General features: G+C 41.9%; 2 protein-coding genes across 5 annotated transcripts; both read right to left on the bottom strand.

Moving 5' to 3' along the window:
• Nucleotides 1-6586: 6586 nt before the first annotated feature.
• On the bottom strand, nt 6587-22318 carry wsb1 (WD repeat and SOCS box containing 1). The gene is made up of 9 exons (XM_078245840.1): nt 21912-22318; nt 19337-19505; nt 17360-17643; nt 16767-16898; nt 15134-15234; nt 11122-11294; nt 10028-10141; nt 8840-8947; nt 6587-6843 (listed from the first exon to the last, which is right to left on the bottom strand). The coding sequence occupies exons 1-9, from the start codon at nt 21949-21951 to the stop codon at nt 6681-6683; spliced, it is 1284 nt and encodes a 427-aa protein (XP_078101966.1). The 5' UTR covers nt 21952-22318; the 3' UTR covers nt 6587-6680.
• A 3553-nt stretch (nt 22319-25871) lies between these two features.
• On the bottom strand, nt 25872-56934 carry cuedc1b (CUE domain containing 1b). 4 transcript variants are annotated; one of them, XM_078245846.1, is made up of 11 exons: nt 56804-56934; nt 47692-48334; nt 46283-46410; nt 43670-43796; nt 38904-39165; nt 35543-35608; nt 35218-35298; nt 33713-33806; nt 33401-33459; nt 32372-32438; nt 25872-29185 (listed from the first exon to the last, which is right to left on the bottom strand). In XM_078245846.1, coding segments are annotated over exons 2-11 (1197 nt in total). In that variant the 5' UTR covers nt 48004-48334; nt 56804-56934; the 3' UTR covers nt 25872-29184. The 4 variants fall into 4 exon arrangements, with proteins under 4 accessions (XP_078101972.1, XP_078101969.1, XP_078101970.1 ...); XM_078245843.1 differs by having other exon boundaries at nt 38904-39168; XM_078245844.1 differs by lacking the exon at nt 56804-56934 and adding an exon at nt 54473-55070 and having other exon boundaries at nt 38904-39168.
• Nucleotides 56935-61821: the final 4887 nt, after the last annotated feature.

Below are 61821 nucleotides of genomic sequence, written 5' to 3' on the forward strand. Positions count from 1 at the left end.
ATCTAAACAGACCTTATAAACTAAATTTATCCCAACCCTCACTTCTATCAACTAAGTGACTAACTATCAGAGACGCCCTGGAAAGATGGAACAAGCTTCCAGTCTCCCTCAGTGGTTAAATATCAGCTGTAAAAATGAACATTCTCCCAAAGATCAACTGTTTCTTTTCCATGGCTCCAGTGCACCCACCCTTAGGCTAGCTCTCCTCTCTCAACTCAGAAGTCACCAGATTCTACGGGAGGGGCAAGAAATCAAGAATCAAGCGTATCACTCTGCAAAAACCCAAATCTCTTGGAAGATGCCCCACTTTCTTTCTTTTTTAAAGATAATTTTTTGGGGGCTTTTCCCTTTATTCAATAGTGACAGTGGATAGACAGGAAAGGGGGAAGAGAGAGATGGGACGACACGCAGCAAAGGGCCCCAGGTCAGATTCGAACCTGGGCCGCTGTAAAGGACTCAGCCTATATGGGGCACTCACTCTACTGGGTGAGCCAGAGGCTGCCCCGATGCCCCACTTTTTATGATCATTTCTTAGTCATACAGTACAGTACATCAGACAATGGTCAAAATGACGACAACTACAAATGGCAGGACATAGAACAATCAGTAACCCCAGATTTGGTTTGGTTCTATTTCTCTGATCAATCTCAATTTGTTAATGTTAATGATACATCCTCCAGGTACGCTAAAGTTAGCCATGGCGTTCCTCAAGGCTCGGTGCTTGGACCAATTCTATTCTCCTTATATATGCTTCCTCTAGGCAATATTATTAGGAAACAATTAACTTTCACTGCTATGCAGATGACACCCAATTATACTTGTCAATCAAGCCAGACGAAACCAGCCAGTTAGCTAAACTTCAAGTGTGCATTAACGATATAAAAACCCGGATGACCTACAATTTTCTGATGTTAAACTCAAACAAAACTGAAGTGATTGTATTGGGCTCCAAAAACCTCCGAACTTCATTATCTAAATATATAGCTACTCTGGATGGCAATGCCCGGGCCTCCAGCACTACTGTCAGAAATCTAGGAGTTATTTTTGATCAGGATTTATCCTTCAACGCCCACCTAAAACAAACCTCAAGAACAGCCTTTTTTCATCTTCGTAACATTGCCAAAATTAGGAACATCCTGTCGCAAAACGATGCTGAAAAACTAGTCCATGCATTTGTTACTTCCAGGCTGGACTATTTTAATTCCTTACTATGAGGATGCTCAAATAAGTCCCTTAAGACTCTCCAGCGGATCCAGAATGCTGCACCGCGTGTTCTGACAAGATCTAAGAAAAGAGATCATATTTCTCCTGTATTAGCTTCTCTGCATTGGCCTACTGTAAAATCCAGGATTGAATTTAAAATCCTTCTCCTGACCTACAAAGCTCTAAACAGTCAAGCACCATCATATCTTGAAGAGCTCTTAGTACCTTATTGTCCCACTAGAGCACTGCACTCTCAGAACTCAGAGCTACTTGTGGTTCCTAGAGTCTCTAAAAGTAGAATGGGAGCCAGAGCCTTCAGCTATCAGGCTCCTCTCCTGTGGAACCAGCTCCCAGTCTGGGTCCGGCAGACACCGTCACCATATTTAAGAATAAACTGAAAACACTCTTCTTTGATAAAGCTTATAGTTAGGGAGCGAGTAGAGTAAAGTAGAGGGAGGCAGGGCAGTACAGCCCGATCCGGTTGGGGAGAGTTCTTGCCCGACCAGGCTCCTCTCCTTAACCTGTCTCTCTTAGTTATGCTGTTATAGTTCTAGACTGCCGGGGAAGTTCCTTCCTTCCTGTGACACACTGAGCTGCTCTCTCCTCTCTCTTTCCATTTGTGTGCATCCTTGTCCCAGAAATGCTTGTTACTAACCTAGCTCTGGGGAGTTTACTCCCCGGAGTCCTTATGTTTCTTTCTCGCCCAGAATATTCCCTTGGATTAGGGTGGCACCAAGATCTTGGTTGGAGCTGTCACTGTGGCCCTACGCTCTGCGATGCCCTGCAGTGTCCGGCTGCATCCTGCTACGTCCACCCATGCTCTGCTGTGCCACGCTACATCCTGTAACGCCCTTCAGTGCCCTGCTATGACATGAACTACTACGACTACCATTTGTAGTCACTGTTACATTATCTTTGTGACTATTATTGCCACTGTTCATCACATCCCCAACCGGCACCGTCATACACCGCCTACCAAGAGCCTGGGTCTGTCCGAGGTTTTTCCTAAAAGGGAGTTTTTCCTCGCTACTGCTAATGCTTGCTCTTGGGGGAATTACTGGAATTGTTGGGGCATTGTAAATTATAGAGTGTGGTCTAGACCTACTCTATCTGTAAAGTGTCCTGAGATAACTCTTGTTATGATGTGATACTATAAATAAAATTGAATTGAAAATTTAATTGATTTGCACAATAAAGACTCTTCTCAACATCAACACAACCCTGTCAGCCTATAAACTCTAGGGAGCTTATTCCCCAGAGTCCTTATGTTTTCTCGCCCCGCAGTTTTCCTTGGATTAGAGTGGCACCTAAATCATGGTTGCAGCTGCCGCTGTTGTCCTGCTCGTCACCCTACTATGCCCTGCAACACCCTGCTACGCCCTGCAGTGCCCTGTATGCCCTGCCACTGTCGCACTAAATGCTTGCTCTTGGGGGAATTACTGGAATTGTTGGGTCTTTGTAAATTATAGTGTGGTGTAGACAGTGGCACAAAAAGTGGGTATGCGCTATATGCGGCGCATAGGGGCGCCGCACCATGGGGGCACCAAAGCGATGGTTAAAAAAAATTTTTTTTAGAGGACTAACAGGCTAGAGTAGGCGCCCTGTCTCATAAGATTCCATCATAGAATGTTGACAGAAGAGGGAGGGAGCGGGGAAGAGTGTAGGCGCTGTGTGAGCAGGTACGAGCGTACGAGTAGTGAGTTGTTGCGGACTAAAAATAGAAAAAGAAAGAGGGAAAAGGAGATGGCATGTCCCAGGATGCGACAGCAGTTAAATAAGTGGATGGTGAAAGGCAACAGGTAGGATTTAAGGTGTGAGGTCTGTGCTTGGAGGCTTGCGAATATTCATGTTAACAGACAGTTCTCACTGTTCTCAGACTAGTTAGTGTTTGCTAACACTAGCAGCTTAAGTGGGGTTTACGGCTAGCTTAATGCAAACCAATTTTGCTTATGGCTACATTTAGATTTTGGTTAAACCCTACGGTACCAATCCCATACATGACATATCTTAATTTTATTCATGTAAAATAACAACTGGTAAATATAAGGTGGCATGCACAATAACTGACAAGAAGCTGGAAAACATAACTTATGCAATAACTCTGGTTTACCATGGAATCATTAATAGATTTTGTTTTACCATTAGCTGTTCATGTTAGCTGTGCTGTCAGACATACAGACTATAGTTACATCTGTTGGCTGACATGGAAGCTGTAATTACAGGGTCACATCTCTCTCTTTAAAGGTCTATGCTAAGTGGCTCTCCGTATTTGTACTTTTTAGAATCCAAAATGTGAATGGAATTTCAACAGCAGCACAACCTTACTGCATCACATCACCAGGCTGATTTAAGAATTGAATTTAGGTTGCTATATTTAACAGTGAGTTCATTTCATTCAGGTGTGAGGATGGTGGATCAGGAAAAACGGGAAGGCAACAGGTAGGTCTAACATTAGGTGGAAGTGTAGGGGGAGCCACTTGATACCAACAGATTAATTTTTTTATATTATCAATATGGAAAAACTAATATAGAAAATATATTACATGTTTGTTTGACAATATGTCTTAGTGGAGAAGAACACAGGCAAGGAGTGAATGAGACAGACATGAAGTCGGCGATGACATCAGGTAGAGATGAGACCAGTGATGACATCAGGTAGAGATGAGACCAGTGAGGACATCAGGTAGAGATGAGCACCAAAATGGTTGCCGCATACCCCTCTGACACTTGGTAGTCGCGCCCCTGGGTGTAGACCTTTCTGTAAAGTGTCTTGAGATAATTCTGGTTATGATTTGATACTATAAATCAAATTGAACTGTTGGAATGCTAATAACATCCTCCACCACAGTCCCTCCCCTCAGCTACCCTGCATGACTGCATATTAAGCTGTGAGGCAGTCTGCAATGAGCCTTCATTTTTGGCAGGGGTTATGTTTTGTGTGTTTGATGAATTCCTGTTCCTCTTGCGTTCGTACGCGCATTAAAAACGCCCAAAGACAAAGCATCTGAAAACCTGGTTTCAAGTCTTCGGTGTTTCTCCATAACATGAAATAATTAATAACCCTCATTTTGTCACAAAAGCCTTTATTGAAACAAACACACAAACAAAAAAAATACAAGAAAAGGAACATCATACATTCTTATATACGTTTGATGTATTCAACCGCTTTAAACTGCATCTCACTGAGGCAGGACTGTGTTTTTCCAATCATAATGGTAACCGGTATACAAACATGTAATGCAAACCCATTAAGGTTCTGTATAGAGAACTAAGTACTGCAGCCCATTAATGAGAAACGCTCCATATCGCAGCAGAAAATTATAAATGATGTGAAAAGGAAAACCTTTGGCATTAGCACTGACTTTCAGACAACTTATTGCCAAGAATGATTGACAGCAGTTCTGCACCCATCTTCCTACAGATAGACAACACTAAAAGCTCACTTTCCCTTCTTTACATCTCATATATCACTGACTGACACACACACTCACACACACACAATGAAAATGATGTTCAAGGAACAGGAGATTCTAAGAATGTTAAAGGATCATTGTGGATCATCATGTGTATACATTTCTATCAAGAGGGAACGTGAGGGTTTTTAACGGCCCTCATGAGCTGGCCGAGGCTGGCAGCTGATTGGTCGGCAGCTTTTGATTACTTTCAGGGTTGCTGGAATCACTTACTGGCATTCCTACATGCTGTAAAAACTAGTGACAGGGAAGTAACACTTCCACAGTCTGAATCTGACCTGTAAAGAAATGTAACCTACCTTTTCTTTCAGGGCTTTAGCAGTAACACGTGTAGTTAGCCTATTTGCAGACATTTTCACATTTAGCAGAGATCAAAAAGACAAAAAAAACAAAAAAAAAACAAATGTTCAACAGAAGAAGTGGGTATAAATGACAAACAGGGAAAAAAAAAAAAAAAATAAAAAGTGTGAAACCATCAAACACTGGTCTCAAGGGTTTGTACTGGCAGGTATGACGCACGCACGCCATTTGTGACACCAGTTCGAGACATTTTTGGGTGGCCTGTGGGTGGGCTACACTGACATCACGTCAGGGTTGGACCAATTGCTGGTTTGCAATTTACCGAAACTGTGCGCTAGTGTAGCAGGCAGGTAGCACATATCAGTGTCTATTTTAGGAGGGGTTTAAATAGGTACCCTGTCGAGTTTACATTCAGTGTTTCTCACCACAACACACTGTGTGTATCCTTGTGGCCCGACGGATGTGTTGAACTCATTCCGTCCTCATAAATAAAAAGGCGATTTTAGACAATTTGGAGCCTGCATTGTTTACCTCCACTACCAATCTCATTTCCTGCCACAGGGTAGCTTTAAAAGAAAAAGGGTCTCTAAAAGGTCTAGTGTATAAACGGCAAAACCAACTACAACCTGTTTTGGTCGTTAGTCGAGTGTTCAGACGGGGTAGAGGTTTGAAAGCAGTCATACTGTAATCCAAATGAACAGAGATCATTTTAGTCAGTGTTCTGATTAGCAGTTCCCCCGACTGATACAGGATGTTTGAGGCCAATACCAATATTGATATTTGAGTTCAATCCAAATCCAATGATGATATACATCGGTTCACTCAATTTTGAACACAGTTTCCCAAAAAAAAAAAAAAATCATCTTTGCCATTTCTGTACTTAAATTTCTTGTTATTTACCAGCTGACCTATACAGCAATGCCAAATTATCTGCCTGAACCATTTCTCACTCGGCTCAGGACTGAAGAAGCTAGTAGCTAGAGCATTCTCACTGTGCCAGAGTCTGGTGTGTCCAAACAGCAGCAATTAAATTAAAACTAGCCAACATACTGTGTTGGATCACTGAATGGCAAATGTTGTCTCTGTATAGGAAATAAAAAATAAAAAAAACCTACTGCGAGTGTGCCATGGTGGTGTGAATACTGTTTCAGAGAAATGTTCAAACCTAAGAGAGAACGATAACGGCGTCATCTCGTTTTCCAACCACTTCCAAACAGAAACCCTGACATTAAGACCAAGCAACGCTGCCAAAGCTTCTCACATTAAGTGCAACAGCCATTTCAAGTCAAAAGAAAAGATGAAGGGTTTACTGAACCTGGTGGAGAACTGGAGCCAGCTGGAAAAGGCCTGAACACTTACAGGTTCCACACTGATGTGATGGAGGGGACGGGAGGCACCCGAAATAACCCGACCCTACAGGTGTACATCGCGCTCATTCACTAAAGTACTTACAAAAATAAATATTTACAAAAGCAACAGAATATCCTGCCGTGAGTGGAGGTGGTGGGGGTTTGAGCCCAGGTGGCTCTGTTTTTTGTTTTTTTTGGAAAACGTAACTCCGTTCCTCCTTTCCGGGTTGATTTTGTTTGTTCAACAAAGTTCTGTGTAAAACGGTTTTATTTTTCAGAAAATAATTCATTGTTTTTTTTTGTTTTGTTTTTTTCAGCCAGATGATGCTGCGACGGGAACAGTTGGTGCTGTGGGTTAGATGACTTTGTAGGTCAGGTAGTCGCGGAGCGGCGTGGGGATGGCCAGGGCCTCCACCTGCTGGGTGCTCATCACCCGGCGGAGGGACATCCTGCTCATGTGCTGCAGACTGCCAACGCTGCGAGGACACTCCCAGAAGCGCACAGCACCGTCACGATCCCTGCAACGGAAAGGAACAGAAGCGATAAATCAAACTGGGGGGGGAGGTGGAAGAACTTGGAATTAAATCACAGGACTGCACCGATGCAATAAAATGCGATTCCGGTGGAAATGTTCTAACCAAAACTAAAAACGGCTGAGAATGCATACAGTCGCAAGCTGAGAGAAGCATGGAGAACAGGGCCGTTCCATAGAGCAAGATTACAAAATAAGCCAGGCTTAACCCGGTTAGTCTGATTCATTTACAGTTAATTCACTTCAATAAAGCCAAGTCAACATAGGTCAAGCCCAGTTACTATGGTAACGTATGCTGGCAGGCGTAGACTGAGTTGTTGCTGAATCAGAGTTCCCCGGAACACTGACCTGATGGGAAAGCCACGATTTTAACACAAACATTTTAACGTGCTGCTATATTATTTGACTTTATTAACCACCATCAGTCAAGACATTTAGGGTTATAGAACATCTTATTAAAACAAATAAAGTGACTCAATTATACAATGATAAATGCTAACATATAGACCTACATTAGGGCTGCAGCTAACGATTATTTTCATTATGGATTATTTTCTGGATTGATGGATCGTTGATGGTCGTTTGAGCCACATTTTTCACCATTTTCTGACATTTTAGAGACCAAGAGGACGTCCTCAAATGTCCACAGCTCCACAAGATTCATTTTTGCAGTGCTGAAACGGGTTATGCTACATAAAATAAGTCAAATTATTCTACTTCGTGTAAGAATGCTCGATTCTGATTGGCTGGGAGGAGGGCATTAACAGGCAGGTTGCCTGCTGACTGAGCACAGCGTCATCAAATAGTAGATCAATACGCCGCTTGTATTTCTTTTTCCTATCACAGAAATTTCAAACATGAGGTCCATTGTAAAAATAAACCTCGTTTAAAAAAAGTTTCTAAAATGTGTCGGCATTCTATCGGAGGGTCAGTCGATACAGTTTCGCAAGCGAGATACAACGTAGCAACTAGGTTATTAAACTAACGTTAGCGATCAGATGCAGCCTTGTGTGGTTGCTATAGAAACTAATTAACGTTAGCTACAGTTGAGCGAATAAGAAAAAGCATCATTATTAAAGTATTTCAATTGTTTTATTATGTTGGCAAGCAAGAAGTAGAACAAACGGGATAATCACCTCAAGGCAGGGCAATAAACAGTTTGATATGCCCGGCTTGTGGAAGGTTAGCGCCCGAGACAAAGCCGCGGTAAGCCCTTCCATGACCCAAATAGAATAGCTGCATAATTAGATGTGTTGCAAAAAATGATATTTACCAGAAATGTAGTAGCTAAATCCATATTCCTCTGTCCTCTGTTTTTCCAACAGGAAACCACGTTTAAAATGTATTTGTTCGTTTACTGGTTAATAGCCTACATCACAACACTGTCCAGTGAGTGAACTCAGATGTGTTTAGTGGGTGTTCTTTTAATGAATTGTAGATCAACATTGATGAGTTTCAACCAGCTGTGCGGACTGCAGCGCAGACAATCCGCTACATGCAGCTGAACGGTTTAACGTAACCGTTTCTTCCAACGACAGCGCTCTCATTTCAGTTTAAAGCGTCAGACAGATTTACAAACCCACCGTAACTATCTTAAATAATTACATATATAGTTACAATAGTTACAATGTTGTTTTGTGAGGTTTGATTTCCTCATTACTATGTCAACCCGATGGAATGTTTCTCGAACGTCGTAGCTGTCCCTTCAACCATTGATTTGACCATCCATTTGATTTATGTTCAACCTCTCGGGCTGCTTAAGAACAAGAAGAACATGAGTCTGATTGCGTGAGCTTGAATTGACGTGTATTGAACCGCTTTAGACCTGACTGAAGTCAGGTGTTGGACTTTGATCGCCGCTTCTCTTCTCTTAGCTATATGTAACAGACCTCTGGTCAGAAGGCAGAAGTCAGTGAGGTGTGATTGAGGAAATATGACATGATCTGTGTGTGCGCGCGTCTGTACATGTGCAAAGGCCTTACCCAGCAGCAAGGACACTCCCTTCAGCGGAAAAGGCACAGCAGAGGCCATTGGACAGAGAGGCGATGGCCTGAGGAGCCCTTTCCTCGATGCTCCAGAAACGAACCAGCCTGAGCAGACAGAAAAACCACACAAGGACACTGCTGTCAGAATCCAAACTGCATGCAGGAAACCGGACTACTGTAAAACTGAAATACATAGCCTGAGTGTTTATTTGCTTCAATCACTGAACTCAACCGGCGTGGGAGAGGGGGCACATGGGACAGACCTGTTATGCCTTTCACCCAAAACTCTTGCTCAGCAAAGATGTGAAATACTATCACATTGTTTATTTAAACCAGTATGAACCCTAGAAAAATTAGGCTATCAAATGGATCTAGCTCTGAGGGAGGGAGGGAGGGAGGGGGAGAGAGAGAGAGAGAGAGAGAGAGAGAGAGAGAATGAATTATGACTGGCAGTGTTTTCCCTGAAATACATTGAGCCTTCAGTGGGAGGGCTCAATGAGTTTGATTTTTTGTCTCCACCCCCATTCTGTGGAGCTTCTTCCTGCCTCTCTTCATAACATATTTTCTGCCAACTATTCAGCCCTCCTCCAGCTAGCGGTCAGAGTGATTAATAGCTACCTTGTGACAGACCAGCATACAGTAGATCTGTGCTCATAAGTCCCACTAAGACTCATGACTCCCTGCAAGTCTTAAAAACAAACCGCAGCAAACAGTGACGCTTTTCTGCTGCGCTATGCTGTTGAAAAATCAGCCCACGTGTACAAATAAGCGTCGGAAAAGTACTTCAGTGTACCAAACTCCACTCAAGAGGCAGACAGCTAAACATGGGTTTGTCAAGGCTCGTACTGAAATATGTTTTGCAAACGGCGATCTTGTTAAACTACTGCTGAAATATTCATGCTGATACATCTAACCTCCTAGAATAGACACCCTGGGACACATAATATCCCAGAACAGGAAATATATACAGTATATATGTTGTTTATATCTTATTTCTTTATATAATGGTTTCTTAGGGTTTTTACTGTAGTTAACAATTTTCATTTTAAAAAGATCGCCCAACCCAGAGACCCAACACTAAACCAAGTAAAAACACAAATTGGACAATGGGATAGCTGTTTTATAAAAAGAGGCAATTTAAAAACAGACATATAACTTAAACTCCAATGTAATTCATTGACATACCTGTCATCAGTGATGCTGGCAATGTGGCGGCCGTCAGGGCAGAAGCTCACAGAGCGAACCCAGCGGTCATTTGCCCCTCCAGCAAAAATGGGTGATGGAGCAGGGAAGAGATGTCTGGAGAAAGTTCAAAGCAGGAGCTTAATAACAAGCATCAGCATCACAGCAACGTTTCCAGGTTAAAAATTAACGTTTCAAAATAGTGAGGCCCCTCTACCCTTTACAATTGTAAATGTATAACTTTTGACTGCGCGCACGCACCACTGTTAGATACAAGTTACATAGGCTCAGTTCAAAGAGCAAACTGGCCCAACATACTTATACAAATAAACAATACTCAAGCATGAAAGTAAACTCTTGTTTTTCCATGGTTTGTAACTGCATCTCAGGGTCTTCAATGGATGGAAAGATGGCATGACACACACACACACACACACACACACCCCCTGAGGTATGAACGCGCTAGAAAAAGATAGTAAGTGACCTTAAAGGTCCAATGTGTAGGAATTTCTCCCATCTAGCGTTGAGATCATATATCGCATTCAACTCTCTCGCGCCCACGCAGTTTCAAAGTACATATTACAGCTACGGTAGCCTTCACGCTTCAAAAAGCCGGTCTCTTGCTCTTTTCAATATCCTTCTTCTAGGCGAAGAAGAAGACTCCTATGTTTCCTTCTTCAAACTCGCCGGGGCCGGGAAGCTACGATACCTATTAGCAGCACCTGTGAGTTTAGCATGTGACAGCGAAAACGCAAAAGGCGGAGCAGTATGTCCTCTATGTCCCTTACCGGCTAACGTATTTCAAGATGGCGCATGAATATGGAGCGTCTGCCCCTGTTCATGCGAATGCAAACTTAAAATTTCAAGCCAAAAGGAATACTTGGAATTGATGGTGGCGGTAAATATTCATGAAGAAGGACGAGTTTGTGAACGGGCAACACAGATTTTGATAATGAACAACTAAACACGTTACACACTGGGCCTTTAAGTTCGGGTGTTTTTTTTCCTAAAATACGATACTCCACCATGGCCTGTGCGGTTAGGAATAAGACATTGCAGCAGCAAAACATCCTGCGTATTGGGTGTTATTTTCATACCCCAGCTCCAGCAGTATGGTGCCCTTTAGGTGGTCCCACACGATGACCCGGGTGTCGTAAGAGGCGGTGGCCAATAGCGCCCCATCCGGTGAAAAATCACAAGACACCACATCATTGTGGTGCCCCTCCAGCTTTCCCATCACGGTGTACTTATCCATGTTCCATAGGAACACCTGCAACGTGAAGGGAGGACTGTTATAGCCCCTGGAATTTCGTTGGGACGGAGTATAGATGTGCTATTTTACACTTCTTACTATATGCATGTAAAGATTTTTGAATTAAATTAAGAAACAGGAATTAAAACAGAATTAAAACAGAGTTACCCTGAAAGTATGCTCAGTGTCATTGTTATGCTTTGTAACCTTTAACCAGGCTGTACAGACAAAAGAGAACATGCTACACAAGCAGCAAGTCTATGTCAAAATGCAACACTAAAACTACATTGGCTATTATAATTAACATATTTATAACAGTATTAAACTACAAAATCATAATTTAAATGTATACATCTTTTAGTACATTATTAAATATATGAAGTTAAAACTTCTATTATTTTAACAAAGGAGGTCTATACAAAAAAGAGAAAATAAAAACAAGTAGTAACTTAAGGTAACATAAAGTTACTCCACTGGTTCCCCTGTCACAGTTTTAGTTCACTGTGTTTACAATAGGCTCCCACCTCCGGCAGAAGCCTATGAAGAGAGAGAGATACTGCAAGAGAAAAGAATATTTTATGGCCAAAGGGTTGATACCTCTGGCAAAATATATATACACACACACACACACACACACACACACGTAAATGTCTGTGGAGGCCTTCTGCTTTTAACAGTCAGCCATGGTCAGAATTTGTACTAATAATATCCAGTTTTGCTCCAGTTTTATAACTTCTGCACTTTGTCACTCTTTGATTGTTAAAAATCTTGCTTTTAAGTGCTGAAAACGCAAGTTAATGCAGTTAATGATCTACATTAAAATCACAACAGTCACATGCAGATTAATGGTTCAGGTTCTTGTTGGATTTCTTGATTTTTATATTTCAATTTTATTTATAGTGGCACATCAGAAGTTATCTCAGGACACACTATAGCAGGTCTAGACCACACTATAATTTATAGAGACCCAACAATTTCCAAGAAGTCACACCACATTTGTTTGCTGATGGAGAAATGTGGATGAAAAGCAGGATAATTTATTGCGGTTCCACTGTTGCTGCCAACAGCAGTAACACTCACTCACAAGACAGGAGAACTGCAGTTGAAAAAGTTGCCACATAACTGGCAAACTTATTTTGCTCAACAACGGGTTTGTTCTTTTGTAAGATTTAAGGCAACAGCTGATATTTGTAGGATATAAGTGCTCTGCAAAGGCACAAAAATATTTCCATTTAAAACCTAAACTAGTCTGAAACCTGCACAATAATTCCATTACAACGGGGGTTGGACAGTAAAGGGAGAGGGCAGGTTGTTTGTTTAACTGTTGTGGCTGGCTGAACTTTTTATATGTTCTGCCATTAGCAGCATTCCAATGCTACACTGTGTGCTACTACGGAAACATTTATACTGTCAGTGAGAGAAATCCTAGTAACAAAAGAAAAGCTAGCGTGTGCAGACAGTGGACAAAGCTATTCAAGGATGGGGAGTGGGGGTGGGGGGAGTGGGTTTGGGAGATAGGTGGGGGGTGAGGTGGGGATAGAGGGAGTATTTAATAACCACTTTGACAGTTTTAAACTGAAATTAAAATGAATAGAGGAACTGCAACAGCAGAGGTAGACAGACACGGAGCAGCACCTACGTACAGATCGGCGCCAGGCTGCCCCTGGCCAGGGCTTTGGGCATTGTGCAATGTGCGTCCCTGGTTTACACCGGCTGCTCAAAATGTCAGCGCGGCGCTCCCTTCAAAACCAATCACACACTGAGCTCTGCCACCACCTGTGACAGGGAGAGCAAGACACACACTGTAGGGACACACACACAGCCTAACAAAGACACCACCATGTTTACCATTAGAACCATGTTCAGATTGATCTAGAGCTGCAACATTGTAGATAAGGTGAACTAACGGTGGCCAGTTTATGGAATCAATATCCGGAAACATGTCCGTAGAAGCGTTGCAGAAATTTGGGACGTCAATTCAACATGACATAAAAGAAAGGAAATGAGTTTGTTTTTTTCTTTTTTTAATCTGACATTTGATAAATATACAAGATTTACATGAGGTCAGAATTGTTTCAGTGATTCAGTGTTTGAGTCACTTAAAAAAAATATTTTTAAGATTCCCCTGCTGTAATGATTAAAGGTACAATATGTAACATTTCTGCATTAAAATGTCTAAAAACAACTGTGTTATATATTTTGTTGAGTTGTGTACTACACTATCCTAAATGTTTCCAACAACGTTCAAACCCAGAGAAATCTGTTATTTTATTTTAATGACACGGGACGTTTCATTTAGTCGCCCATCAGTGGCGTCATATAACCTTTGACCCCTCTAGTTACTCTAACTTCCATCAAAACACGGGAACCCAGATGATACGTTCGAGAGGAATCGTAAATCATACATACGTCACAGAAAGAATAATACTCAGTAACCGTAATACAGCTTGCTTTCTGCCACACAGCATCATTTTGTCACTGATTACATGCCACTTACAACACAGCAATACAGCAGAGATCTTATTTATTGATAGATTTCAATATTGATTGATCCAGCTTAACGTTATATGCTACGTTGACACGTAACGTTAGCATTAGCTGATGCTAATGCTTGGTGGGGAACTTTAACGTTATAAGGTTACAACATTGTTCAACACGTTCATGAACTTATTATACAATTAAGTATAATTGTTTTGATCAAGGTAAGGTTAACGTTAAACAACACTGGGCTAACCTAGTTGGGATGAAAGTGGACAACAGCCCTGGGGACACGACATATCCACAATTAGCCAGCAGCCAGCCACTATTATTAACTTACAGCAAACAGAACCCAGCCAGCACAAACTCCAGCGCCGGGTGATAACGATGCTAACGGCAGAAAGTGTTATGTTCCGTCGGGGAAACGGACCATTTCGCCGCAGGCATCCGAGTCTGGCTGGCCGCGGCGTTGTGCTGAAATTCTGCCCCCTTTAGCGGTCTTCTGTACAGTTACGTTTGACCCACAAATGGTAGGCAGAGTCCGAAAGCAACACCCGGCAGCCATCCTATTGATGTAGGAAATCGGCTGGTATCTCCGGTGCGGCGATACTCGGTGGCCAGCCCCGAAGGTACCCGGCAGCCAGTCCCAGTTGCAGAAAACATCCAAAAAGTCACACTGACGTGAAATATATCTTGATAGTGTGGTTTTAGCTGCTGGCTAATGTTCGCTTGCTAACTGGTCAACTAACTAGCTAGCTAGCTATCACAAATCAAATCAAGAAAATGTAATTATGTGTGGGAAACTGCAGCTATATTTTATCAGAATGACAAGAATAAAACGTTACTAATCGTAACGTGGATAAAACTATAATGGATAAACCCATCCATGAACAGATATACTTTAATCGGCAATTGTGTTACACAATGAAAACTAAAACTCCCATAATGCCACTTCACGATGTCATCAAAAGTCCGTGTTTATATCCATTGTTTTGATTGCGAGACCCCTAGCAGCAGAAAATTACATATTGTACATTTAAAAAATTTAGTTTTAGTTTGAGGTATCTGAACTATATACTAAAACAAGATGACTTCAGCTATATAACAATAATAAAAACAGTTGTCTACTCTGCATGCACACTTCAGAACACCAAAAGCCTGTTCTTTTCCACTGCAAACAAAACCAAACCAAATCTAGAAGCAGGAGGCACAACTTATCAGGACACTGAGCACAGTTTGTTCTAAGATGGAACTGGGAGGGCAGGGCAGATTTCAGGTTTTCAATTTTAAGTTGATTGAGCATAACTGATCACAAGCAATTCAACAAAGTTTAGCTAGCAATCCCATGAAAATTAGTAAAAAGGAACTTGTGTACGTACTGCTTTGCCTGCGCCAACTGAGCACAGGATGGACGAGTCAGGGGAGAAGGCGCTGCAGTACACCCAGTTCTGATGCCCCCGCAGAACCTTCACCATGTTACCTACAAGGCACAAACATCATCGCATTATGGCATTTTTAGTACCTTTATTTGACGCCAGACAATATAGAGTAGAGGCAGACAAAAACACGTGGAGAGAGGGGTGTTAGCATAGCCAACAAAGTAGTCTATATCGACGACGTTCCACGTCCACGATTGTTCCGGTGCCGCCAGAAATTCCACCGGATGTCCGTCACTTTCCGCTTTCTTAGTGTTGGCGTTCTAAACTGCGGTGGATTTATGAGGACTATGGTTACCTGCTCCTCAGATCTCTGCAGGGTAAATCCAGACAGCTAGCTAGACTATCTGACCAACCTGAGTTTAAAGACTAAAACCACTTTTGAACGTCCACGGTCCACCAAAAGTAGTTCCTTCACGAGACCATTTGCAGAGGCACAGCCATTGTGTCTGGAGCTTGTGATAGGTTCAAAGAAATGCCAATAAAGCAGAGCACATTTCTCTCCCATCCAGGAATGCTGTGTGGACTTGCCAGACCCTCCTCCACAGCGCTGCGGAGGAAGGTCTGGCAACGCGAGACTACCAACAAAGTGACGCAGTGGCCATGTGGTATGTACTTAAATCGTTTAGCCATCAGGATGGTCTCATAGCACCTAGGTACATAGTACCTTATTTAGATTTATTACATTTCCCACCATACCATTCTTGGGGTCTGTACTACAAAGGATAAAGCTGGACAAATTCGGGTGTTTTTTTTATTTTATTCAAATTTTCTTTTTGCCAACAACTTCCATTAAAAGAATTGGATCTACTGCACAGCACTTACTTAAAAAGAAAATATGGCTTAAAGCTGGTTCTCCTGTTACTCCCTCTTTTTCCTTACAAACTATAGTTAGTAAAAGGCTGATTTTTTTTAACTTCCAGCAAACTTCACGGAGAACAAAACAGCATCATCCAACTGTTTTAATTGAATATTCTATGGTCCAGCTCAGCTAAAAACATGTTAGCGTGTCGTTCACTACCGAGCCCGTTTGTAGCCGCTACCGACACCGTTATATTCGCTTCACCTGGTCAACTGACTAGAAGTTAAGATAACACACTCGACTGTCCTGCTGTTACAGATGTGAACTAACACAGACAGTTGCCTCGTTCATGGACTCACAGGAGTGCGTCGCTGAATGAATATAGAGGAAAAATGTTCTGGCTGGGGACCCGCCAGACCGGTAGAATTACAGGAGAAACTCTACATGTGTGTGAACTTTTTGTCATAATTAGCGTTGCGGTATGGCCAAAAATGTGTTATGTGAGGTCAGAGTTGATCATTGGACGTTGAAGAAATATCACATTGACGAGATTGGGACAGACGGGCGGACGACCTGGAAAAATAATGCCGCCGGCCACAGCTATTGCTGGTGCCGAGTCATGAGGAAATAAAGACTGCCAATACACCAGGCTTTAACTCGCCTACTTTTCTAAACTAGTCTTACAATTCAGAGGGCTGGTATTTCCCCTGTTCTTTGAGCTGAAGAAACAGAAGGTCACAATTATTAAAGAAAGAAAAGAACAGCTCTACATACCATCATCTTTAAGGTCCCACACACGGAGGGTCTTATCTCTGGATGCAGAGACTAGCACAAGACTGCCATCAGGAGCAAAGGTCAAGTCTCGCACTACATCAGTATGGTCCATCAAATTCAGCAACAGTTTTCCTGCAGCAAGACATGGTAAGATTGAGTCGGTTTACTTAAAATACCTACCGATAGGGGTATGACGAGACGTGACACTATTTTAAAGAAAACTTCAATTAAGAAATATGACTGGAGAAATAGTCTTTACTCACCAAGGTTACAACATAACCAAGCGTTTCATTGCAGCAGTAAACAAGAACGTAGGCTGCTCTTGTATTGATTTCAAAATGGAAAATGCACTGGACCACATGCAGCGTATGTAGATATATGACTGCCACGAAGGCAATAACTATATTTGCTAGTTGCATCTCCAGCTGTAAACATACAGCGTGTTTGGGCTGCTGGTGTCTGGTGATTGGTTGACAGTGAAAATGAGCTATCATAAACTCTGTTCTCTTTCCTAATCTAATTACCTATTTAGATGACCAACTAATGAAGCTGAAGTAGAAAACCACTTTTAATTAACAGAAATGTGTCCTCACCAGTGTAAACATCCCAGATCTTGATGCGACCATTGTTGAGGCCTGTTGCCAGAAGCAGCTGGTCCTGACCGAACCTGAAGCGGTGCCACTCGATGTTAACACAGCGGCTCTGCTTCTCCGGCACCGAGGAGCCAAAGGCCAGGCCCCAGACGGTGTCACCGCAGTCGATGGTGTGTTCGCGGGGCTCGTCGGCAGCTGGGACTACCTGGCCTCCGCTGCTGTTCTGACGAGACAAACAACCCGGGCTCGAGGCATTGGTGGACTCTCCAGCTTTGCCCACAGAACTACAGCAACAGAGAAAGATACAAGAGATTAACGAGAGACAAAAGTACTGAGCGCTAACCACAGCGCTTTCTATCTAGTCTCCAGCACAGACGCACGTCAAAACTGTTAGCAGGCAGGACCCCGCAGCATAGCTCAGTGTGGCTATCCCCTGGTGTGAGGGTGTAGTGGAAACTAATGTAATCACAGTTTGCTTGCAATGACGTGGCTCAGGTGGACCGACCCAGGCTCCTGGAAAATGTATTTTAACAGAGGTACTAGTCAGCTCTGAAGTTTAGTGTTTTTTTGCCACTGCAGGAAAAAAACATGGCAACAGCCTGCCGTTCTGGAACAACAAGCACTTGGTTTACAGTAATTTTTAAAGTGTGGCAGGCTCTGAGAGTCACAAGGCCCTATTGAGTGGAAAAAGAGCCTGTTATGCAGAAAGGGAGCTGATAATACAAGCCACATGTCCTTGGCACTGAGGAGCACCTCTTTATGTCCGTTCTGCTTTCTGTGTTAGGCGCTGAGGGAAACTGAGGGCCAGTAAACTGCTAGATTGTTCCATTAACACATCGATTTGCATCAACATATCATGACGTGATTTCATGCATTGTAACTACAGATTTGACTGTATTAACAAGAGGAACAAGAAGAACAACCAAGTTCAGTTTCCTTTTAATCCAAAAAGCAACATATTTTTGTGTTAAGTCTTTTTAATATATATTCCATTGGTGTTTTATTTATTTTTTTACTTGCTCATTTTACTGTTTGGGTCTTATTTTACTAATTGTATCATGTGAAGCACTTTGTGACTCTGTCTGTGAATGGCACTATACCAAATAAATGTATTATTATTATTTTTAACCAGGCAATGCACAGGGTCTATTCCGCAATGTGTTCCAGGCAAACCAAATCGCCCAAGAGGTTTGATGCGGGGAGATTATATATATATATATATATATATATATATATATATATATATATATATATATATATATATATATATATATATGCTTTACAAAGTGTCGTGGACAAAGCAAGCTTACGTAATTTGAGAATATTATGCTTACACCCGTGGTTCCCAAATTTTTTCTGTAGGGCCCCCCTTTTGTAGATAAACATTTTCAAATATTACATGGACGACACATAAAATAAGTAGTTCTGTCAAACGATTAAAATATTTAAATCGCGATCAATCGCATTAATGTCACAGTTAACTCGCAATTAATCACACATTTTTATCTATTCTAAAGGGTCCCTAGATTTCTTTTTGTCCCATTATTTTTTCTCATTTTAATGCTCGTATCAACATGGAAAAGTGGATCGGCTTGCTTTGTGCCTTTGTCGCCTGGCTTTGACGAGGGGACGGAGAATTGGCATCAGCTGTGTGCTTGGGCATCAAGTGGTATTTCAGACTGGACGTGCTGCGATGATAGCTCAGATCCGGTGTGGTGTTGTAGTTTGGGGGAAAAAAAACTACAAAGTTTTCTATGCCAAAAAGAACGTTAATCTCACGATAAAAAAATTACGCCGTTAAAATGGGTTTGTGTTAACGCCGTTAATAACACGTTTAACTGACAGCACTAAAAATAAGTAGTCTCAACTAAAATACAACAGTCAGAGCCTCGAGAGGATTCCCACACGCGGATTCTGTTTTACAATTGAAGGGTTTCAAGTTTCAAGGGTTGAGTGAAAGTTTCAAATGATACTTACAAGCTCTTCAGACATTTTGTCAAGGGAATGAGCCTGACAATGCGATGCCCCTGAGACCAAGCAAAGTAGGAACCATTGGGTGCAAAAGCTACTGTCCAAGCCTCGCGCCCACACTTCTGGTCGAAGGGAGCAACAGGCACCAGGAGTTCACCAATGAACTTTGCCTTACCTGGAAAAACAAACAGATAACACTGTTACTTCAGCTACCCGCATGGATAGGATCACTTTAGACATTACAGGTTCTCTGCTTACTCAGGCCAACCCACAGACATTCCAATCATCCCAAAGTCACCTCTTCACTCACAGGCCTGAGTGGGTTTGTCACTGACGCAGGTATCTGATTGGGTAACTGTGCTAACCAAACCATTGGTACAAAAACAGCAGGTGGGAAACTTTGCAAGATAAATAAGTGAAATGCTCTGTAATAAAACGAATTGAAGTTGTCTGAAGTACTCAAATGCATGTGGGTTTTTAATGGAGAAACAGTCTGCGAATTAAACCAATAGGGAAATACTCGTATCCACATTTTGATCCATACCTTGCCTAGTCAATTTGTATAGAATGTTCATTTTAGCTGCCCCAGTTTGTAGATGCTAGTTAGATGGCACCAAAATTTGGCCTAATCATAACTGGCCTGACGACCCAAAGGCCAAGGTTTTGTTTCCAGATTTGTGTGGCGACTTATGATGGGGGGGTCTGGGGGCCCATCCCCAGAAAATCTTGATCATTAAACACTTCATTTCCTGCATTAATGGCGAATTTTTAGGCACCTATATCTACCTTTTTTTCGCATCAATTTATGATGAATTTATTCACCTCAATGATACATCAATTCATTTTAATGAATTAATAAAGCCGTGGACTGTAATATTTCACGTGTTTGAGCAACATTTCTGCTCATGTTCAAAACTTTGTGCACATTCAAAATATATCCCATCTGTGTTCTGAGATTTGGAGGAGTCGTGATATCTGGTGAAGAATAACGTTTAGACGCAGATCTGTTTTGCTGTTACCCACCGAATAATGACATAGGTACATTACATAGCAGTAATTTCTTATTTAGCGCAAGGCATCACATTTTCACGGCATGATCCCTGAAGTCAGTTCTAGATCAGAGCCTGAAGTAGCCTACAAGAACCTGCTAAAGAGAGACTTCTGTAATGTCAATACAATAAAAATGGACCTACATAACGGAGTTCGTTCACTGCTGGCCACAAGTTAGCAATCAAACACAACAAAGGCTTGAATGGCGTTTTGAGCTAACGTTAGCAATCAAACAATCATAGATAGCTAAAACGTTTTTGAAATGATTCCCATCTTCTGTTATTGTTTGCAATGAGAAAAGTTTATTATTATATGGATTTCACATTGCAGCCGGATCCGGATCCCTTGGCGTTATGCCGTAAACCGTTTAAATCTGAGCATGCGCAACTCACATCTGCACTCGACTCACATCGGGTAGTGACCGTCCTCTTCATACATCCATGGTAGTGACAGAGAGAGTGGACACTAAGCGACGCTTAGTGTCTTCAGAGCTCCGTGTGTTTGAATCTGAACCATAAACTGGAAGCGTCACGTCAAAGGAACTTCAAACTAAAATCATTATTGCGCTCCTAAATTTTGTATTGATGGCATCAATGTATTAGACTGATTTGGCTACGATTCCTCCGAAAATTACACCTTTCACAGCTTTCCTCAGACGGTTGCTACGTGATAGCAACAAATACGGCATGATGGTCGGACCCCGCACGTAGCTGCCCGTTCTATTCGCCTCGGAAAAATAAACTGGACAAAGTAGTTCTACAAAAAAAAAACAGAAAAAGTAAGAACTGCGAGTGCCTTGGAAAATACTTGTTTTCTTAATTTGCATGTGCCATTCTGGTTTTTTATTTTATTATTATATTATACTTGTTTTTGTAAACAAATAAAATAAAAATAAGAGAGAGAGAAAGAAAGCGAGAGATCCGGGGCTAACGCCCAGGCCTAACGACGCCTCTGGTTATATACAGTAACGTTATAGACATGCAAAGCGTTGCGTGTGGGCACGCACGCACGCACCGTCTCGGTGGGGTGTGTGTGTGTGTGTGTGTGTGTGAGTGCATGGGGGAGGGACGGGTCTGAGATGAGGTTTCAAACAGCGATAAGCGAGAAGAGTGAAAACATAACAAACTGTAGTAACGTTATTGTAGTAAACCAAGCAATGCACTCTCGGTTAAATTAGACATAACGTTAGTTGTGCATAACGTTAACGTTACAGACAAGAAGTGAGCTAGCTGTAATGTTTACGTTAGCTAAAACGCAGAGCACAAGACAACACACAACATGCACTGATTTAATAGCATCTTAGCTCCTGTGCTGTAAGAATAGGTAAACAATGCTCACTACAGCCCACAACGGTGTAACGTTATTGTACTGGAAGACTATTTAACTAAGCTTACGTTAGCTGGTATAACGTTACGTACAACGCTACTAGCGTTAACCCTTTTAGTTTTATGTGACTAACATTATGTATAATTTGTCAGGCTACAACTGACCGTTGAGAAATTATAAATGTAAAGTTAGCATTTGTACTTACCTATATCATTTTGGTTTATAGAGTCTGGGAAGCTTGCCATCTAAATAAGGGCACAGACCTAAGAGAAAAGCCAAGCACGGACTGTAAAACAAAGATATCTGAAGGAAATATGGAAGTGGGTCGGAATTCGGCGGCGGCTTTTCCTCTTCCGCTGTCTACCAACGTCCGTTGAATTCCTCCGTCAAGCGTAACGTTAACGTCCCTGGTAAAAATTAAAGTCGTCGTTCGGCCTGTGCAAAGGTCTTGTTTTCCTTCCTCGACAACACGCTTTATTTTCACTGTTCAAATCTATAATGCTCGGGTGTTAACACTCAGATTTTAAAAAAAAAAACAGTTTAACACGTAATTAGAGCTTCCGCTTCTGTTGATGTCAGTACGATCCCCGTCAGTACAATGGCTTCTACTGGTGGGATGGTAAGCTATTTTCATCGAAAGGAGGAGTGACCATAAACAGTGGGAGGGTTACGTTGTACGTCAGCACAGTTGCCATGGTAATACTATTAACGCCTCCCACAGTACTGCTGTCCGTTTCTTTCTCCTTCTTCCTTTGAGTCAAATGTTAAATATTTGAAAAGCAAAACGGCTTTAAACTTCTTTCATTTTGGGCATGGCTTATCAGAGGCAACAGAGTCCAAGAAGTTTGACTTTATAAAAAAACATCACTAATAACTTGTTACACAACTGCGGGGAGAAACAACCACGTCTCATCTTCATCTTCTTCAGAACCAAAGTTGTTGAGCCAGAAGTGGAGTTCACTGAAAAGAATTTCAAATCCAACCCTTGCAAAATGTTTTCTTCCCATTTGGCATTTCAATGATGATGGGTGTCAAACTCAAACTCAAACTTCACTACGGGCCACAATGGAAATGAGAATCACATCAAGGGCCAGACGTGTAGAGTTTATTCACATGCTTTTATTTAACCGAAAAAGTCTAATATCTTTGACTGTATTACTGCTTGTCTCATATAGTCTTCTCACTTACAGTTTGGTCGACATAAAGTCCTAAAAAAAAAAAAAAAAAATCCAACAAAGACGTTTCTTAAGCCATCATAGAATTTAGAAAATCAAGCAAAACAATGATTTCATTTTTAATAGCAGGCTACCACACAGACGACTCCCAGCAACCTGTGTCACAGCCTGAATATGAAAACTCTGCTTCTGGGGGAATTGCTGCGTCTCAAAGTCATCAAATCGGCCTAAATCTGCTTTGAGTGTGGCGTAATTAAAGTGTGAAAAACACGTTCCTGTCTTTTTGGTTTGGCGCACTACTAGGGGGGAGTTTGACACGTGACTTACAGCAACACATGGAGATGATCGCCATACAACGTGGGCTGGCCAGTGTCTGGCCCAGGATGTGGTTTCTGCTCTGTGGATATGACATACATTCTTACCAGATCATATACACCGGAAAGTTCCTGTGCATTGGTGACCTTATGTTGATGACTCAGCTGCTCAGCACTCAGTAGAAATTCAGTCATGTTTGCTGAGCGGCTTAAATGATTCACTTGAGCAAATCAGAATGTGTGTATGCATACCGTAAAGAGACATCTCCCCCCCCACCCCACATCATCTTACACTATTCAAACAGTCCAGCACTTCCCTGAGGAGAAGACATCAACATGTTTGCTAAAAAGAAGAATCAAACATCAATCCACTTACACATCACAGCAAAAAGCAGACAACAAACATTGTCCAAAACAATCTGGAAGCCAGCTCATTAAGAGACATTTCAATACAACAATTGGAGTACCAAAGAGCCTGACATCAGTGGGATTCTGATACGTTTTTTTCTACTTTTTCGACAATTTTTCCTATGTTTTTGTTACTTTTTTCCAATACAAGCAGAATAAAGTAACACCCTTGCATGGACTAAAAACAAAAGCCAGCCATCCGTTCTGCTTCCTGGGACTCATGTTGACTGGCTCCTGTCTGAGTAGGAGATTCTCTTTCTTTCGAACAAATTACTTTTGTCTTCCATTTAAACTAATCAATTTAAAATGGCTGCCCTCACTAGTGCAGTCTGATGTCTTCGACGTCTATCTTTTAACCCTTGTGTTGTCTGTCCGTCAACCCACGCAGTTTGTTGTCCTCCCAGGTTAACCCCTTTTTGTAGACACTTTACTTCATGGTTTCTGTCAGGTGGTTTTCTGCGCTTGTTTTCACCACTACAACTTATTACCACTAGTTTTACACTTTTTAAATTCATGGCCAATAAACCTAATGTATAGGAAATTTTACCTCATTTTGAGTAAAAAAAAAAGAAGCTGAAATTATGAATTATTACGACAAATAGTTATGGTTGAGTGGATAATTACAGACCGTCCAAGTTTAGTCAGACACTGTTTAGAAACCATTTCAATGTCTTTTCAAATGCTACAAAAGTCAATAAAACACCCAAAATTCTATAAAAAGTAGAGATCTGATCCTTGATTTTCTTTGTGAACAGCGTTGTATAGAACCATCCGTGTTTTTTTTTTTTTTTTAGGTAATTTGCTTTAAAGAAACCCAAATTTCTGATGTAGAAACTTTGAAAACGGGTCAAATTAAGATCCGTCATGCAAATCCAATCCCCCAAAAAAGCCACTAAAGTTAAATCAGTTTAAAATGAATTCATTTCACTTTTGACATGAGGGTCAACTGGCAGAGTTGTCCTTTGAAATGTAACGTTCAGATAGGCTGGTGTAATGAGAAATGAGACAAAGCACACAGTCAAGTCCTTTTGATTGGATCATTTCAGGGATTGGTCACTTAAGGAAACACTGCTCCTCCCTACACATATAACACCTGACCCTGATGACCTTTCAGCCCAGCTACATAACTACTACTACTAATCAGTGGGTTTGCATGTTTCAGCCCATTTATTAAAGCTGCATTCATTTCTTGACCACAAAAGTGACATATAATCTCATAGTTATGAGAAACATGTAAGCAAACAACTGACACATCCAGCAGTCGTGTTTGGGTCTACCTGAACTCCAATATTCTCCCTTTCAGCTGTGTTGGTCTCCAACTCCTAAGAAACATACTCTGTCTGTTTATGTGCTAAAGGCTCCACTACGTTCCCCAGCTAGTCTCTAACTGTGTCGGTGTGGTTTGGTGCTGGGCGGAAGTCAACAGTGGCTTTATCAGAGCTTTTTACTGAAAACAGCTGCTCAACAATGTGCACAATGAGCTAAAAAAAAAAAAAAGACTAAAAAAGGTCAATGAGCGGAGGTGCCCTGCAGAGTTGGTGATAAGCAGCGGTGGAAGAAGTATTCAGATCCTTTAGTTAAGTAAAAGTACTTATACCACACTGTAAAAATACTCCGTTACAAGTAAAAGTCCTGTATTGATAAGTGTTACTAAAGTAAGTACCATTAGGAAAATGTACTTCAAATATTAAAAGTCAAAGTACTTGATGCAGAGAAATCCTCCCATTTTAGAAAGTGTAAATGATCCAAACAGTTGTGTTTAATGGTCTAATCATCTCAGCTGGACTTGTAGGCGGTTATATTGTTGGCTAGTTTAATTTATAATAAAACAGATTTGATAAACTACATGTGTTTTCTGTACAAAAATCATAATGTGCAAATGTGTAAAGCTGTCAGATGAATGTAATGGAGTAGAAAGTTCAATATCTCTCTCTGAAATGTAGCGGAGAAGTAGAAAGTGGCATGAAAAGAAAAGACTCAAGTACCTCAACATTTGGACTGAAGTACAGTACTGAAGTAAATGTACTTAGTACTTAGCTAGCAAGTGTCATTTGAACATTGTTTATATAAAAATATTGATAGAGCTTTAAAAGTATCATCATGAATACATGACTTATAGTAAATGGTCTAAAACATGCATCAACACTGCAATGGCCCTTATTTAAAATCATGTCAGACATCCAAACCTTGCTCATCACTAAATAAGCAAAGAGCACATTTAAGTAGTTTAATCAAAAGGGGATAGATAACACAAAATTGAGGAAAAATCCAGAAAGGTTCATTTGTGGAGATTTTCTGAAGTCCTAAAACATTATGCACAAAGGGAGAAAAAGTTGATTTCACTGCTCTAATCTGTCCTCTCCTAACACCTTCTGTTCACACAGGTTACATCAGACGTTTACTACTTCTTTAATCCATGCTTCAAACCTACACATACACATGGAAAGAGCAGTAAAAAGGGGTCATCTCCGTTTCCATTTTGTCAGACTTCAGTCTTTACTTTCATCTGCATCCTATCAGTCTCTACAGGAGACTACAGGAGACTATCCACCATTTAGTGGAAATCACAATGGATTATCTCATGTCCCACCATGATGCCATTACAGTAATAACATTGAGTTTAGAAATACGTTCCCCTTCTCTCAAGAAGTGGATCAACAAAATACAGGATTCACTTAAAGACCACAAGACAATCTCAGACATGGCAAAGGATTCTGGGTGATATTTCTTATTTCCAGAACATCTTGCAAACATCTCTTTAGGTTTAATGCAAGAGTTCCAGAAACCTGGCAGAATATTAGCAAAGTTTGAGTGAAGCAGTGAATGGAGCATGTCTAGAGCACTGGAGTCAGCCTAGTTTGGTTCAACAGGCAAGATGAGAACAATGCCATTTATTTTATTTTTTTTATTTTTTTTACAGTGGTGCCCCAAAAATGCAGTTCTGAGACATCTCTGGGTGTGGCAGGACTGAAAAAAATAATCCTAATCAACAGGACATGACCATAAAAAATGCAGGGGTTTATGGGGATGAGGAGGTAGATGTTGACATCTTGGATTGGAGTGCCCAATTCCCTTTGAACCTCGCCATTATCTGGAATGTTGTCCGGAGGATGGTTGCAGACAAACATGTGCTACCTCTGGGACACATGGTGTCTCCACCTGTTTCTTTAACCTGCCAGCAATAGGCTTCACCATGGGGGTGTAACACGCGTGTGGGGTCAGGCTGTTCTCATGAACCACTCTTACATGTAGCTAGTAAAAGCACTGTAATTCCCAATGGATTCCACGTATTTATTGCTGCTGTCTAAGAACACTGTGGAGCGCGTAGGGAGGAGGTCGGGTGGATGGGTCATAACACGCAGCTCTTTCAAGCCAGGGAGCGGAGTTCACTTCCCGTGGAAAACACAAGACCTTCACCCAGGTAACGTGCGTTCATTCCCTGGGAGTCTTTTAAAGCTATAGTGCGTAGTTTCTGTCTCCCCCATGAGGAATTCTAAGTAATGACAACAACAATGCCCAAGATGAATTTCTCCTATAGGAGACAATAAAAGGTTTATCTCAACAATGTCAGCGCTTCCCCGTGATCATGCACCACCGCTGCCCCCCACACACATTTACTTGTAATCAAGGAGGAGACAGAGGATTAAAAAAACCATGACTCTTCAGAAGAGGTAATTATCTTCACTCAATTTTCTGCGCGCGAAAGTCACCGGACGACACCGTTCTCTGAACATAGTCATACTGAGAAATACAGAGAGAGTGGTGTGCAGCTGATTTAATTTGCTTTGTAGCAACACATTTGGCAATGGCTTGAATGTAATGGACGTTCATTAATATCAAAAAGTTACGCACTATTGTTAAGCACAAGCTTTAATCCAAACCACGATCTTCTTCCTAAATTTAAATGAGTCGTCGCCGCATGACGTTCACTTTTTGTCGGCAAAACTCATATAGCACCGGCCGCTGATAGGACCGACTGCTTACTGTAGCTCCGTAGCCAGCGTCACGTGCCGGCGTTCGCCTAATTTCAAAAGATACCATGGTGTGGATAAGTTTTGGTACGATATATTATGAACCCGTTCAAGAGAACGTGTTGAGGTTCAAGCTTCCCCGCGTTTCACTCCCCATGGTGCGACTACCCTAACCAACCAGCAGGAGTCACTGGTGCAGCCACAGAGCCGAGACCCCTTCACTGGCTTCCCACCCTGAGAACACGGAAAAAAATTGTGTTTGTTCGAGTACGCAACCAAAGGCATTGCTTTTTAAAAAAGAGATTTAAATGCATTTTCCTACCTTACAGGCCACCACTGGTTTGCTGGCGTTACAAAGTGTAACCTTGATATTAAAATTGGAGGAAGGTAATCAAACACATTCGGCAACGTGCTCGGTTTCATTTTCATCAAAGCTTTGGTATTGCTGTGTAGGAAAGCAATTGAAGAAATGGATTGATTTGCGATCATAGGTTATGTAGCATAGAAAACTGACTTTCCTACTCTAAAGGCCTCAGTAGGCTTCAGACCAAGTGTTCTTAGTGAACAGTCAACCAGTGTCTGACATCGCCTCCAAACACACCTTTCCTATGACGGCACTGGGTGGGCTACATCTGACAAATTCTCTCCAAAACTGAATCCCACTGTCAGCCTTACAGTTTTAACTTCTCCCTCTTTTCATTTTTCACACAACTACTTCGGTCACTTTTCATGCGAACTTTTGCCTTTAGACCTCGACCGGACTTGAGTTATTTATTACCAGTCTGTTGAAACTCTGTAAGCAAGTTCACATAATCATTTACTTTGTCATCGCGGTTTAATGTCTCGGCCGAAGTGCCGTTAGTACTGCTACAACTGATTGAATGACCGCGTTTTCACCTTGCCAAACAAAGCAAACTAGTACGCTGCTCCAAACGCTGCAGCCTTTCAAGCGAACTGCTCCAAACATGCTTTCTAAAAACACTCTTTCAAATGTGATCAATCAGTTACAGTGGCCAAGTGTTGAAGTTTGGGCAGCAACAGCTTTGATGGCCACAATATTCTGGCACATAAGAACTTTACATAACCCCTGATGTTCAAAAACAGCTGAATATTACAATTGGATTAAGAAAACATGGTAAAAAAGCTCTTCATGGTTTAGTGTATATAAAGGAGCATGTGCACACTTTGGATCCGAAATGCCAAGCCTGAGGTACACCAATCAGAAACATACAGTCTGGAGAAGTAATAAAAAGGTTCATATGGCAAGATCATCACTACGCTAGTGTTCCTCTCAGGGGATTACAGGAAGCAGTTAACAAATACTGGGAAGGACTAATGCATTTCCTTTACATTTAAAATGATATATTAAAGTGTTATAATACAGAGATAATGCTTCTATAGACAGTCGGGCCAGTGTTGCGAACAGTCCGGTTCGTCTCCCTGGGAAGGAGGGGGAAACAACTCACTGCTGAGCCTTTACATCGGCTGGTTTGGATTAGGGTGGGCGGGGGGGGTTTGAGCAGGTGGAGACAGGAAGAGCTGCAAGGCCGCCACCCATAGGTCATGCTGCCGTCGCCACGGTAACCCTGATATGGTGCAGCGTAGGGCGATCTGAAACCCAGAAGAGAGTCTGAATGATTAGGGTCTGTGCCTCATTTAAAAGTGAGGTAGGCCATATTTATTTCAAGCTTTGTTGAGAGGAAGAAAGCAGAGGGGTAGAAAGAGATACTTCTCAAATTAATCTTCAGGTTCCAGCTTTCAGATGACGTATATCCCTGCTATGTGACCTGCTACCCCCCCCCCCACCGACGGACGGCATGACTGTGCTTATTTAGGGTCATGTGTCTTAAAATAGTAACACTAAAGGATAACGTTACAGACATTTGGTGTTTTTCTCGTGCTACTTGAGGATAGGGGATAAGAAGTGAATTATAACTTCACAGTTTCTTTATTTCCACTTCACAGAGATTATGTTTATTACCTTTTTGTTGTTCTCACATTATCTGATGACACAACCAAGACTCGTTCTTCCTCCACGACAATCACACACAGTGCTAGCGGGCTTAAAACGCAAAAACAGGTGGTCTGTTTAGCCTTTTCGCACAGACATCACTTGTGGATGTCGGATTTATCCAAGAATCGCATTGGAAATGTAATGCGTCACGTTGCTCTAATAGGACTCTTTATGTTGCAGCCTCATTTCACCCAAATACTAGAGGATCTTTGGTAGTATTGAAAGGCTCTCTGTCTTTAACCAGCTTAGAAAGTTTTTGAAGCATTTCCATGATAAAGACAATTATTGCTGGAAGGAAGGTTGCATTCATCTCAGTCTCTGACCCCCAAAACTATTTAATTCCATTTTTTTCTCTAAAAAGAGATACATCACTATATCTTCTTCTTAAACCAAGACCAAACTCAACAATGTTCATACTTGTAGAGGGTTGATTTTCTGGTTTCACCAGTTCAGTCCGGTATACGAGGCTAAACCGGTTTGATTTCATGCTAACCGGTTGAACCGGCATTTGTCACTAGGGCTGCAGCTATTGATCATTTTAGTAATCAAGTATTCTACCAATTATTCCATCGATTAATCAGATAAGAAATACTTTTGTTTAATTGAAGAGCAATAATATACAATAGTTTGGTTTATCATCTCTCAAAAAACTAAACATTAAGTGCATTTAAGTGGCATATTACATTGTTTTTAACGAAAACATTTTCTGAAATGCAATGACAACCTCAAACTAAGGCATACATTAAAAACATACATAAACATGACCTTAAGTTGTGCAACTTAACTTCTCAAGTTTCAACCTGAAACTGATCTGTGTACAGGCCTATATCGTAAATATTATACTCAACCTATTTTCATTTATATATTTGATTACAATGCTATACAGCTCTGTTACACTTATGCTAGTAGATCATTGATCAGCCGTTTCTCCGTGAAGAGAGAGAGTGAGAGAAAATGGTGCGCAACAATCAGCTGTTTTTCTGAAGGGATAGTCAACAAGTCGGCTCTTTAGATCAAATTGTGGTCACCGCTACGTATTTTCTTGTCTTTGATTTTGGAAGTTGTCGTGTTTGGTGTAGTTTCATCGTCCATACGACTCTGATTTACTTTTGTCGGGTCCGCTTCGTGGAATGGATGATTAAGTTAGACTCAACGTTTTCTGTTGAGATGCTGAACCGCTGACGTTGTGCCATTATCGTGGTAAGATAGTTCGAGTTTGCAGTAGACACACTGTACAGAGTTTTCGTTTTAACTACGTTTGAACCGATTCCAAACTTTGGACACTTTCTGTCGTTTTCTCCAGCCTGTCTCTTCTCTTAGCCCCTTAACGCTCTCTCTTCATTTTGTAATCAGTCTTCATGGCATGTGTCGCCAGCAACGTCAGCCCGGTGTGCGACAGTAATAATCCTCCGTGTGGAAACACCGTGAGCGATACACCGTTGGTAACATTTATTAAAACGAAGTTTTGAGGCAAATCATTTTGCATCGAGGATTTTTAGTAAATCTAATTACTCGAGGAATCGTTTCAGCCTTATTTGTCAATTTGACACCTTCTGGCATATTCAAAAGTAGCTGACATCAGCACTATGGATGGACTATGATAATCCCTGCCCCAATAATCCATTCTGGGCTTTTTCCGAAGTTTTTGGTGTGCTTTTTTTTAGATTTATGGCGCTTTTTTTCATGTTTTTGTCACCTTTGAGTTTTTATTTTTTTTTATTTCAATGTTTTTGGTGCTTTTTCCAAAGTTTTTTGCGCCTTTTGATGTTGAGCTTTTTTGTCCATAACTTTTTGAGGTTTTTGTTTCTTTTTAAGAGTTTTTTTTTTTTTAACAATGTTTTTGTGCCGGGATCTCCCTAGATAGTTGGAAATTTCAACCCCTGCAATGTTGAACCTGAAGTTACACCCTTGATTACAGCCACCTTGGGGTCTGGAGTCGCTCCAATCTCTCATCAGTCTCACTCAGGGGTGGCTGAGACAAGTGCGACACCTAGTGGTAAAATTCAGTATACCGGTCCAGTGTTTGGCTTGATATCAAACCGGTTTGAACACTTTCACACCGGCGCAAGTCTTCATACTTGAGAAGCACAACTAGAAGCGCTGGAGCATCAACAATGTTTTTCAGATAGTAGGACATCAATCATCGAAAAAAAACGCATATTGAACTAGAACTGAATTAGGAGAAACTACTTATCTTAATGGCAGCAAACAGAGTAGCTTTGAAGCTTAGACAAAATGAGAAAGTTGTATTATTACAACTATTCAACCAGATTGTTGCTTCCTGACAGATCCCAGGGAAATCTTTTTTTTCCTGATCCAGTTCGATGTAACAAACACCTCTCTTCCCTCTTTGATTTAGCCTTCCACTCTAACCCAAAAGATGAGACCGCAACCTCTTGTAGATCATGTATTGCTTACATATGTTTGAGGATAGTTGGATGCAGTTTACAATATTTGTTAACGGCAAAATGTGTGTCAAACCATTCTGAATGAAGCATTGTGGTGCTGCAGAGATGTCCCGGCCTACACATCCCATCCTACAGACTAAAGAAAACATCTTTGTTTGGGACAGATCCTCTCATAAATCACACTATAAATAATCAATGAAAATTTTCAATGAAAATTAGAATGATTATTCCCTCCAGTATCATGACTCATATCGCATAACCGCAATATCAGTCAGAATAATCGCAATTGCAGAGATATACAGCCCTAGTTACAACATAGTCTTTACAACAGGACTCACTTATAGCCCACCCTGGAAGGACTGCGGAGTACCTTACCATATTATTGGCTCATTGCGTTGTTCTTTCTCTTCCTGAGTTTTTGCTCTTCTGGGCTGACCATCCTCTGGACACACACACACAAAAACATATGAACACAGTTATATGTGGCTCTCCAACAACGACGCCATGTTTATTTAAATTTGTTGAAGATATTCAAAGCGCAAAAGGACGTGGAAAGAACTTTAGACCATAAAGTTGGATTTTATTATTTGAATTTCTTTTTTTTCCCCCGGTACCAGATCAAATCTCAAAAAAGATGCACATTACTTCAGCCTAACTTCGATTCCCCACTGGGCGCGTCTGTGCTGCGTTCCGGTTTTTGTTCCCTCCGCCACGCGCCATACCACGCCGGGAGCGTCTCAGAAGCGGAGCGTCTTGCTGCCTGACTCGCAGATTTTATCGTCTCTACGAGAACTTTACAGAACAATCACACGTGTTTATTAAGCTAGTATCTACCTAGCACTGCAAGCACTACTTCAGTTAAACTCCATGTCTTCTCCTTTCTGGCGTTGTCTTGATGGAAAAGATCTGTGATGTCCATTATGTTTTTCCAAGATGAATCTCTCGTTGTCCGTGGCGTTTTAGACAAGACATACTGTATGTGATATTGGGGGGGGGGGGGGTTTGATAAATTAACTGGATAGTCTCGCCGTTTCTCTTCCTGCCCGGCTGTCTGAACGCACTCACGTGAAAATATCTTTACCGGAGCGGAGAGCCGCTTCATGCACGCTTCTGGGACGGCCGTGGCGCTGCTGGTGGAATATCAAACATTGACTTGTACGGCTGTGATTGCTCGCCTCCAGAACGCAGCGCAGACGCGCCCGGTGGAAAATAGAGGTAAGACAGAAAACAGGACACCACACCTGCCCACAGCCAGTAGTAAAAATTAGTAACACTATGGGGCAGTGTTTTTATGTATGGGCCCGTGACGGGATGTTTGAGGGAATATTTGGACCCACTGCATTGTAACATGGGGACAAAGCAAGCTAAAGGTTTTACATTGTGTGGGTGAAATGCACTTCTTACCACAGGGGTTTCCCTCTACATCGTCGAGGAGATTAGCTGTAGAGTTGGCGGTGCCCAATCTGTGAGGAGCTTAGTTAAGAACACCAAAACCCTGGCCTCTGCAAGCCCGATCACTCTCACAATGTATGGACTCACAGAAATCAGCAGCCAAACAAAAGGACACGGACGCGTCGGGCTTCGCGGTTATAGTACCCCTAAAGAGTCCGGCAGTTCTAGTGTAAAATGGTAAATAAATAAGATCTGGCTACTTTACTCTCTTACAAATGATAATTGCTAAGCCAGATAATGTGACCAAGGTTAAGCAAAGGATACGAATGGTGCTTCAGGAGCATCCTCCTTTTTGACTTTCTCCGCTTCGTCTTTTCTGAGAACGTTCTGGCAATTTCAAACAGCTTCTTTCTTGTTGCTGGAGGAGAGAAAACATCCTAGGTCATTAACTACAAACAGACAAAGACCTTAAACAGGGTACCCCCAGGATTCTTCAAGTTCAATTTAAGACATTTTTAAAAGACCTTTTTAATACCACCTAGGATTAAATGTAATGCCAACTTCATGGCCATTAAATGGAAAAATCTGTGTGGATTTTAGGCTTGAGAATAGAATGATTTACTAAGTATTGTCACCTGTATTTAATAAAACATGGTAATACTCAATCATATTTAGTTCACAATAGCTTTGTAAGGCGTGTTTGTACTCTATTCACAAAGTATTTGTTGCATGAAGAGCTCTTATGCTATGAAACTTGAAAACAATATAAATAAGATGATAAAAAATAAAACGTGTGCATTATGAGGTGTCACAATTAGTTCCACCTTGGCAAGATATGATAATATATAATATACCAATGTAAATGCCAATTGCTTCAAGGATTGTTTCATCCTGTTCTGCTTTTGCGTCTGAAGGCAGCTGGGGATAAAGAATTTGGCTCCGGTCTGTTTTTGTTCGCATCCCGGTGATCAGCACATCTTGATGATCGGCACATCTTGGTGATGCCGTCAAATGTGCGTTAGCATGTTGGCTGCATTTCAAACATACCCTACAAAAGGTGGAGCACCGCCGACACCGTCATCGTCTTATACACAAGCCTCTCGCCGTTGCTAGCCCGATCAGGAACTTGCAGGCGGTCTTCCAGCTCCGCCGTTTCATTAGCGCTAGACTGACTCGCACGCCGTTCGGCTTGTTGTGCTAACCTCAGCCCCATTGCTCTCGGCCTCGTCCGCCAACTGGCCCGCATCTCTGGCCAGACCTTCAGACACTTGCCCATTCTAACCGATGAGCAAACGTTAGCTTGTTAGTAGCACGGTGCGAGACGTTTCGTTTTCTTTCCTGACAACTGATAGATTTTCGCCCGAGCTTAGATGTTTAGGGCCAGAGCTTGCTCACCATGGATGGATTTATGATAAAACGCCATGTTACGCTGTTGTTATTGTTATACATCCATGTGTTGCGCACCCCGCGTCTGTGCACACTCCACGGTCAAGAGCGTAAAGAAAAACACTGACGTAAACAGTACCTGTACTGTTCAATTACTGTACATCCAAGTCACAAACGGAGTATATTGTAAAGTCACACACAAAGCATTTATTTATGACGTTACGGTATTTATTTCATCCTACAAAAGGACAAGAGATGATTTAAGACCTTTGTAAGCGAAATGTAATACTTTGTGAAATATAAGACTTTTAAGGCCTTATTTTTAGAATATTGAATTTAAGACTTTTTTTTTTTTTTAAGACCCCGCAGGAACCCTGAGAAAAAAAGGATAATGCAATCATTTGTGAAATATCAGTCGGATTGTAAAATCGGGGGAGACTTACATTTGCCCATGTGTTTGAGTTTGTCTCTGAACAGGGCGTCATCTGACACTGCCTCCATTGAAGCTGCAGAGTACGGTTCTCCTGCACACAGACACAGCAACACTACCCCACTGTACACTCAAGTGCTGGCACACAAAACACAACTGTAGAAGCATTTATAGTATGATGTTGGGAGAACAAATCCTTGACACAATCAACAAATATCACAGTGAATGCATAGACACAAACACACACACAAACACACACAGACATTCAGTAGAATTCAGTGTGCAAAAGACACAGTTGCAAATAGCTTGGCAGAGGAAGCTTGATGAGTGATATCTACCTGTGGAATTCTCCATGCTAGATGAATGATTGGACTTTGATTTCTTTGATTCATACTTCAAGCGATCTAAAAACAGAGAGCAGATGTTATGACCACTGATGTGAGGAATCAGGATGTGATGAGCTCTGGTATAAATGGTACAATTCCTCCATGTCCAGTGTCTAAATGACAGGGGAACATACTTTTAAGCTTTGCAGTGTTGCACCATAGCAGCCAAGGCAAGACTTGTGCTTATCACCAATCCCGTCTAATCTATCTTGCCTGAATATCAGAAGCGATAGAAAGGTAGAATTTCCACAGCTGACACAAACATTTCACTGTAGTGGAAAATAAAACCAGCTCCTAAAATATTTTGTTGAATGTTTGGAGTTACATTTGGTTTAACATTTTTTATTCCTCTTTTCATTATTATATTTACGTTTTTTTTTTCATAAGATAAAATGCTGGGATAATGTTACATATCACAGATTGTTTCCAGAAATGTCCTATTTTCAGTGGAGTTTTCATTTATTTTGCATTACTTTATTAAACATTATGGTAGAAGGTGTAATATGTAGATGCTGCTGCTGAACTGAGGATGATCGGACATTTCGGTTTACGGAAAAGTAGTGGTTAAAATGCTGACAGCTTACGTTAAGCAGTGAAAAGTGTGACTGTATTTCCCTGTAGAGGATTCCAACACCGGGATGTAACAGTTTGCAAGAAGCTGCCGTTGTCGGAAAATCAACACAGACGGTGCGTTTACTTGAAACTCGCCAGCCTTGTGGTGCAGTCAAAGTTTGTAAAATACCCTTTTCCCATCTGGTGCTTGTTTCTGTTGTTTACCAGCAATTTACTGGTGAAATAAAGACATTGTAAGTTATTGTTATTACATTATTAATCAATAGTTTAATTTTAAACATATGGCCTTAGCAATAAACAAGCCGTTCTTAAATGTCACCAACTGTCGTTTTGTGCTCCTTTTTTATATTTTATACATTATAAATATTTATATTTAGGACTGGTATCGGAAAAAACCCAAACAATACCTAAACCTAATTATAACTTAAGCTTTTGTGATGTGTTTGACTGTTCAATCTTCCATGCTTATTAAAAGAAAAACACTTATTGCTGCAATTCTTATCCATGTTCTCATCCCTGCATAAGAATATAGAGCCGTTTTGATAGTGTATCATGTTATAATGCTCCATGACATGTTTTATCTGTTACACAGTGAATATTAGCTAAAAAAAAAATACAAAAACAAATAAAATCGCAAATCACAATATCTGGCAGAAAAATTGCTATAAGATTTATTCCTCAAATCGTTCAGCCCTACTTAGATGAATGTTGAAGTGTGCATTTTAGTCATATACATCCTATTAAATTCAGAACGGGACTATAATGAAAGATTTTAAAAATAACTAGGCTAAATTATGTTTTTAGAGCAGCAACAGTAACTTTACAACAGCAAATTATAAAATAAAAATATCTCACTGGAAACAATCCAAAATGTCAATAAAATAACATTCCTGACATCTAAATACTGAGTGGAGTTTAGAAAGAATGCAGATTCCAGAGATGTATCTGTCACAGACATCAGTCAGTATCAGTCCTTCCTCCTGTCTCTGCTGAGGGCCGATGACATCACGTTATTGACGCGTATAATAATTAGCCATGAGAATTTACCGCTGGAAGTGGTGTGCTCTAAAACCCGGGTAAAACCCTGCTCTAAATATACCTACTAAAACAATGGAAGCAAGGGCCTTGGTCATATGCTGAAGGATGTAAGAGTATGAAAAATGGAGACATGGAATTCATTTTGTCCAAGTAAAGAAAAGCAAAGAAATAAACAAAATAAACATCAGCAATCCAAAACTATTAACGCAACTTAACACAGCCACTGGGACACTTCAATATATAAAAAGACTAACAGAATGACAATGTATAATTTTTATTTAAATTGAAAACTAGTTTTTTTTGTTGTTAACACTCAAATAATCATCTTTTAGGTGATTAAACGTTCACAGAGAGCATAACTATGTACCAGCCAGTGTGTGAAAGATTGAGTGATGAGCGAGCCAGAGGAGCTTGCGGCACTCAAAACACACAAGCATTAGTTGGTTTTAGGGAGGTAAAAAGGGTTATATTTGATCAAGAACTGTGTTTTCAAACTCAAAATTGAGTGAACGAGAGACGGTAAACAAAAGGCGGGGGAGGAGAGCATTTTCCTCGCCAATGTACAGTCTCTGGGAAACGAAATGGATTGGCTGCGGATCACCGTTCATAAACGAGTATGGACTGCAACATCATGAATTTCAGGGAAAGATGTAACCGTGGCGTTCCTGATAGCGCCATTGAGCTAAAAGGAACGCTACATTCTCCGGTCTCATTCTCCTGACCTGATCACACCTACAGGGGATATTTGGGGACCGCGCAGTAACCATTTGTGGCCACGCTTAATGTCGAACCCTGGGTGTGGTTTGTAGTCACATTTAAGTTTCATTACTTAGACAAAAAAAGTTATTCCAAAGAGACAAGCATAGGACTCGAGCATCAAGGCAAATCATGGCAATAAAAGCACATAAAAAAAACAAAGGCTTTTAAAAAGGTGCCCTGTGGAGTTTTCTTGTAAACAAAAGTTATGTTTACATTCAGTGTTACTCACTAAAACCCATTATGTGCAGCTTGAGATTTAAAGCTTTGGTGCGTAATTGACCGTGCACGATCACAGAAGGCTTGTATCATGGGGACATGCCGACAGTGTTGTTGTTGTTACTTAGAATTCCTCATTGGGACAGAAACTACGCACTATAGCTTTAACAATGTGCTGAATGCATTTCCTTCCTCACAAAACATACAGGAGAAATACAGTTAGTTTGTCATTTTTTTGCTAGGAATGTGTATAGGGTCAAGTGCCAACAACTAAAATAAATAAAAAAATAATTTTTTATATCTATCTCAAATAATCACTTTTATAAATTACAATTTGGCATATCTAAACAAAAACAATTGCCAGTCATACCCCTTAGGACCTTAGCTAATGTTAGCAATTAATTGTGGTTAAACAAAAAACAGCAATTATGTAAAAAAAAAAAAAAAAAAGTACAATTAGACAATTATGTAATAATTGTTACAGGCCTAGTAGGAGCGTGTAGTGTGCAGGTCAAATACTCCACAGGGAACCTTTCACGACAGCAACCTTATAAAAGAACTTGTCAGGATCTCAATAATATCTGTTAAATATCTCACAACCAAGTGTTTCCAATCTAGGCATTATTTCCAGTGACTATTATCCTGTGTATAACACTGCCACCACCTTTATGCTGACATTATGGGCAGAATTTCTCTGTGTGAAATAAACAACTGTCCACAGTCCTACCTCTCTCCAAGGCGATGAGGAACTCGCGGTTGCGCTGCAGCTCTCTCATAAACTCCTCGTTCTGCAGGAACAGGGCGATGCGCTCGTCCTCCAGATACTGCTTCAGCTTCTTGTCTTGCTCGGTAGCTCCGCTTGTCAAACCGGGACCTCCGGTGGTCCCCGCGGCTCCAGACAGAGAACCAGACGGTGCGGTCCACTGGCTTATTGAAGAAACGGAGGAAGACGATGAGGATGAAGGCTGGGAAAGACTGCTCTGGGAGCTCTGCTGAGGCAAAGATAGGAGAGGGGATTGGTTAGCATCAGGACGACATTTGTCACTTTTGTAAGGGTTAGGGTTACGGTTACAACCCAATAATCCGTTCTGGGCTTTTCCTGAAGTTTGTTGCTTTTTGGACGTTTTTGTCGCATTTTCAATGTTTTTGTCGTTTGTTTTTTTGGGACAATTTTTTCTGAGTTTGTGTTGCCTTTGTGGGTTTTTTTCCGAAGTTGTTGGCGCTTTTGTCGCAAGTCAGCCAACATGGTTGTGTTGGTCACTTGGCACGAACAGCACGCCCAAGCTGATCCCACAAGTGTTCAATGGGGTTGAGGTCAGGACTGCTGGTTGAAAAATGGGATGCCATCCCACAGCAGTGTGTGATCAGGCTGGTGACCAGCATGAGGAGGTGGTGCCAGGCTGTTGTGGCTGTGTATGGTTCTTTCACACGCAACTAAGGCTCCCGTTTGAAGAAACAAGACATATTGGCAATTGAACAATTTATTCATTTCACAAACGTCAATCATCCAATCCACCAAACGAGTCAATGGCAAATTAAGCTGTTTGGCATTGGCAGAAGATTTGGCAAATTTTTCATGGGCGCAACCCACATACTCAGCGCTGCTGCTCATCCCACAAATGCAGGTTCCTTACAATGGGGCACCATTTGAAAGGGAACTAAACAGGCTTTCCAACAGTATAAGTTTATTGCCAAAAAGCATTGTTACCACAGAGAAATAATCTACCAAACACAAATTTCCTTACTTTTTATGCCAAGTTTAGTTTATTTACATAAAAAAATAGAACAACATAATGTAACATTTAACTGTGCAAATATGGCTTGGTTTACTATTGACGAGATAAATGCTGGAACATTTTTTTGGTGGTTGGCAAACAACTTTTGGTGAGCATTACCGCAACCTTATGAAATGGAGTTTATTTCTGCTGTGTGATAGGCTGTTAGATCTATCCATATCGAGTAAAATACGTCCAAAGTTAATCATTGTCATCGACCTGAATGTTATCGCGATCCCATATCGAGATCGTTATCGCCCAGCCTTTACTTCTGTGACAAACGTGCGTCACGATGTAACACACATTATAATGCTCGCCTAGCTGCTAGTGTGGCATGCCCGCACACTCTACTTCTGACTGGGTAGTAGTCCTTACCTAGCTACTGCGCATGTGCGACTCCCAACAAAGATTGAATAGTGAGATGCCTCACTCGTAGCTAAAACAGAGAGCTCAACACACAGGGTGAAAAGAGGAGCTGCAGCAATGTGTAGTACACCAAAAATGTGGTGTTTTTTGAAAATTAAACCATGTAAACCTATTTTGATATAACCTCTAAATACAATTATGAACCTGAAAATGAGCATAATATATGAGCACTTTAATGCAGTGCAGGTAATGCACTCCAGATCTCTCAAATCAATCTGCACTCTTAAACACTCAAACCACATTACCATAATATAACACTGATAAATATTAATTTAGACTTGAGGTTCACTGTAATGGACTACACAACTCAAGCATGGTTCTAACTGATTTCTGTAATGGATGGAAATTAATGGAAACTGGAATGCCTGGAGTCCAAAGTCTTATAAAGTCAAACTTACAGAAGACAATTGACGGTCATTAGCTTTATTTTGTGTAAACAGAAACAGTTCTCAAACCTTCCACAGCAAAACAGAGCTCTTAGTTTAATTTTTACAAGACCCCGCTGCAGGATCCAGCCCAGGTGGTAGACTCTAGCCAGATAAATGACCTCTTGGCAATAAATGAGCTGGCTTTCCCCCAGGGATTTGCAAACCTGGCAGCCCACCGGGCCTAAGTTGCCCCCACCATGCCTCAGCCACTGGGAATTATTGTTTAATGTATTTTAAGATTTTTTTTCTAAACTACAGTTTTTTTTTATGGCTTGGTTGGAAACTTGGACGTAGTCACCTTCAAATCTCCAGTTAGTGTTTAGCACTGACTTAATGTAGGGCCATATGAAATCTGTCTTATAGAGTTTAGATTCTCTGCCCGAGCCGATATTTTCCGCCGCTATCCTCGGGCCAGACCCTTGATCAAGCATTTTTTTTTTTTTAAATCATTACTTTATTAGCCATATTTGGTAGGGAGAAGGCTATGTCTCTCCAGCTTCTCCCGTAGCTCTGGGTGTATGTCCTGCACTTGAGTGCGAGGTAAACTGTGCTACATCGTGTCTCCCCCATCTGCAGCACTGTTGTCGGCCAGTGCGTCAGCATGCAGACCGCGCCGAAGGACAGACAGTATTAATTAGGTGATCGAGACAAGAAAGTCTCCTATATGGTTCCAGGGCTTCGATTATGTTGCTGCCTTGATCGGTTACCCACCGGGGTAACAGATCCGGGCTCGGACGCAATGTGCACGGGCTCGTGTAGGGTCGGGCTTGATTTTTTGGGCCCAATCTAAGCTCTACTGTCTTATAGCCTTTTTAAAGCTACATTGTGTAAGAATTTATCCCATCTAGCGGTGAAATTGTATATGACAACCAACTGAATACTACTTTCTAGTCCCTCCCATTCCAAGCGCATTTTAACTCCTACTCCCTTCCAAGAAGTACAACTTCGTCCATGTGTGTTCCTTCCAGTGTAATAATAGTTTTACATTATTTTGGTACCATTTCATTGCTATCATCAGCATCAGGTATCAGGTTCCCAAACATATGCAAGCTAATGTTAGTAAAGTATCAGTGCTATCGTTATTCTGTATATTGTATGAGATTAATAGTGGTACACCCTTATGTGATAACACAATAACCAGCGCAGCATTTAGTAGAATTTCAACTTTTATTGTGTAAGACAATATTAACGTAGGGGGGGGGAAGCAAAGAAAGTGGAACCAAAGTGCGGGTATCGTTACACCACGGTGCCCAGGTGACGGACACCTTCCTCGTCTCTCAGACAGAGATTTGGAGACGAAGATGGCGGTTCGCTCTTACACTCACTGACTTCGTGATTCTGTTTTCCAGGTTGGTACTCGAACACGAAACCGTTTCCTCCTCAAGTGTACGTGGTGTATTGAAGCTGTGATGAGTTGGTTATGGAGTTTTTGATGTGTGAAGCCAAGTTAAAGAGCCGCGTTTATAACCGCGGGAAACTGGTTTTGTAAATAATGGCGCTAGCGGCTAGTTAACAGTTGTGCCTGTATGTGTGATACTGGGTGCTGGTGTCGTCACTCCCTGGTAATGCTGTATTTCGGGTTTTTAAGGTATCCTGACAGGCTATAAATGATTGTTAGTGTTAAGAGAAGAGGGGTATGTTTAAAACTTCAAGGGGAGCAGTTAGGTATCTGGTCTGTGTTTAAAAGTTGAACAGTTATGTGTATGATGATTCATGTTTAGACTTTAAAGCCATTTAAATATTCATTTACAGCCAACGAGGGTTTATGATTCACATTATTAATTAGTATGATGGTGGATTTCTGGAGTTAAAAAGAAAACAAATATATCTATATACATTCAAACATGATTTATCCTTTTGATATTATTGCACTTTAAAGAAAGAGTGATATTTATTTTTGAAAGACATGATTATTTCTGTGAGGTGTTGCCCACCGATATGTGGAGAGTAGAGAAAACTGTATTAAAAGTGTTTAAATTGAAATTAACAAATGGACACTGAAACATGTTTACACTAGGGGAATGTTCTATACCATGATTTGGGAAATTTGTAATAAAGAGAGATTTGGAGACGAAGATGGCGGTTCGCTCTTACACTCACTGACTTCGTGATTCTGTTTTCCAGGATTTCATCTAGGAGAGTTGAGAGTAGTGAACCTCAAGTCAAAAGTCATTTCTTACTCCAGTTACACAATTTGAAACACGTAACATTTACAGCGTAGGAGAGAAGCAACGGAGGTTTGTGTTTTTAATATATTTCTCTGAGCAGTATGAACAATGTCAATAAAACAGCTGTTCTACAACTACACATGACGTGAGTTGTCTGCCAGGGAAATCACGACACATATGATTAAGTTTGTTACAAGGTAGACAATCCTTTTTCATCATTGATGCGAGGAAAAGTATCCTAGTCGTCTTTCTAGCGTTATGCACAACCATGCTAGAGTTAACCAAGCAACTATAAAACTTTGAAGTTACACAAACAGGCAGAATTACCTTTTGAGAAGAAAGCAGGCAACTTTGGCTTCCCTTTTAAAATCCTTGCTCCTTATGAGCCCTTTCCATCTTGGAAAAGCCACTCCAATATTAACTTTGGTCTTGTTGCTGTCGCCTGTCGTGTTGTCGTTTTAATTCTCTTTTTACCGTTATCTTCTCCCCATCCCTGGCATTCGTCAAGGTGTCACTGAGTGTAAAAGCGCGAAAGGCGGAGGCATGTCCCTCTTTGGCTAATGCATTTTAAAAGATGGAGGCGCTACAGCTGCCGCCATTCGAGTGACTCGATTAAATTAAGATTTAAGTATATTTTGACGAAGAACTAAGAAACCAAATGCACACATTATAACATCTGTATGCCGACATGTTTACCTTAATACTGTCCGACTGCTGTGGCAGGATCCGCAGAAAATCGTCTGGGAGATTTCCGAGCAAAGGAGGGTTCCAGTTCCGGTAGCTTTTGACCTGCTGGTGACCTGGAGGTGGCTGGGCTTCAAATCTATGAGAGGAACAGGACACATTAGTAACTCTACCAACTGCATTAGGTACATTATCAACTTACCTCTATCTATCTCAAACTTCTTTTAATTATTTACATCCTTTAAATTGCCCACTCACAAAAATCACATAGGATGGCCAGAGAAAGGGAACTTCTATTCCCATATTTCAATAACAGAAAAAAAGAATGTATGATGAGTACAAAGCATGCCTGCGCCCAACCCAGAATGCATCTGTGTATTGCGCACCCCTCCCCCCACACACACACACACACACACAGCTGTTGGGGCAAGCTCGACAATAGAGTTCACAAATACCTTGAAGAGCAGGCTGTTGTGTGGGTGTGGTGAGTCATTATTGACCCTCAGGGACTTTCTAGAGGCACTGCTGGATGTATCGCTCCTGCAGGCTGGGCAGATCACAGCCAGATAGTGTGCCGAGTAGACACACACTGCAGGAGTCAAACACACACACTGCGGGAGGTAGTCAGAAATCCAGCGGCAGTCCCACGCTGGGCTCTGGGTGAATCCATATCGCAAAACTACTTGAAGAATTGGTGAGGGGAATTGTTCCCCTCACTTTTCATCTAGCATCCCCATCAGCTCAAAAGGTCACTATGTCCAAAAGAGCAGAACTCCAAGACCATCGGCCAATCTAGGAGCATTGAGGGGAAGATTATCTTCTCAGTCATAGTGAGAAGGATGACCACCTACTTGATGAAGAATGCCTACATCGATACTAGCTGCCAGAAGGCGGGGGTCCCAGGTTTCCCAGGCTGCGTGGAACAGGCCACCATGATTTGGGAACAGATCCAGACCGCTAAGTGGGAGAAGAAAGATCTGCACGCCATCCCCCGCATTGTGGACCAACCCATCCAAAGTCTAGGAAGCCAGTATACATCCAGCCTCTCAGACAAGGAGATGGGGAAGACCATCCTTCAGCAGCTGTCAGCAGGCCTTTCCAAGATCCACTCATGCCAGCTACCTGGAAAGTACAAGGTGTGGTGTTATCACTTCACCGTGTACCTGTGGGAAGTGTGGCCTATCAAGCTGTATAAAGCCACCTCATCAGCCATGAGTGGGACGGATGCCAAAGCGTGATCTGCAAATTACTAGGGCTCCCACGGTGCTTCTCAACAACACGCCTGTATGGGTGGAACGCACACCCTTAAAATCCATTACTCTCATATACAGGCAAGAGATGGCAAGGTGATGATGCTGAGGGACAGCGCGCATGAGACGTGAAGGATGCCTGGTAGTGACAGGAAGAAAATGGAGCAGACTGCAGCACCAGAGGCAAGCCACAAGAGTCCAACGGGGAGCCAACAGATGGTCATGGTAATGGTAAATGGACTCCATTTATATAGCGTTTTTCTAGTCTTAGTGACCACTCAAATCACAACTCATCCATTCATACACTGGTGGCCATTATACAAGGTGCCACTTGCTCATCAGATAAACAGTGGAGGTACACTAGGACACTTCGACAGGATTCACCTCCTCAGGAAAGAGGAATCTGCAGATACCGTCAGCAGGACACCAGCAGCACCTGTCACCATGGGTGGGCTGGAGAATCGAGGTGTAGCTAGGCAGGCAGCTCCATTTTCCAGGAGAAATCTGTAGCACCACACTGCGGCCGAACATGGTGCTGTGGGCTGCGTCCACAATATCAGTGCTGCTGGTCGAGTTTACAGTGCAATGGGAGAGGGGTTAGAGGCAGCCCATTAAAGGAAGAAGGCGAAGATATTTTTTCTGCATTTCTGCTTAATTGGATAGCGATAGCTTTGAGAGACAGGAAAGGCAGCAAAGGGCCCAAGCTGAAATCGAACCTGTGGCAGCGATAGATGGAGTGATGTTTCCCGTTTCCTGTACGGGACTCTGAAACCGCCTCAAAATGGACCGACAGGTCTGATCACCGGTTACATGATTGGCCACAGCAGCGTGACGTCAGGTTGCGTTTCCCCAAAAGTTGAATCCGTCTAAACTTTTCGCGTGGGCCACTGCGTTTTTATTCCGCTCCTCCCTGTGGAACCAGGGCCTCAGCCTCAACACACTACCCCTGTTCAAAATGAATGGAAAGACCTGCATCGTCCCCGGACACTGTAAGTGCAGTGAGTGTTACACCTTAAGGCACTGGCCAGATTACCCTTTACCACCTACAAACCCTCCATCCATTTGACAAAATCAGAGGTACACTAATTTGGTAAATAAAAACCCAAAGAGAACAAAAAGCCTTTAAAGTGGCTCTTAAAGGAGGGGGGGTCCTGACTGTGTGTCAATCACTGCTCATGCACACGCATTCATTCTCCCTTGTGGGGGGGGGGAGGGGCTTAGGAGACCATTTGGGTTTTAGCAGGGGGGGGGGGACTGAGAAGTTGTCGATGTTCAAATCCTTTGGCTAAGTTCTGGATCTTCACAATCTTACCTACAGCACCTTTAAGGCCTCAGCTCCATCTGTGCAAGAGTCCACGCCCTCCCTCCCTCTTACCTTGGCGGGGGTGTTGGTGGGGCTTCTGGGTATTTCCTGTCATAAATGTGCATATCATATGTTGGCGGAGAGTAGACTGGAGGCGGTTCCTCGTCTGAACTGTCAGGTTCCAGTGTTCTCTCCAGAATCTAGAAAGAAACAGACAGCCCAACACAAGCCTTGTTTCATGCACTTGAATTTAGCAAGAATTCCACTTTGATTCCATTTAGAGTCAATTATTTGTTTTATTTTGAATTTAGATGTTTGGACATTTGATGCACATGAGGTTAACATGTCTGACTACAACGACACAGAGCAGCATCTAAATATCCAAATAAGTGAGTTTCCAATGCTGAACATTTGACTATTTGTTAAATGAAGACATCCATGCTGAAAAGACAAACTGTGCTTTTCCTACTGAGCCTGTCCTTGTAGTGCAGTCAGCAATCAGCCCTACGACACACACAAACACAAAAAGCAGGAAGCATTTTCATGCCTGAGTGTTTTGATCGTTTGTTATGGGGGATACAGAAGGGCCATTAGGAAATACATTATAGTTTAATGTTCAAGTTGGGATCAAATTCAGTTTTTTCAAAATCAATTAGTTCTTGGCTCAGTATAATCTCTAGCAGGTCATGAAGCCGTGGGTCAATGCCCTGTGACTGAAGAGCCAGCAGACTAATTAACCGTCAAGGTAATGTTTGACGTCGCGCATGTTACACAATACCAGGAGAACAGAAAAAAAAAAAAAACTCTAAAAATTACACCGGCCTGTCTTAATCTGCAGAAAATTGCAAAAGAAATTGAGAATTCTCAGCGAAAAAAAGGATTTCAGAGGATTTTTTTTAAATTTGATGCATTAGAGCGTCATGTCCACGACGTTACGTAAAGTTTTCCCGACTTAATATTTAAGGACTGTCCCCAATGTGTATTTTAATTTTTATCCAACATCTCGAAATGTTTATCTGTCAGGGACCCTACTGGTAATAAATGAAATAGGGGGTTTGGTTTATATTGTCAATCACCCCATCAAGCTGGGCTTGTATTAGATTCCCCTGTGGTGTTGGTGCTCTAGGACCCTTTCAGTTAGGGCTGGGCAATATATCATATCGATGTATGAGACTAGATATCGTCTTAGATTTTGGATATCGTAATATGGCGCAAGTGTTGCCTTTTCCTGGTTTTAAAGGCTGCATTACAGTAAAGTGATGCCATTTTCTGAACTGACTGTTCTAACTTTTCCAATTATTTACCTCTACCCACTTAGTCATTGGATCAACATTATTGATGATTATCTAAAATCTCATTGTGAAAATGTTGTGAAAGCACTAATTGTCAAGCCTACAATATCGTCGCAATATCGATATATTTGGTCCCGTTATCGTGATATCTGATTTTCTCCATATCGCCGAGCCCTACTTTCCACTGACCTCTGCTGGGATGCTGTCATCAGAGTCTGAGCTGTCATCGGAGCCCTGTCCGTCAATGCTCATCTGGAGCAGCTGGTCGATCGTAGCGTCCACCGCCCCGTTGTTGGAGCGCAGCACGCACTCAATCACCTCATAGTCCATGGAGGGGAACATGGTCTTGAAGTCCTCCATGGCCTGGTTGAACTCCAGGCGTCGGACCTGCCGGCTGGACCTGCTGTTGTTGAGCTGCCCCTGCCCACCGCTGCCCCCACCGCCACTTCCGCTGCTTCCGGAGCCTCCATTGCTGCTGCTGCGCTTGAACAGGCTAGTCATCCTCAGGGACCGGCTGCCTCGGCTGCTGCCAACCTACTGATAGGATGGCTCTTCTTTTCTGTCACCAACACAAGCACTTTGGCCACTTCAGTCTCACTTGCTTTCCACTTTTCTCCCACTCAGTTTCTCATTCTACCACAAAACATGGCAGCCTTTTGATGGGAGTTTCGAAAAACTTGTTTCCCCCCCCCCCACCCCAATGCTACTCGTTATTCAGCTGCATCCGGCATGGCTGACGAGCAGGGACGGGATGAGACAGGTGGTCACCAGGTAAAGATTAGAGTTTGAATCCGTCAGGAAACACACATAGCTACATCACAGTCATCAGCACCTACAAGAGAGACCACATACAGAGTGTTAGGAAGAGCTAGCAACACAAACTTCATATAGTTCTGTTACCTATTAAACTACATCATTGCTTCTCGACTGAGACCCAGAGTTTTGCTGAGTTTCATTCTACAGTAGCTCAATAAAGAGACTTTAGATGCAGTACCACTAGTAGCTAGGTACTGGATCCAAAGAAACCAGAAATCAAGCAGCACAGAAATCCCCTAAAAAGAGAAATGAAGTCAAGAAGTGAGAAAAAAAAAAAGGGAACAATAGAGAATGCTTGTTGAACAAAATGAAGATGTCCACCCCTCATTATTATTTGGAAAGAGGAGGTTCAAACTCACTTTTTGTGTGTACAACTGGGTGCAACATTAAGAACGTCTTTGAAGAGATACCGGCAGAAAGGTCCTGGGTTGGGTTCAGGTTAGGGGGAAATACAGACAATGAGGAAACAGACTTCAATGCAACACTGGGCCCAGCAGTGCCCTGGACTCAAAAGGTTCTACAAGTTCAGGTTTTAGAAAGCCTTTTGAACACCCACACAGGTGTTTTCAGTTATTCTGCCTGATGAGACTCTTCAGGTTGAAGGTGCCTCGGAGCTTAGATGGGAACTTATTAACAGGTGCAACAACACTAACAGTGGACAGTGCAAATCATTCGGTCTATCTACACCCACAGTCCTCGAAAAGGTCCAATCAGCCACATTAACTATAAACACCTGTGTGGGTGTTCAGGGCCTTTAAGTTCATGTGTTAGAAAACGGCTGTAACATTTTCGTGGATACGCTACATAATGGACTCTGACAAATATTCAAGAACTGTAGAGGTCAGGAGGGAGAAGCTAGCTGTAGCTTTCTCTTAATCCATTTGCAATTCCTGCTTCTCCCTTCCTTCCCGTTTCACTGGGGATTTATTGTAGCTGGCGGATGCCCAGTGCCACATGGCAGTGCCAGGCCCCATCCACAGCTTATAAACAGAGCCCCTCTCTTAGACTCCCATTGACTAAGAGTCTGGCTTTGATGTAAACAAGATGCCCACCCTAATAGCCGTGTGTGTGTGTGTGTGTGTGCGCGCACAAAGCAGTGTTTCCCCTAGGATTTTTTCCAGAGGGGCTGGTGACTCTCCCCCAAACAGTTGTTGCGCCGGGATGGGGGTGATGATTTACACATCACACAACTATTTATGAGGGTGTCCAAATACTTAACTATGTGACCACTAGCACAATTGTGGTTTAGTGCACATCATTTTTAAAAAATATATAAAAACAACATTGGTTTAGGTGCAAGGATGCGCGACTTTAGCTACATTGAACGCGGCACGATAGCTAGCGTACGTGCTGTATGTTTTAACTGGCTACACCAGCTACGCACGCACGGCATAGGATCGTGTGAGTCACAGGCGCGACGGAGAGCTTTTGCTTTGGGACCGTTTCTTCAGTTTTTTGGAGCTGGCACAGCACTGTGAAATAGTCAATTTACTGTCAGCTGTTATCAGAGGAAGCAGGTGAGGGAAATAATTAAGAAAGAAATAAAAACAGAGACCATCAAAATGAAACTGCCAATCCGCTCGTTCACAGTCATTAAGTCGTTTCCTGTATATCGGTAGTTTAATTTAAAAGACATGACACTTCATGAGTCATTTCTGTATAAAAAAGGGCCGAAGGCCGTCTTATTTTTACACTTGTAGAGCGGATCTCCGCAGAGCATACGCACCACTACGCGCTGCTCTCGTGCCCGTTGTAGCCAGTTTCATTGTTCCACTACCAAGCGTAGTGTTGGAAAGTCCACTCCGCGTATGTTAAGCGTGCAATATAGCCAGCCGGAAGTTAAAATGAATTGAACTTTTAAGGTGAGGAACGAGAAGCAAATTGCCTGTGTGTGAAAACAGCTTTATCTCACGCATCCGTTTTTTGTGTGTGGAATATATATATAGCATAATTATATAATTTTGTCATGGGGGGGGGGGGGTTTCATGCAGGCTTAATAAACATGGACAACCTGGTGGAAAATATTACTTCACCGCCATTTCCCCCCTTCTTATTCTGCAATAATGACGTTGTTTCATGTGAAGCACCCACTGCATGTCTTTTCGTCATTATGAAAACACTGGGCTGTTTCTTGTATGAAAGGTGTTCAGCAAATAAAAGGAAATTGTATGAAAATAATTGTTACATGTATACAAGATAATCAGAATGCGTTAGACCTACAAATCTACTGTAGGCTACATATTCTGTTATAAGGGTTAGATGGTTGCGGGTGGGTGACAGAAATGCATCATTAATAAGGTCAATATTCTCTAAACTGGAAACAGAGCAGAGCTGTCTGCTGCTGTGCGCATTTACGCACGAGGACAGCAGTCAACAGCGTCACTCCATCGATTATTTCATAAGCTAAAAGTTGAGTTGTTTTCTCTGTCAACTTTATAATTACGGTTTTTAGTTTTGCTGTTTAAATGTCCCACAATATCAGCTACAGTGACATTACTGCGCGCATGGAAACATTTACAATTACTCATTATTACAGTAAATCTTTGGAGAAAACACTGATACATCACTACAATGCATCATTTAAAATCAATAGCCTACAGAGACTGTAGAAAGGGTGCAAATAACTTATTTGGGTTGGTGTGGGAGGGGTATTTCAGGTAATTGATTTGAATGCCGTCAGAGCCGATCCGCAGTGTCTCACATAATATTCCTACTTTCACACATGGTCGTAATAATGTAGTCATAGCGACAGACAGACAGACACACAGACACTAACTTTGGACTCAGCGATCATTCAGTTCTGTAGACACATACTGTCATGTTACACGTTGGAGAGTAAAGTTCTCACATTAACCGGTTTATTAAACCACTCAAACAGTGCCATAAAGGACATTATCATTATTAGGCCTATTAGATGTGTTGCAATGTCTCACTGAAAATAAAATGCACATGCGGTACGGTGCGTACAGGATTACGGTGCCTTATATTGATTATGAACGGCGAAATGGTGACGCGTCGCTTTAAATTATGCTGCCGCAAGGACTTGTGGGACGGCATTATCTCCTTTCCTTTTGTAAAGAATGGTCCAGTGGGTCCTATGCTAAAAGGAGGCAACACAGGAAGCAATGAAGCACCTTTCCTTATCACTTTTTCACAATTCGAACAGCTCTTATCATGGCAGCCACTTAACTACTTCCAGGTCATTCCACTCCGTTAGGAACCTTACTAAGCAAATTTGATTATTCGACCGCAGCCCAAGAGACACTAAATGAGTGTGATACAGGAATTGAAAAAAGTCTCATTACTCTGGTCACTTATAAAGATTACTTAAAATGGAGTAAGACCTAACCCTAAAGGCACTGGTTAGGGGGCGCTGACCGGAAATGATCTTACAGTGTTTGCATCTGATCACCATGTTGCTGCATCATGTTTCAGCTGAACCACGGCTGCAAAGTTGTTTCTCTTTAACGTATTAGCAAACTGGTTAGCCATCTCCCAGTGTCCGCTGTCGCCCTGGCAGGGAGAGAAGAAGAAGAGGGACCGTAGGCTTTGTGCTGCCGCTGGCTAATTTCGGGCAAAGACTGTTTTGTTGCATGTAGCAACGGTTTATATATCCAGTTTCCCCTTTTCAATGACGACTAGATTACTGCCACCTGCTGGCATGAAGTGATTTCCTCCTGCGCAGGCGTACAACGTACATGCTAGTTGGCCGTCGATTGCAGTCTTTGTGATGAGTTCGAGTGCAACGTTTTGGCCAAAACACAAGCAACGTGATGTGACACGGCGCCACAGTTGACTTTCGTCGCCACTAGTTCTCTGCTGTCCGCTTAGTGTGTCAGCACCTTTAAGTTCAACTTCAAACAACCTTCTTTTAAAAACAGTATTCTCCTGAGACACTATCAGAGACGTTTAGTGTTTCAGCCACAGAATGAGAGCATACAAGTATAAGCATGGATGTGATACCACAAAGACCTCTTCCCAACATCATCACATCAATCTGCACCAAAGAACCATGCTATATTTAGCACACAATCCAGGACTCTCGGGCCCCAGAGAGAGCGTGTGCACACACACTGTTTAAGGGTATGGGAGACCATTTCTTACCAGTTCAAGCAAAAAAAAAAAAATCAGAGGTCTCTCTTTTGACCAGCTACAAAAGGTACAGTACATGAGCAGGAAAAACTGCACTGTCTGAACAGGTACACATTGGTGGTATAAACACACACACACACACACGCACACACACACACACGCACACGCACACGCACACACCACTTGCCACTCCATGCAAGTAAGGGATCAAATTAACTTAATCTCTGAACTCCAAATGTATAGCCATTTAGAGTTGATGTTGATTTTCATATGCACGTTTGCCTTCTTTCAATGCCTTCTTCCTTGTGTTGCTTACCTGAAATAATGAGCTTTGTGTATGTGGTGACTTTAGGGGTTTAACCTGGCCTCACCTGTTGCCCTGTGTATGCTTGTGTAAATCCATTAATCTCATTAGAACACCAACGTTGGACTGCCTCACTGCCACCATCGCTCACTATCTGATCTCCACTTCATTAGTGTCTTTATAGAAGGTGATGACCTGAGCCACACACACGTTAGATTAACGATAATAAATTTGAACACTCTAGATTTTAATGTGTTATTTATTGCTGCCTTTTGAAAAATAAATAACACAGTAACAGTTTTGAAAATGCTTATTTGATCAATCATCAACCTGTTTATTTAAACTGATCTGAAAAGATTAGAGACTAGATGTGAATCAGTCACATCACAAACAAAAGGCAGTGCTGTCCTTAAGAAGACGTTGCCCCCTTTTGTCTTGCTAGCTGGTGTCTAAAGTTGAAGGAGCTGCTAGACAAGATGCACCTGTCACAGGGAGATGAACAGCATGTTGCCAAGGAATAAAAATGGATGGCGAGATCTCTTTGCAGCATTATGTCCCACAGAGGATGAAGAGGAGTAAGTCAGTAATGTTAAGTGGTAACGTCAGTGACATGATTGAGCTGCTGCGTAGTTTTGACTCATACAAACGTAATGCTATCGTCAACTCGCTCACTGTAAATGCAAATGTCGGCTTCTGACTTGTTAGCTATTAACTGTAACGTTACCGCTAACATTAAATATGCTAACGTTAGCTAACTGGTAACTTTAACAAGCTAACAAACACTTAAAGTGTAACTCTCACCAAAATGCAACCTAGGGTCTTTTTGTGAATGTAGCAGAGTCAAACTTTCGTTTTAAAGCATAATTACTGTATTTTCGTTTTCGGTCAAATGGCCTTTTGAATGGGAGAGCTAGGGGCACCACTATGATTGCATCAAAATCACTATTTTTAAAACACTAAGAAGGCTCGACACAACATGAAACTTTGCTCGAACTATCACCAGGGGTTCGACACATGAACTCGAGCATTGAGAACATTGTTTGTGTACACAGAGTTTACTAAAAAAGAAAGGTTTTGAACAACTCACTTTAGCAGCTGGTTTTTCCGGTCTCCGCCATCTTGCCAGTCAAAAAGAGTCGATCTCCAAATGCAACGTAACCGGGAGGAGAGTAAAGATGGAAAGCTCCTAAAGCTTAGTTCCATATAAATGCACGGACAATTCATTGTTTTATCGTTGGTCAATATTGTTGTTCACTTTGTAATTGAAAAAGGAGCCTCATAAGAATGACATTTCCTCCTATGGAGTCCATTCATTCGCATTTGGAGATCGACACTTTTTGACTGGCAAGATGGTGGCGACCAGAAAAACCAACTGCTAAAGTGAGTTGTTCAAAACGTAAAAGTTTTAGTAAGCTCTGTTTACACAAACAACGTTCTCAATGCTCGAGTTCATGTGTAGAGCCCCTGCCCCCTGGCGATACTTTGAGCAAAGTTTCATGTTGTGTCGAGCCTTCTTAGGGTTTTAAAAAATAGCTATTTTGATGCGATCATAGTAGTGCCCCTAGCACTCCCATTCAAAAGGCCATTTGACCGAAAACGAAAATACGGTAAATCTTAAGTGGCATTTCCTTCCCAATTATGCTTTTAAAACTGAAGTTCGACTCGGGTATATTCACAAAAAGACCCTAGGTTGCATTTTGGCGAGAGTTACGCTTTAACAACAACGTTAAAAAACAATATAGTCGCTAGCAAGCTTACCAACTTGGGTTGAATTCTCCGTTGCAACTGCAGCTGTTCTGAGGTCGGGGGCTGGCTGGCTCTGCTCTGTCTTTTCTTGGTGTTCGCTAACTTTATGTAACATTAAAAAATTGCAGCAGTAGTTTATCCTACCATGGAGAGCCACTGTCACTCTGACAGTCAATACTCACGGTGACCGGACCGGCGTCTGATATGTGTGTAGCGCGTGAGCGCAAACGCGAGCGTTTATGTTGTCAAGGAGGTTTAATAAGAACTGCACACACTGCTACACATAACATGTAGTCAGTTAACACTCTGTGTAGCGGAGCCTTTACGATTAATTAACCGTGACGTTTTAAAGCGCGGTTAATAGTGAAATCAGGTTAACCACTGCATCCCTATAGTATATAATAACTGTTTGCTGACAAGTTCGACATATCAACATCACCAAAAGGTGCTGATTTGTTAATATTGCATTCCCAACTGGTTGCACCAAAATGGCAAAAGAGTATGATGTAGTACTAAGTTATTGCAGGTTAAAGTCAACTTTTACAGCATTTTCGCTTTGGTTGCAGTGTTGCCAATTTAGTGACTTTGTCGCTAGATTTAGCGACTTTTCAGACTCCCTTAGCGACTAGCGACAAATCTGGCGACTTTCTGTAGAAAAGTCGCCAGTGTTGTCCAGCGAGCACGCAAGGTATTTCTCTCCTGTAGCCGCCAAAACAGTCTTCTGTTCTGTGACAGAGGAGCAGCAGAGCAGCCTCTCCCCTCTCTCCTCATGTGCAGCAGCACTGCGCACAGTGCGCAGGCAGGTAGAAGGGGGACAGGGTGTGCGGGTGCTGGTGTAGGTAGGAGAGACAGCAGGATGCGACGGGAGTTCTAAAAGTAGGCTACCTAAGTAATAATTATAAGGTAAAATAAACTCCTGTATTGAATTTGTGATTATTTGGCTAAAGAGTTCTATTTCTTTCCATCTACCTTGCTGACACAACCACTAAGCTTTATACAAATGATTGCGTAATGACGTCAAAAATATGCAAATAAACGTATGACGTCATCAGCGACTTTTAGCGACTTTTGGAGCTGGTGCTAGCGACTTTCATTGGAAGAGAGTTGACAACACTGTTTGGTTGCTAGAACTACCCTGTTCCCCCTTCGGGATAATGCTGTTGGGTGTCCACCTACATCCAGAATCCAACCCAAGGTGAAAACATCATAGCTTAGTGATTGAAGCCAATGCAGAAGAGGCACATGTCTTATATGACAGCTGACAGATGGACCAAAAATCATCTCTCTACAAAGTGGGTTAAATGTTCAGTTGTAAATCAAAGCCACGTGAGATGTCACACGCACTTTTATTAAACGGACTGTGATCAAAATAAAACGCAAAGACAGGGTCCCCTTCCCTGCTTGAAAATATAGCTACAGCTGCAACACATGTAATTGAAAAACGTATCTTAAATAAACAACATGCATCAAAAAGTCTAGGTCCCTGGTATAAGAGATAAATCTAATCTGCTACACTGCCCAAAGCAGTACATGTAAGGGGAGGGTATTTTGAGAGGAACAGTTGACGAAATAAGAAGTTGGTTAACCAAAATACTTTGCGCTTTATTTAAAAGTAGACAATTTGGGGGTCGTAAAAGGCTCATACCTGTACGTGTCGATATGCAGGACCACATGAAAATATCGTTGTTTTTTAACGTGTAGCTAGCATAACGTTACCTTAGCTGTAACATTACATGGAAGCGTTCCCTCTATCGCATGTGCTCTTATCGGGAATAGGTCGCTGCTAACTGGCTAACGGTACTCTTCAGCTATTAGCCAACTCAGAACTGTCTAATGTTGGTCTAAATATCGCGATTAACGTTAGTCGCCTGAACGAAATAAATAATAAAAAACGACTGTAACTTTGACTTAGCTAATGCTGCAATAGCTAATGTTAGCAGCGACCACAATGTTTAGCGGCGATGTGTTACCGTTAGCTGTTCTAGCTAACTAATCACAACCAGGCACATCAGGTCCTCCGGACAGAGGATTGTCATCTACCGTTAACGTTACAAGGCCTCGGTCAGTGACTCTCAGTCGCAGCATGGAACCCGTATTACCTCTGTCAAAATATGTCACCGAATTCAAGACACGAATTCTACACTCGTTCATTTTCAGTGTAAGAAATGATTAGCTACTATTAAAAACGACACTTTTCCATCGCCGTGTTGGTGTTTACGAAGAGGAGTGATGAACTAGGCGAAATATTCACACCAAAGCCAGTAACGTTAGTTAAAGCTGTATGTTGTCAAACATGTCCTTCGCAGAAAAACACCGGAGCAATGTTAGCGTTAAGTTACTTACTGACTGAGGCGCAGACGGTTCATCGAAACAGATATCCACAGGAGCACAGCTGAGCAGAAGGACTGTGGTTTTTGGCATTGTAATGGGAACCAGAAGGATACTGTCCCTATGCCATTAAATTCAGCTGGTGACCGGATGTGTCAGGTCAGCCACAACAAACTCTAAGCTTCAAAATAATAGGCATATGTGGGTGGTTGACATATGCCCTTTTCAAATCTTAAATATTAGGCGTGAAAATTAAATGAAAGTTGTGTTTTACTGACTCCAAACAATATATGTGATCGTTTAGATTTTGTATTAGAGTTCGAATTTATTCACCAATTTGTTGTATTAGTGCATACTAATTGTCATATGGTGTGACATGAAAGTTGTGTGAAAAGTAGAAATAGATCAATCTAATTATGGTATGCTCATATACTCATATTGTGCATCCACCCATTTTTTTCAAACCCATTTATTTTAAATTATTGTGTAAGTTCTGAAATTCTAAAACATACCAAATGTTAATTTTAGGAGAATTGATATAATATGATGCAAGATATATTTAGAATATTTTCATTTGATGGAGTGGTATAGCTTAACATGGCATCCTAAGGTTGAATATTTCACTGATATGAGTCTAAGCATCACATAGCTTTAGGGCTCAGCAGTGTGGTTCCGGAAGTAAAATTCCCATTCATTTTCTCCATAAGGATTTAGATTATCAGCCATAATGTCTAAACCATCCAAGGTAGACTGACCACGAGCTATGAGATTGTGAAACGATGGTTTGTGTCCCTGTAGAAGTCACAAGTCCGTATGAAATAAACCTTCCTTGTTTTCAGAAAAACATGTTTTATTTGCGATCTTATGGAGAAATACTACACTACCCACATCCTTAGCGTAACAGCGACGTCTTTGATTGGTGAAACTCGCTCTTACCATGGAAATATTTACCACACCCGCGAACTCGCAAACGGCTAGAGCGGGCTTCTACCATTAAGTCTATGATAGTTTCTGTACACAGTCTTGTACCTTTGCCATTTTCAAAATGTTATTTTCAAATGCCAAATCAAATGTCTTATGGTCACGATTCAGGGGGGGGACACTTTCAGAACCAGAGCCGTTAAAAAAGTGGGCGGTCACTGTTGAGCTCTATTGGAACCATAGACTGTATAATATTAATGGGCAACGCATCCGGTTCGTCGAAGTGCTGCAAATGCGGAAGTGCCTTAAACCTGCATTCTATCTGAATTCCAGCAGGGGGCGACACGTGCAGTTGCAAAAGGAGGTTGGTTTCTGTAGAAGTCTATGAGAAAGTGACCCACTTCTCACATGATTTATTACCTCAGTAAACCTCTTCATAATGAGTTTATGGTCTCAATCGCTAGTTTAAAGTCTTCTGCAACACAGAATGATGTTAATTTTTTTTTAATTATGGTCTTGTTGAGTTTAAAATCTGCGATAATGCAGGGGGTGTTTTGGGGCGTGGCTATGATGTGATTGCCAGTGAAATTGTGTAACGTAACGTAGAGTGTAAGGGCTCCTCCCTCACTCCTCCCTCTTGTCTAAAATCGTCACATGGCTGCGCCCGTAACGTCAAACTCGACGACTGATAGCCAAGGGGGTAAGTGTCTCCTCGGAACGCGTAGCTCCTATGGCGCAATTTTGATGCTAACAAGCCATCACCTCCCGTTAGCATTCCATTGACCGACATTCATTTTGGCGCCACTTTGACAGCGAATAACTTTACATCTGAATCGTTTAAAGACTCTATTTGTCCACTGTTTATTTCTAAAGAAACACAACAATGTATAAAAGGCTCCTTTACCTTGTACCTCATGTTATGGCTCCATAGCAGGCATTTTTGTAAAAATAGGCTAACGATTGTGTCATAAGCATGCGACTTACTGTCGCACAGTAGAGAAATTACTGTACAGTACAGGAGAAGCTGGCAGGCAGTTTCGACTCACATTAGCTGTTTAAATGTAATTACTAATGTTAACTAGCATTTTAGTTAGCAATAATTAGCCTGTGTCTATGTTATCTCCTTACATATACCTACGCTCTCCGTCTCTGCAAGATTCGGAATGATTCAGATTTCTTTAGGCACGGCTACCAGAAGACTTCCAACTTTCAGACAGGTTGCTCACGTCACATTTACGTCGTCTCTCTCAGTTGGAGGCTGCGCAGTAACGCTCAGCCATCACCGGAAAAGTGCTTGTAATAGCCTTCACTGGTCTCCGTCCAGAGCAACGGGATCTGTTGGTCCATTTTATATATGTCAATGCGGATAGCAGATCTCCACAAACCAATGGGTGACGTCACACATGCGCTGTCCATTAATATTATACAGTCTATGATTGGAACAAGGAGACATGTTTTTGGGCCACGTTTGGGCCTTTATTTTGAAGGCCACATTTTTTAACATCCTGTCATTTTTTTTCATATAGCCTCTGGGGCCTCAGGTCCTATAAACAGCACAGCAGATGAATGAACACTAGACAGGCAACAACACAGGGGCACGTTCAGCCCAGACAAAACGTAGCGAAACGTTTATTTAAACTGAAACGTTGGTACGTTGAACTCCCTGATGTGTGCGCAAGCGCACTGCTTTTTACCAAGAGTTTACATACACGTCGTTGCTGATTGGGTAAAATCTCCTACACACCCACCGAAAGAGAGAAAATGTATCACAAAGCTTGTTGAACCAATGAAAAACGGTGCACATTTCATTTCATTTAAATTCCGATTAAACGTGCCCCAGGTTTCAAATAAATGGTAATCATGGAAAAAAAAAAAAACTGACATGGATTTCAGTTGTGAAGCTGCTACGTGAGGTCAGACTTCTCCCATAATGCATTTAAGTACGACAACTCTGTAAACACTATTAAGCTTGTAATTCTTACCTGTTCTTGAGACTAGCTATATAGTAATCTAAGGTAAATGCATTACTATTACCAATTATTTAGTGTCAATTATGGTCATATTTAGACTTTAAGAAAGGTATTATTATGTTTTATATGATGATCCTAGAATGAACAAAAAAACAGGGAGACTATCTCAACACCACTACTACCTACAGAATTAGAAAGTACTAGGGATAGACCGATTATCGGCCCTGGGCGATTATTGGGCCCTGTTTTGGCAGTTTGCAGATTATCTGTATCAGCGGGTTTTTTTTGACTGATAACCGATAAAGTTAATTAATTAAAAAGGGCGCTACTTTGGGGCCGCTACAGCTCTGTCTGTCCCTCTGCTTCGGTTTCACTCACCACTGTCTGACTTAATGTCCCGCCCACAGCACTATCTGACTCTCTTTTACTGGGTATTATGTTGAAAGTTTTTTATTTATTAAATAATTGCTTAAAGCTATAGTGCGTAGTTTCTGTCTCCCCCATGAGGAATTCTAAGTAATGACAACACTGTTGGGGCGTCCACATGATACAAGCCAAGGAGGACACGGAGGATTCAAAAATTTGATGGACTCTTCAGAAGAGGTAATTATCTTCACTCGAGTTTCTGCGTGGGAAAGTCACCGGACGACACAATCTTCTGAACATAGCCATACTGAGAAATACAGAGAGAGTTGTGTGGAGCTCATAGTCTTAATTAGCTTTGTAGCAACTCATTTGGCAATGGCTTAAGTATAACGGATGTTCATTAATATCAAAAAGTTACGCACTAAAGCTTTAAAGCATTTAAAAAAAGTTTTGTGATGGAGTATGTAACATTCCAAAAACTAAATTTTGACTTAAAGATTTTCATTTTAACTGTAAATGCATATCGGTTCCACATATCGATTATCGGTTTCATTACCTACTAATAATTTGGGGGTGGCAGTAAATTGGGAGTTGGGTTGGGAACCGGAGGGTCGCTGGTTCAAGTCCCCATACGGACCAAAGTATGGTGGTGGACTGGTAGCCGGAGAGGTTCACCTCCTGGGCACTGCCAAGGTGCTCTTGAGCAAGGCACCGAACCCCCAACTGCTCGGGGGGACAGTGGCAGCCTTCTCCATTAGTTAATGTATAGGTACTGAACATAGTGTTTAATGCAGGCCTGTGTAATGTGTATAATAACAACAGAGTGAAAACATTGTAAAAATTATAAATTAATTAATTATAATCGGTATCGGCCTTGAAAAAACAGTATCGGTCGATCCCTAGAAATGACACAACCAACAAAAACTACAACACATGTTGTAAGTGCAAAATGTAAGTGCAATTTTTTTTGTAACCATCATCTTCTTAGCCAAGGTGCAGTCATAAGAGATGTGTATTAAGCCTGCAGCGGAAGATGTGTAGACTTTCAGCTGTCCTGATGTCAATGGGGAGCTCGTTCTACCATTTAGGAGCCAGGACAGCAAGCAGTGATTAGGTGTCCCTCACTGTAAAGGAGCAGCAAGCAGATTGGCCGATGCAGAGCGGAGTGAGTGTGCTGGGGTGTAAGATTTGACCATGTCCTTGATGTAAGCTGGGCCTGATCCATTCGCAGCATGGTACGCAAGTACTAGTGTCTTAAAGCGTATGCGGGCAGCAACTAGCAACCAGTGAAGGGAGCGGAGGAGCAGTGTAGTGTGAGAGTACTTGGCTAGGCTGAAGACCGTCGAGCTGCTGCATTCTGGTTGAGCTGCAGAGGTTGGATGGCACTTGCAGGCAGGCCAGCCAGGAGGGAGTTGCTGTAGTCTAGACGTGAGATGACAAGAACTTGAACCAGAACCTGAGCCGCCTTCTGCGTTAGAAGTGGACGTATCCTTCGGATGTTGTGCAGCATGTACAGCATCTACACGATTGGGTTTTTGCAGGAATGTTGGCAGTAAGGGAGAGTTGGTCGTCGAGTGTCACACCCAAGATCCTAGCAGTGTGGGTGGGGGCTACCGCAGAGTTGTCAATGGTTAATAGTAAGGTCCTGGGTAGGAGAGCTCTTCCCTGGAGGGAAAAGCAGCTTGGTCTTGTCAAGGTTGAGTTTCAAGTGGTGTGTGGACATTCAATGAGAGCTATCAGTCAGACAGGCAGAGATTTGTGCTGCTACCCATGTTT

This window comes from Sander vitreus, chromosome 3 (genome assembly GCF_031162955.1).
Source record: "Sander vitreus isolate 19-12246 chromosome 3, sanVit1, whole genome shotgun sequence".
NCBI lineage: Eukaryota > Metazoa > Chordata > Actinopteri > Perciformes > Percidae > Sander > Sander vitreus.

What these genes read in the sequence shown, in the direction of transcription:
- wsb1 (XM_078245840.1), bottom strand. Translation starts at nt 21,951, where the DNA reads ATGGCAAGCTTCCCAGACTCTATAAACCAAAATGATATAG. An exon ending in GATCTGGGATGTTTACACTG is followed by an intron (nt 16,899 to 17,359) that starts GTGAGGACACAT and finishes GTCTTGCTGCAG; the next exon opens with GAAAACTGTTGCTGAATTTG. An exon ending in GTGGGACCTTAAAGATGATG is followed by an intron (nt 15,235 to 16,766) that starts GTATGTAGAGCT and finishes TGTGCCTTGTAG; the next exon opens with GTAACATGGTGAAGGTTCTG.
- cuedc1b (XM_078245843.1), bottom strand. Translation starts at nt 48,003, where the DNA reads ATGACTAGCCTGTTCAAGCGCAGCAGCAGCAATGGAGGCTCCGGAAGC. An exon ending in ATGCTCCTGAAGCACCATTC is followed by an intron (nt 33,460 to 33,712) that starts GTATCCTTTGCT and finishes AGCTCCTCACAG; the next exon opens with ATTGGGCACCGCCAACTCTA. An exon ending in TGTAGAGGGAAACCCCTGTG is followed by an intron (nt 32,439 to 33,400) that starts GTAAGAAGTGCA and finishes GTGTGTGTCCAG; the next exon opens with AGGATGGTCAGCCCAGAAGA.